The sequence below is a fragment of the Sebastes fasciatus genome, chromosome 22 (genome assembly GCF_043250625.1).
Source record: "Sebastes fasciatus isolate fSebFas1 chromosome 22, fSebFas1.pri, whole genome shotgun sequence".
Taxonomy (NCBI): Eukaryota; Metazoa; Chordata; class Actinopteri; order Perciformes; family Sebastidae; genus Sebastes; species Sebastes fasciatus.
This window is the reverse complement of record NC_133816.1, coordinates 13,391,542-13,451,343: the sequence shown is the minus strand read 5'-3', so window position 1 is coordinate 13,451,343 and position 59,802 is coordinate 13,391,542. Positions and strand designations below refer to the sequence as shown.

Sequence of the window (59,802 nt, the reverse complement as noted above, 5' to 3'; positions counted from 1 at the left end):
TCAATTCGCCAAAGTAACAAGCATTATAGCGAAACACTGGCCCTATGGTTGAATGTCCTGTAACGAATAATAATAATAATAATCATTTCAAACCCGGCTTGGGGCCCTTCTGTGTGGAGTTTGCATGTTCTCCCCGTGTTAGCGTGGGTTTGCTCCGGGTATTCAGGTTTCTTCCTACAGTCCAAAGACATGCAGGTTAGGTTAATTGTTGACTCTAATGTCCTGTAGGTGTGAATGTGAGCGTGAATGGTTGTCTGTCTCTATGTGTCAGCTCTGTGATAGTCTGGCGACCTGTCCAGAGTGAACTCCGCCTTCTTATAAAAGATAGAAGATAAAATCGGTGACCTAAACAGTCCGCTAAAGAGCAAACTGTGGGTTCCTAACTCTTTAAATAAAAACAAGCTAAAATATAATATAAACAGGAATAAAATATAATAATAAAAGTTACAGTGCGGTGTAAAGAAAAAAGTGGTAACGTAAAGTACATTTAGGTTTATTTAAGTACTGTACCTATAGGTTCTTACTTGTATTCCCAACTTACATTTCAGAGGGAAATATTTAACAAAACGTTTGTTTTACAGCTCTAGTTATTCTGCAAATTAACATTTTTTGTTAGATCAACAAATAAAATATGATGCATTTTTACTGTTTAAAGGTGCAGTGTGTAAGATTTGGCGGCATTTAGCGGTGAGGTTGCAGATTGCAACCAACCAACTGAAACTTCTCCCGTGTGCCAAGCATGTAAGCGAACAACGGTGGCCAACGCGAAAACATGAGAACGTGAATGGCCCGATCTAGAGCCAGTGTTTGGTTTGTCCGTTCTGGGCTACTGTAGAAACATGGCGGCGAGCTCCGAGAAGAGGACACGCTCCGTATGTAGATATAAAAGGCTCATTCTAAAGTAACGTAAACATAATGATTCTTATTTTCAGGTACATACACAAAAAAGAAAAGAGAAACTTATTAATATTATATTACATTTGTGCCAATAGATCCTCCTAGAGGCCCACACCAATGTTCATGTTACACACTGTACCTTTAAACTACCCAACTGTATACAAAGTAGTGGAAAATCAGCTCCACTTCATCAATATTAACAGTCCAATGATATGATATATATAATTATATAACACTCTGAAATGTGCTTATGCTCCTGATGAACTGTTTTACTTTTGACTTGGAATACATTTTGCTGATAATAATTCTGTACTTTTACTCGTAACAGAGTATTTTTACACAGTGGTAGTAGTACTTTTACTTGAGTAAAGGGACTAAAGACACCACTGGTTTTTATAGAAATCCTAAAGGAGTTTCAGGGAAGATCAAGTGTTAAGATTAAATCTCAATGTTGACAGCAAGAGTGGAGGGCAGGAATTTCTACATTTTTAAGATGCACTCTTGTGCACCTGCAATGCAAACATTGGATGTGTGTTTCTTTTATTCTGAGTATTAAGTTCTGTGGTGCCAGGAGTGGGAATATGTTACCTTTCCAAACTTGCGCTACATTTTGGCAAGGAAAAGCTGTCATGGCCAATTTCAAAGGGGTCTCTTGACCTCTGACCTCAAGATATGTGAATGAAAATGGGTTCTATGGGTACCCACGAGTCTCCCCTTTACAGACATGCCCACTTTATGATGATCTCATGCGGTTTGGGGCAAGTCATAGTCAAGTCAGCACACTGACACACTGACAGCTGTTGTTGCCTGTTGGGATTGAGTTTGCCATGTTATGATTTGAGCATATATGTTTTATGCTAAATGCAGTACCTGTGAGGGTTTCTGGACAATATTTGTCATTGTTTTGTGTTGTTAATTGATCTACAATAATAAATATATACACACATTTGCATAAAGCAGCATATTTACCCACTCCCATGTTGATAAGAGTATTTAATAATTGACAAATCTCCCTTTAAGGTACATTTTAAACAGATAAAAACTGTGCAACTAATTTGCAATTAATCACGATTAAACATTTGAATCGATTGACAGCCCTAAAAAATATATATATATAAAAAGATGGCCAAATTATCTTGAATATCATTGGAATGTGTGTTTGATTTTAATGTTTTTAAGTAAGATCACTTTGTCTCAAACATGTGGAAAAGAAGGTGAGATTGACTCTACTCTTACATATGCTTTAAGTATAGCATAATACTGTATATATACACCAATATAACGAAGTATATGCTCCCCATAGAGTTAGTGTCCGTCTCTATAGGAGCAGCCTTTCTTATTCCAAAGAAAGTGAAAAGGGCAACTTGTCAGCCATCCATTCAAAGCTCGCCTTTTAACTTTGTTTTGACGGGAGTTGAATTTACCGAAGGTTCAGATGAGAGTCCCCAGGCGGGGCGCACACGCATGAATCTGCGGCTGGGACGCGCCGCACAATAAGCGCAATATTGGGCCCGGCTGGTTTCACACGCACATCAATCTGCGGGGCCCCTCCGACCTGCCAGCGGGTGTTGTTCCTCCTCAGCACCCTCTCCTGTCCTGCAGAGTTTGGGGCTCCCCTTATCCGGAGCAATGGGGCCCTGCAACCGTAGGGGCCCAGATTATATGAGTGTGTTTACCTCGTGGGTGACGATCTCCTGAGGATTTGGCTCCTTTTAGGTCGGGGTCACCCTCGGCTTCCTGGGTGGTGGTGCGCTTCACCTGAAGCCATGAAGCAGCTGATGAAAGAAAACTAATATATCAAGATTATTGTGACTCTTACAGAGACTGTTGTCTCTATACTGACCTGAAATAACTGTCAAACCAACATAGAACTTTTGCAACAGTATTTAAACTGTTGCAACTTTCTTAACCAACATGAACTGACCTGTATCGTTGCTGTCTTGTTTAGTGTGTTGGCGTCTTTGTTGGCTGCTTTGAAGGCAGAAATAATCTCATTGGTTGATGGAAAACTCAGCAGGTGAAGTCGAAGAAAGAGTCTAGCAGTATATCAGGGTATGTATCCCAGTAGCATTAACTTCAACAGCTTCAGGTCTAAATTTTAATTTGTGCAATACTTTGGTGTACGACCACAGACTATATATAAGAAGTGGACGTAGTCACCGTGACGTCAACCATTGGTTTGTGGACTGCCGTTTTGAAGCCTCGAGTTCGGCATTTTGGCCGTCACCATCTTGGTTTCTTGCAACCAGAAGTGACACGAGAGGGTGGAGCAAAGTACAACCAAATGCTGAATAAGACATTTTTAGGCGACCAAAATGTTACAATTAACTTTCATGAACTGAAAACACACTGTGAAAGGTTTAAAGTTTTCAGACGAAAACACGGACAACTCCCAGACCGGACAACGCCGTGGTAGTGACCTGTCAATCACAAGGTAGCCACGCCCTAAAGCATACCCTGCTTTATGGTCTATTTGACTCTAAATGGGACCATAATTTACTAAATGAACATCATGCTATATTGAAGAAGACCTGAAACTAGCGATTGAGACCATAAACTCATGTTTACAATGTTTACTGAGGTAATAAATCAAGTGAGAAGTAGGGTCATTTTCTCATAAACTTCTATACAATCAGACTTCTTTTTGCAACCAGAGGAGTCGCCCCCTGCTGGCTGTTAGAAAGAATGCAAGTTTAAGGGACTTCCGCGTTGGCTTCACTTTTCAGACCCGGAGGTTGTCACCTGTGTACAACTAAGCTGCAGCTGCAGCGGCACTTTTTAGACGTTTTACTGGCGTCCTGTAGTCGCTTTCAGTCCAAAAATGGCGGAAGCGTATCTTTGCTGTTGGGCGCTGATGTTGCAATGGAACGAACAATTGATTTTGACTTCTTGGCAATATACGTTCTTTGACGCAATATAGCCTTACTGAAGACTACTTTTTTTATGTAAACCAAAAAAAAGTGTGTCGATGGAAAGGAAGGAAAGTAGGTCCCTGAAAGTATTACTGGGGAAGTATATAGCCTATTATACATGTTAATTTTATTAATCATATATGGCATTTGTGACCATTTTTGTTCAACTACACCAAAGATAAGGGTTCTGTTTTGTTTCCTTGTGTCCACCAGAAGATCTGACAGAAGACACATATGTCGTCAGTGATCATTAAGACTATTTCTACTCCTATTTCTTAACAAAATTGTAAGTAACACATCTCCAAAACCATCACATTACCTCCAATACAAAGGACATGACCTCAGTGTCTTTAACCCAAGTTTAATCCAATCAACCACATCATTGATTGGGTAACAACAAAGCCAGCCTCATGGATTCCTCAAGGTATACAGTATATGGCTGCATTAAATAGGCAACCATACAGTATAAGGGCTCAATATCGCTCTGCATCATATTTAACCCACTTCATGTACAGTATGTATGAAAGAATGTGACCTCACTAAGCCAACACAAGCCGACACATTGCTCCTCTGTTTTCAGACCGGCGAGAGTTTTAGGAAAACTATGTCACGGAGGTCAGCGGTCACTGAGAGAGAGAGTGAAGAGAGGAGGGAGGAGAAGAAGACAAAAAGAGAGAAGAAGGAGGGGAAAGAGAGACATTGTAAGAGGAGGCATGGAGGAAGGAGACAAAGTAGCACATGATGGCGTAATGTGGACCGGTCGGAAGGCTCGCCTCCTTTTATCACCTCCTTCTTCCTTGTTTCCACCCCTCTCTTTGTTGATCTGCCTCCTCTTTGCCCTCCCCCTTTGTTTCCTCTATTATTCTGTTACTTTCACTTCACCACCCACCTCCTTCTTTCTGAGGAAAAGAAAACCTCTTCCTGTATACAGTAAATAAAAAAAAAGGTGCAAAACGCAAATGCAAACACCCCAAAAACCACATTAAGACACACCCAGACAGAAAGGTAAGCAGGAAACAGAAAAAAGAAAGAGAGAGACACACAAGAAGAATGCTGATCACTATTAGTAACTATTATAAAAGTGCATAATAATTTCATTTTTCATCCCATCTCTGCAGAGAACATCCGGGGAAAGAGGAAGAAGCAGGTCTGGCGCCAATATTATTAATACAGTCGGTGGTGGAAAGTAACTAAGTACATTTACTCAAGCACTGTATTTCAAGTACACTTTTGTACTTTACTGCAGTATTTCCATTTTATTCTACTTTATAAGTCTACTCCACCACATGTCAGAGGCAAACATTGTACTTTATACTCTTTATTTTCTAACTTTAGTTACTCCCTATTTAATAATACAAAATAAAATCCACAAATAAATCATGATATTGATATAATATCATTAATAAATTATATAATAAGAATTTTTGATCCCCAGGGGGACATTCTCAAGCTATCCAGCAGTAGATAAAGTAATAATAAATAAATAAATGACAAAATAAAGAAATGACAAAATAAATAAATAAATAAATAATAACCCTGACATTTACCAGCTACAATATTACAGTGATGTACACATTCATGCATTACTTATTATAATCCAGTAAACATTATTCTGAAATGGGTCCTTCTGCAAAATGAGTACTTTAGGTACTTTGAATATATTTTGATGCTAATACTTTTGGGCTTTTACTTAAGTAAAATTGTAAATGCAGGGCTTTTACTTGTAACAGAGTATTTCTACACTATGGTATTGCTACTTTTACTTAAGTAAAATATCACAGTACTTCTTAAAGCACAGTATGTACACATACAGTAGATTCAGCATTAATCTCTCACTCCATCTGGTGGTTATCTGTCACACACACACACACAATCATTAGGGGTACAATAGAAGCAAAAGGAAATAATAATATTATATACATCTATTTCTTATTAAATATTATATGAATACTGCTGAAACGGTCAATGAAATGTTGGTTTTAGATTATTATTAATTGTAAATTATAAGAGTGTGATTATTTGTGCATTATTTACACAACTTGATTCATACTTATTGAAACCATTTCATTGTGAAATGAGAATAAGATTCAGAAATAAATATGAGAATCAAAAGCTTAATATTATACTTAATCATCATATTTTTTAGCCAGAGGATGAAGAACAGTAAACAGATTAATAAAGGGGAAAGATTAAATTACTAGACCTCATTTAAAATTGTAAATTTTTCTTTAGCAATCACAAAAACCTAAATTGTTAAAGAGATTATTAGTTGTACATCAATTCCACATGAGCTTGTTGAAGGTGTAGCTGTAGTCAGCAGCCTGAAGAGGTCATCGCTGCTCTTACACAGAACAATAAGTCAGTTTCACTCTGATCAGTGACTTCTACTACTGAGACTGAGACAGTTTATTTTGGGTTCAGCTCTGTAACAAACCATGCTTTCTTATTGTCCGATGACTCAAATGTATTCTTGTGAGTAAAACAATAGTATCCCTGGTAGAGGAAATGATGATTTAACAATGTGCAGCAACAACATACAAGCTTTAAATGATCAGTTTGGAAAAAGTGTATAACTCATAAGCCTGTATTGCTGACTCATGCCTCTGACTATGCAACGTTGGTCTTTTTAATCAGAGGAAGCTGGTTCTTCTTTAGACTAAATCAGGTTTCAGCAATTTGCTGTATAAAGAAAAGAAAACTCGTATCCTTCATCTTGTGACTAAAAACCTAATTTACCCTCATGTGACATGCCAACGGGTCGTAAATTAAAGGAAAACCTGAATATAGAGTGAAAGCTAAGACACATAATGAATGCAGATGCTTATATATAGAGTACAAGGGCTCACTGAATGATATGTTTAGTAGGAAAATTATGCAAATCATTTGATATGGTATTTTCTCACTCGTCAAAGAACAACAAGTCATGACGCCACCAAAAACTGGAGGAAACAAAACAAAATGTATAGGCCTTTAAAGGTGCAGCGTGTGAGATCTGGCTCCATCTAGTGGTGAGGTTGCAGATTGCAACGAAACCGAAACTTCTCCCGTGTGCCAAACGTGAAGGAGAACTACGGTGGCCGACTTAAAAACGTGAAAACGTGAATGGCCCTATCTAGAGCGAGTGTTTGGTTTCTGGGTTACTTTAGGAACACGGCACCCGGCTCCGTTAAGAAGTTAACGGAAACACAACGATTCTAATTTTCAGGTAATAATACACCAAAGAACTTATAATTATTATTTTCCATTACTGCCAATAGATCCCCCTAAATGCTACGCACTGGTCCTTTAAAGTTTTCTAGAGGGACATGGTTGCCTGTAACTCACAAAAACGTCCACTGTAAAAATATGATTTTTATGATAAAAGGCGGAAAATCATGCTATTACATTAAGTCTCAATTTTCTGATGAACGTTGACTTGAATTTCCAGATCATGATAATGATATTAGCATATACAGATATTAACATATGATTTGCTGATCCTTCAGAGAAACTGCTGTAGGTCCATTTGTTTAATGTAACTCAAAAACTAAAACAGGAAACTTACATATCAAAAAGTTGAGGTGCAAAACAAGAGGTCAAGAATGTCAAATCACGATTTGTCAGGTAGCACTTTCCTCGAAATGTGCAGCAAACTCTGGCTTTCAAACTATTTCTTTCTTTGCTTCAGAGAACAAACTCTTAATCTTATAAACCAGTGTTGCTAAAGAGGCTGCAGGAGGAAACAGTGTTTTTTCTCAATCTAAAGGGAACACACACCGTAACAAATGCACACACAAATCCATCGGCATTCGTTTTATCTAATGCGCTGCAGCATGACACTCTGCAAATAACTTGTCTAATTTCTGCCTTCACGAGGTTGAGTCAAGTTCTCACAACGATGACAACCTGATCTGATCTTTCCATGTCATCACATGATCGCTGCAGACCTAAAGGCCCCCACAAAGTCATTAGGGCCCGACCACCGACAACGTCGGGCCAAATCTGTATCATGCTTATTCTCGAGCTGATAATATCTTATATTTTATTGCCCTGATTTCATCGTGCCTATCAGTTACTTAACTGTGAAAAAATGTGTCTTCGCTGCTGCTTGGACTTGATGTTGACCTGACAGGACACCACATCAGCCAAAAAACAGCAGACATTCCTGTGATAGTGCTTGTTAAAGATAAACCAGGTTAAAAAGGTCAATGTTTTGAAACATGTGGCAGATAATCCAAAGCAGTTTGTGCTACGTTAAGCAAATTAGAGTTTCTCTTTGAGTCAATTAGATCTCCTTTAGTGGTCGATGCAGTTGCTTCTAATCCATGTTAATGACTGGTTTGCTTATGTTTTAGATGGTTTTCCAAATGAAGTGCATGCAGTCGAAAATCTTGAGAAATAGCTACAGATGTTCCTTCTGAGTGGCCGTGCTAATCTCCCATGAGGTTTTTTGACCATTTCTAAGAGTAGAAGTCACTAACAAATAGATGTTATTAATGCACGGGTTCATATTGATTCCAGTAAATCAACTGGGGTAGATTGGTGCTTCCTTTATCATGTAGCCCCTGCTTCATATATTTAATCTGACAAAGTTACATTCCCATACAACTAAACTGCATTCCCAATTACGTATCGAGGGAAACGTATTTTCTCCCGGGATACAGTCGCAGTTTTAACCAACCCGGTCTCAAGGGAAGGCGTATAAATAACATGACATTACACGAACATTCCGATAACATGAGTGTGCGTTTTAGCCTTTCGCAGTTTTGTTGTAAGGGAATGTCATTTTTAGGAGACCAGGCTGCCATATTATACTCCTGTTTAAAGGGGATGATCCCACTGGTCTCAATAACTATCTACAAAATGTTTCACCAAAGTTGTGGAGGAAACACATCTCTATGCTGATGATATAGTCTTATATTGTTACGCTCTATTATGATTCTGATTATGTGCATGACTATTTACTTTTATTACTGGTTTTTACCTATTACTGTATTGTATATAAATATATATTCAATCCCAGGTAAGAGACTTTCTGGATCTCCATTATATTGCTTCCCAGCTCTGTCTCCCTCTCTCACCTATTGCTTCATCTGATCATTTCGGGAAGCCACACAGCTGACCCAGAGCCTTGGCAGAGACACAAAGGTCATGTGGGTCACCTGTTATACAACTCTGACCACACAAACCCACATCATTAGTGTGTCATCGGTCATGTTGGCGCTCCACGGTTCCACGTGTTTCATGCATTTTCTAGATATGACTGTTTATCTACAAATTAAACTTTTTTTTTTATTATTAAAACCTGGGGATGTTTGTGGATCCTTGCCACACGTGGGCCCTTTGAATCGTCATCACTTTTCACCCCATGTGATTTAGACATTTTTAATATGATAGAATTGGTATCGATCAGAGTCTTGGCTGAGCAGGAATAGCTATAACTTCCCTGCTAAATCCAATCAGTTGTAGTTGTTCTGAAATCCCAGTTTTGCTGAATGAAGTTCCAGGTAATAATCTTTCAGGTATAGTTTCCCACCCTATCCACCACTACCCTATGAATAAGGTCAGTGCGTTTCAAGAGTCCTTGAAAATGAGACCACATGATTCAGTTTTCACATGTAGTCACAATGTTCCACTGATGGAAAACTTTACAGCTGCATACCTGCGTGTGGAATGTGTTAAACCCTGAACTTTTTCACATGTACTTTATATATGTTTTACAACCTTAAAGGTTCAAAAGAGCAACATACCGTGAGAACAAAATATTTCATCAGATGCTGAGATTTCAGCATTTTAGAAATACATTTTTTACCACAAACAGTGACATAAAACTAACATATGTAGCTCCCTTTTATGCCAATTCTGACTTTTACTAATAACTATTGAACCAGAGCTGAGTCAGAGCGTAGTTATAAGCCCCACCTGGCACTCAGAGCAGGGAAAAACAAATACTGTAAGATCCACGCTGATGTGTATGAATGTGAGCTAATATCCATGTAAGCATTTGTGGATTTATTAATGCTGCCGATGACTAACCTGTGGATTAAGTGATCTGAATTTGTCTGAGCATCATCTGACCCTCCATGCCAGTGTCACTGTCATCTCAACCTTTTATTTGTATCCAGCCTTTGGTCACATGGTTGTATTCCCAGCGTTATCTTTGTTGAGATAGGCCATCTGCAGGTTATGTAAAACCCATTTCCCTCACTTCTTGAAATATCCATGACAAAAAGGCATCTAAAGAGGACACTTTTGTTTCATATTTCTCCTCCAAGGGCAAAGATCTGTTTCTGGTACCAGTTTGTTTTTTTCATTGTTAGTTTAAACTAGTTGAAGATAGGGTCGGTAATGCTGAGAAACTAGCAAAAGCTCACTAGATTTTAAAAATGATCCAACTGAAAAACCCAGTCCAGTGTTGCCAGTTCTTTCCCAATGAAAGAAGCTAGCGGCACTAGCTCCAAAAGTCGCTAAATCTAGTGAGAAAGTCGCTAAGTTGGCAACACTGACAGTCCGTCCTTTCAGGCCTCCCTCCAAAGCCACTCCCCCAAAATTACCATTATGAACGTAAACAACGAACATGACTATTGTTAGTACTCACAGCTGTCAAGCTGGTGCACTGGTCAGCTACTGCATGGCCAAAGTAGGTAACAGTGGGCTACCTCCGGGTCTGAGAAGTGAAGCCAATGCAGAAGTGCCTTAAACTTGCATTCTTTCTAACAGCCAGCAGGGGGCAACTCCTCTGGTTGCAAAAAGAGGTCAGATTGTATAGAAGTCTATGAGAAAATGAGCCTACTTCTCACTTGATTTATTATCATTACATCAGAAAACATCTCAATCGCTAGTTTCAAGTCTTCTTGAATATAGCATGATGTTCATTTAGTGAATTATGGTCCCATTTAGAGTCAAATAGACCATAAAGCAGTGGATGCTTTAGGGCGTGGCTACCTTGTGATTGACAGGTCGCTACCGCGGTGTTGTCTGGGTCTGGGAGTTGTCCCTGTTTTCGTCTTACAAAATTAACCCTTTCAAAGTGTGTTTTCAGTTCATGAAAGTTAGTTGTAACATTTTGGTCGCCTAAAAATGTCTCATTCAGTGTTTGGTTGTACAAAGCTCTACTATCTCCTGTCGCTTCTGGTTGCAGAAAAACAAGATGACGACAGCCAAAATGCCAAACTCTTATTACAGTCCTACGACAGCCACAGATATCAGATCTTTTTTTTTTTTGTCATAGTATTTGATTTATTGATTCCTGTCAAGATGTAATAAGAATTTCAACAAATATAACAAAAAATGTATTTGAACAACACTACCAACCCTACCTTTAAGTGATTGCCTTTTTTCAATATTTTCTTGCCAAACTATATTTTTTTGTATTTTTTGTTGAAGCGAAAACATTGTATTTACATTTTATTTCAGGAAACAAAACAATGGATTTACTCCAATGGCAGATTTTAAAAATAAATAAATAAATAATTAAAAAAGTCAATTTTAGGAAAAAAAAATTGTAGTTTGAGCAGTTTTCTACCCATCATAAAAACCTAGACAGCAGTTATGAGTGTGTCTGGAGGGTCACTAGCATGCACCTTTTGCGTAATACTGTTCATGTAATACTGTGAGCATTAAGAGGAATGTGTCCTCCTAACTAGGATAATCATGCACTGATGGTATTTGGCACTCACTCACCATGAATGTACAAATATACTTACCTAGTATTCATTCACAGTCAGTACTTCAGTTTTATGTAACAGGTGTTTTATTGCAGGAATGACACAAGGAGACCCTACATTTATGTAAAGTCATATTTCTGTTTTATTGCTCCGGGAGTCACAGTGCAAAGCAAAGTCTGACATTCCTGTATAGTAAGCACTGTATCTTTACAGGCTTTTTATCAGTACATCAAACTAAACTATGTTTTGTCCCTACAGACAATCTTCAGTGATCTTTGTTAAAAGGATTTGAATGAGAGGACACCCTGGCATGATGAGTTATCCTGATAGGGCTGTTTCAATTCATATTGTGTAAATGTATGTGCTGTTTCAGAGACATCTAACTGTGTAATCAGTGACTTCTCAAGCTAATCAGTACTACTGAAATCAGCTATGCACGTGGACATACTTGAGTAATAAATTGTCTAATCTTTCCAATATTTCAACAAAGAATAGAAGGTCAGCGGCGAGCAATGACTTCTTTTGTTGTACTAATGCATGTCCTCAGTGCTGTTGGTGGGAACTTTGTCCCATGAGACCAGTATTAAGTAGACGTTAGGTAATACGGTTTTGTTATGATGACTGCATGTTTGCTCGTAGGACACTGGGAAGGCCAGGCAAAAGGATATTTTAAATACCCCCAAAAAATATTTGCACAACCTCAAATGTACACTGTACTTTGTGTCTGTTTTTGCCAGCACTTAAAAAGCAAACATGAAAAATAATATGGCGAGCAAAGTAAAAGATAAGAAAGAAAAGAGGGGTATGGAAACCGCTCTGTGTTGGCATGTTTAAACTACTTCTCGTCTCACCATGCACCCAAAAGACAAAGCTGCTCTTCTGAGAGTCACAGTTTAGTAATCACTCTGACGTGCTGTTATCAGCTAATATAATAGAGGTTATCTCTTTATTTTATATACGACTTTTATAGCAAAAATCCAGAGGGAGGCATATAAAATACACCAGGTGCAATAAAGGTACAGTGAGGGAGAAGTCAATCAACAACAGTCTGTACACACCCACGCAGTTCTTAGAAAACATCTTATCAGCCAAAATAATGTGTGGGTGTGCAGGGCCTTTATAGGAGAACCCAATTTTACACAGTAAAGCCTGTTTACAAGTGTTGGTGACTACTACTGCATATGGGAAACAAGCACAAATTCACAATAGTATTGACCAGTAGGCGATTTGAGGGGGTAATGCCATCCCCCTTGTTAACCTGCCATCCTCCCTTTCCATCCCCTAGTAGCAGAGCGAGTGCAGATGGGTTGTTTACTTGAATACGTAAGTCTAGTCTAGTCTGCCTGATTCATTGATTTTTTATCTGACTGAGGTTTGTGCAAGTTAGAATTTATGACCCCGACCATGGCTCTGAAATATCAATAGCTGAACTGTGCTCTGTATTGATAAATCAGTGGCGCTGTCCGTGGTGCTGAAGTAGCAGACGGATTTGTAATTGCGACTTTTTCTCTGAGTCCCGCCCTTGTGTCAGTTTCATGTTGAATCTATAATATTCTCTAACCCTATGTAGCTGGGGGGAGGCGGTATCAAAAACTACAGAACCAAAAGAATTGTTCAAGAGGCAGTTCGCTAGTCACAGGTGAACAAAACAAATCGTCCCCACTGTTAAAATTTCCCAAATCGCCTACTGTAAATAAAAGACTCGGGCCATGTTAAGCATGATGTATGTGGCCCACATCTAGAAATGAAAGACTTGGGCCACGTTAAGCATGACGTATGTGGCTCACATCTAGAAATGAAAGACCTGGGCCACGTTAGTCATGACGTTTGGGACCCACATGCAGAAATAAAGACTCGGGCCACATTAGGCATGACATATGTGGGCCCAATTTAAAGATAAAGGACTCAGGCCACGTTAGGCATGACGTACAGTATATGGCCCACATCTAGAAATAAACGACTCGGTCTACGTTGGACATGACATATGTGGCCCACATCTACAAATTAAACACTCTGGCCATGTTAGGCATGACTTATGTGGCCCACATGTAGAAATAAAGACTCTGGCCATATTAGGCATGACGTATGTGCCCCACATCTAGAAATAAATGACTCGGGCCACGTTAGCCATGATGTATGTGGCCCACATATAGAAATAAACGACTCGGTCCACGTTAGGCATGATGTATGTGCCCCACATCTAGAAATGAAGGATTGGGCCACGTTAAGCATGACGTATGTGGCCAGCATGTAGAAATAAACGACTCGGGCTACATTAGGCATGACGTATGTGGCCCACATGTAGAAATAAACGACTCGGGCCACGTTAGACATGACATATATGGCCCACATCTACAAATTAAACACTCTGGCAACGTTAGGCATGACGTATGCGGCCCACATCTAGAAATAAAGACTCGGGCCACGTTAGGCATGACGTATGTGGCCCACATCTAGAAATAAACGACTCGGGCCACATTAGGCATGATGCATGTGGAACACATCTAGAAATAAAACACTCGGGCCTTGATGTATTCCATATGTGACTTAATTACTGAAGAAAAACAATTCTTTCGGATGCTTTCTCATTCCTTGAGAGTGACGTAATCAGTGAAGGACCAACACAGAGTCAGCAGTTCAGAAGTGCAGTTTCAGTTCAGCTTTTAAAAACCCATCTGGCACTTATTAAAAATGTTACTGTCAAAGAGAAACTGTGCAGGTTGCATCAGAACGAGTTTCTCCAGAATTGCAACTGAATTTCTCCAGAATTTCCACTGAATTTCAACTGAAAGACTGAAGAATCAACGGCAGGACCTTTTGAGCAGACACAAGGACATATATGGCATGTCCATCCTGAAAGCCGTCTTGTGAAGTTACAGCAGCTTCCAGAGGGGCTAAATAACTTGTTTCAAAAAACCCTAAAACCCATGACCCCAGGTCAGGACCTCACCGTGTGAGAAATCTCAGCTTGCGTTAGCTCTGGTAGCTTTGCAAATGACATCAAACACGGCAGACGATTGGTGTGGAATGCATGTCAGGATGCATGACATAACAAACTGGTATGTTTCTGCATTCTGCATGTTTCATGCCTGGCCGATGTCTGCATTCAGCGAGTACAATGGCGTGAAAAAAGCTGATTTTTGTGGGAGTTTATCCATGTGACTTTCCTGCTACCATCAGCTGCTGAGACATCACCCGCTACGAACATTTTTATTGACAGTACAGTTTGGCTGTAAAAAAGCGAGGAGCAGTTTAACAGGTTACTGTGGGCTGTCATGCTGCAGTCAGACGGCCCCGACTCATTGGCTGAGCCAAAGGCGTGTTATCTGTATCCAAGGGGAGGGGGGAAGAGGTCAACGGGTCAACGACTGCCACCGTGTTATCAGACAAACTTGACAGCTGCCCTTAAAAAGAGCAAGAGATTAGGAAGACGACAGAACCTAAACAGACAGGTGGTTGACTTGGAAGTAATTCATAATACACACCGAAGCCGACGACTGTCCTCTTATGTGTCAATGCCAAACAACAACTCAAGGTCCAACGACGTCAGGCTCTATGTTGTGGCGCACTCTGTGTTTTGGCTGATGTTAGACTTTGACGACCCTCTTGGGTCTGTATTTACCTGTGTAATCATACAGAAGTTAACCCAGGCAAAGGTCAATAATTGGCTTACCGGTATGTTATCTTGCATAACTAAAATAAATAATATAATTCTTGTAATTATAATAATAATTATAATAAAACCCCCAAAAGGGAGCGGGATGTTATGTAATCTTTGTCGGTGAACAGTGGGAATCGCAGCACAAGGTTTCTTCTTACATAAGTACTCTCAGTTTTTGCGATAGTGTCCTGCAGTTGACATAAACACTAAAGGGATAGTTTGCATTTTTGTCAAAAGGTTCTTATAAGCTGTGATATGCACATACATACTGGGAGCCATTCTGTGTCTGCATTTTTCTCCCTGTACAGATTAGGAAACATTTACTTTATTTAGATAAGTTAAGGAGATAAGATAAATCACCTTGTGTCCCCTTAGATTGCATGAGTACACCGTTGTGTATCCAGTGATCTGCTGGTTTTACTCTGTGTTAACAACAGACACACAAAACACCACCCCTTTCTTCAACTGCTCCGTTTAGGAGATGATGATTTAACAGGCGCAGCAACAAAATACAAGCTTTAAATGATCAGTTTGGAAAAACGTATAATTCATAAGCATGTATTGCTGACTCCTACCTCAGACTGTGCAACTTTTGTCTTTTTAATCATAGGAAGCTGATTCTTCTTAAGACTAGATTGGGTGATTCTTTTTTTTATTGTTATTGAATTATAAGAGGTTTCAACAATTTGCTGTATAAAGAAAAGAAAAATTGTAGCCTTCATCTTGTGACTAAAAACCTAATTTACCCTCATGTGACATGCCACCGGTTGTAAATTAAAGGAAAACCTGAATATACGGTGTAAGCCAAGAAACATAATGAATGCAGAAGCTCGTATATAGAGTACAAGGGATCAATGAATGATATGTTTAGTAAAGGAATGATGCAAATCATTTGGTTTGGCCTTCACCAAATCTCAAGGGACTCTCCAAATTTGAAATATCAAGGTCAGGTTTTCTTTAATTTATCTGTATTTTATTTTTAATCACCAAAAATGGGAGGAAAAAAACACAATTTATAGGACTTTAAAGGTGCAGTGTGTTGGATTTGGTGACATTATAGTGGTGAGGTTGCAGATTGCAATCAAGTGAATTTTGTCCCGTGTGCCAAGCGTGTAGTAAAACTACGGTGGCTGATGCGAAAACATGAAAACGCAAATGGTTCTATCTAGAGCCAGTGTTTGGTCAAATACCGTCAAATACCGCCGTTTGGCAAGTGCCCCTCGGCATCGGAAACCGAAGCACGGAGGCACCCTTTAGCAACAGTATGTGATGAACCAGGCTTTCAACTAACTCCAATGTAAACCCACCCGCGGCTTTATTAGACACTCGGTTAGTATCATCAGTCCCGTGAGTCCCGTAAGTCACTAGTCAGTGAAGTTAACATCAACCAAACCATTTCCTAACCTTACCTAGGTGGTTGTGTTGCATAAACCTAACTTTCTGAAAAAACGAAAGTTTATTCTGAGAGGACACTTGACGTCCCTGGTCGGTCCAAAAGTAACGAAAGAGGGCTATCCTGTGCGTCGGTCTCCGATGCCGAGCGGCACCGACCAAGTGGCGAGTTGGGAGTGAGAACGTGTTGGTTTGGTTTGTCCGTTCTGGGCTACTGTAGAAACATGGCGGCCAACTCCATGAAGAGGTATGTAGATACAAACGGCTCATTCTAAGGTAACAAAAAACACAAGGATTCTTATTTTCAGGTGATTATACACTAAAAAAAACATATTTATTAATATTATATTCCATCTCTGCCAATAGATCCCCCTAAATGTTACACACTGGTCCTTTAAAGTGAAGGACTACTTGTAATTTAGTACCACACTGTGGTATTGATACTTTTACTAAGTGTAAAGGATCTGAATACTTCTTCTATCACTGGCAGAATGTACTAATGTGTGTCGCTTCCTTGAATGTGTGCATGTCGCTGCTGAACGTCTCGTTCCGTTGCGCATTTATTACGGCACATCGATTACAGGGCATTCAGTCCAGGTGACAATCCTCGTGATTGTGTGTGCGTGTGTGTGTGTTTGTGTGTACGATTGGAAAAACACTTTGTGAGTACAATGTGGAGCCATTAATGAATGTGGAGCCATAAATGAGCCGATCAAAGCAATGTTTATAAGACTTCTGGGTTGTAATCTGCCTCATTTACAACACACACGTGCCCTAAACAAGGTGTTGAACAATCGAGTCTTACTGGCAACAATAACAAAAACACACATCGTGATGCAACCTAATAACTAAATGTCTTCCGTCTTCACGAAAAAGGACTATAAACATTGGAAAAATAGTTCCAAAGGTGGGTCCTGTAAGGTGTTGTTGCACTTCTAAACAGTATGTATCCATCACATCCTCTCTTATTTTGAAAAGTCACATATCAATCATCATATTTTAATTCGATTTCAGCCCAGAAATTGTCCATCATAACACAACAAATTTGGCAAAATAAAGTATGAATAGTTGCTTCTTAAATACAAATTTCACACATCTCACACTTCCTGTTAACATGGAAATAAAGCATATCAATTAACTGTGTATTCTTTTCCTGGAAATTTATTAAATAAATTACCAGCTATTGGAGAGTAGCGTAATATAATTATTAAAGAATGTTTATAATAATGTAATTTTTTATAAATTTTGAGGTAAATATTGGGGTAATTTGGCAGTAATTCCAAAGAAATTCCAAATAGCTTACTTGCTAATTATCACTTAATTACCATGAAATTTGCGGACCTGTAAAATGAAGTGTTACCAGAGTTACTGAGGCAGGCTATAAAGTTGCATAAATGTAAAATACTCAAGTAAGTTCCTCAAAATTGACATATGTGATCCCATGAAAACACTTCCAGATGGTGGAAACAGGAGACATGTGATGTTCAGAACAAAAACATGAGTCATGGTGAAAACGCACATCATATCTGGAGTAATATCTGGAGTGTTGATCAATAACAGGCTGATTGATCATTGCTGGATGGGTGTTGCAATCACATCCTGTCGACATACAGTAACAGAGGATAGCGGGATGTGAAGTAAGGCTGCTGGGAAGAAAGAGAAATGTGACGTTGTGTGGGCTTTAGAGAAGAAAACACAAATATTTCCTCTTCTAAAGTTGCCAGCTATTGCCCATTGAAGGTGTGTCGGACCAGCCAATGAGGCTGAAGCATCCACATGCGTCATTTTGAGAGGAGGAGGGTTTACTCTGTGCCTATAATAAACCCTGTGACTGCGCCTGATCTCCACAGACAAGTGAGAAGAACTGATTTCAACAGGACTCCAAACTAGAAAACCTCAAGAAAAACTTTTTTTAAAAACTTTTTATTTTTTTTGTGTATAACATTTTTACATTCTGAACAGCCGGGCTCTGATTCAACGTTTTTTAACCGCTTTGGAACTTGATTTTCTGCGCATTAAAGTGCACATTTCCACTTTTTTTTCTTACATCAGACCCTTTTTTAATCTTTTGCAATGTTTCCAGACGCAAATAAAGGGTGAGTACACTTTTTGGACATACTGTACTTTCAGATTTCCTCTTCACCATGCTGCTGAACACATGGCCCCCTTCATGGGCAGGTCGGGGCTGTTGGTAAAAAAAAATGTTTTGGGTAGGGGCCAAAATTATGCGCACATGCTCTGTAGGCAGCAAAGGTTTAAATGACAAGCCATTCATTTATTCCTAAGGGAGTCCTATGTGGAATTTAAGTGTGTCTTTTGCACTTTTTATAGCATATTTTTACTGATTTCACCATTATTAATAGCCTATTATTTATTAAGGCTGTTGTACGTGGCAACTTGGGTGTTAATAAAGCACTACAGGGCTTGCTTTGTATATTTATTTATTCATTTATAGCACAGTCTTGTATCCATTGATCCATGCTTGAGCAGTTTGTGTAATTCCTTTCATATGACAAACTGTCAAGTTAAAGGAATTAGTGAACTCAGCATAAAAAGTGTGTGTGTGCTTTTGTGCGTGTGTGTGTGTGTGTCGCCATTGAAGTGCATGAGAGGCGTGATACTGCTGTGACTGCAGGAATGTATGTGTGTGTGTGTGTCTCTTCAAGTCATATCCTTATTAGTAGAAGTTCTCAGATCAGGCCATGCTGCCCAGAAAAAGTCCTGTAATCTGATTATAATGACCACATCACATGATACTCAATGAATCATGAGGTGAATGAGGACACATTTTTTTGCAGTCAACCTGACCCCGGACTTTCTTTTTTCATGTCATCCAGCTACAGCTACGAGGACTGCAAGGCCACGGCCGATTGGCTGCTGGCGCAGACAGACGTGCGGCCCACGGTGGGCATCGTGTGCGGCTCTGGGCTCGGAGGGCTGGCCGACATGTTGAAGGACCAGGTGGGCTTCAACTACAAGGACATCCCAAACTTCCCACAGAGCACTGGTGAGTTTACAACAAACCTCTCAGTTGCGGATTAGTTTCCCCGTTTACTGCTCATATTTACTGACTTTTTTTTTTATTTCCCCGCAGTGCACGGACATGCCGGTCGACTGGTGTTCGGCACCTTAAAGGGGAGGCCATGCGTTTGCATGCAGGGGCGCTTCCACTTGTACGAGGGCTACCCAATCCAGAAGGTGTGTGCACTGCAACAAGTTTAAAACACTTGAACTGAGGAGAAAATCGCTATGAAATGTGTGGCCTTTAAAGAATGCTGCTGCAAGATCCTTTAAACCCCTTCGATTGGTTATATAACATCTATATTTATATACTGTGTGTGTGTGTGTTTCCAGATTACGCTGCCCATACGCATCTTCAAGCTGCTCGGCGTGGAGACGGTGATGCTGACAAATGCCGCCGGAGGCCTCAACCAGGATTTTAAAGTGGGAGACATCATGATCATCAAAGACCACCTCAACATGCCGGGCTTCGCTGGCAACAATCCACTGCATGGGCCCAACGATGAGAGGTAAGGTGGACTTCCTGCAATAGTTTTCACAGTCCAATATTTCCCCCAGGTGCCCTCACTAAACCCTCCCCCCGTCCCTCTATTTCTTCCTCTCGCAGGTTCGGCGTGCGTTTCCCCTGCATGTCCGACGCCTACGACAGAGAGCTGCAGCAGATGGCCATGGATGTTGGACAGGAGCTCGGCTACGGCGACTTCCTGAAGGAGGGCGTCTACTGCGTGCTGGGCGGACCCTCGTTTGAGACCATTGCCGAGAGCCGCATGCTGCAGAAACTGGGCGCTGATGCTGTCGGTAAGTAGTGGTTTACGCACTTTAAAGAGGAACAATTTTGCTCATTTTCAGGTGCATACTTATATTTTGGGTTTCTACTAGAACATGTTTGCATGTTTTAATGTTAAAAAAACGCTTTATTTTTCTCATACCGGCTGAGCAGCAGCACCTCTTTTCACCGTCTGTCTGAAATGCTCTGTTTGAGCTCCGCCCCCCTCCGAAAAAACAGTCTGCTCTGATTGGTCAGCTGGCCCACTCTGTTGTGATTGGCCGACCATACCAAACTCTTTGAACTCTTTGAAGCTCTAACTAGCTTTGTTTGAGGGCGTGCCAAACTAGCCGCTAGGCAGGTATTATGCAAATGTATTACTTGGTGACATCACCATGTTACGGAAGAAAAGGCAGGACTTCAAGCAAGGGGTTTCAGGCTGTTCAGGACCAGTGTTTCTCCCTTCGGCGTGGGAAAAAACAAGGAAAAAGCACTTGAGCATGATAGGTCCTCTTTAATAGTGATTATTTGTCACCAATACAGAATATTTTATTGTTAAAGTACACGGGCAGCAGTGATATATTAAAAAGTGTACCTGTAAAGCTGCAATAAGCAAGTTTTTTTTAGTTAATTATTGTGTCAGCTTTGACTTCCTCTCCCGCAGAAAGAGAGAAATCAAAGCTTAATACAAACTTCTAAACTAAAGCCAGCAAAGCTATTTCTGCTTCTGTTGATATAAACGTCAGAGCCCAGTCACATGACATCACATTTCACGGTTTCTAAGTCGTGAAAATAAACGTGTTATATTTATCTCCTTTACATCTATCCTGGTATATTGTATGATTTATTTTGAATGCCGTCTTTTCCTCGCCAGGCATGAGCACGGTCCACGAGGTGATCATCGCGCGTCACTGCGGCATGCGTGTCTTCGCCCTGTCGTTGATCACCAACCAGGCGGTGTCGGACTACGACAGCGAGGAGAAAGCCAACCACGAGGAGGTCCTTCATGCGGGCAAGCAGCGAGCGGAGCAGCTGGAGCGGCTGGTTTCCGCCATGGTGATCAAGATCGAGCACAACAACAACTACGCCTAAGAGACGCCGTGCTAGACAGATGATAGATTTTAGTTGTATGACTGATGGAGACTTTAAGTGGTTTTTATTTAATGCTACTGTGCCAAAGAAAATCACACTTAGTTTATTATTTAGGTGAGCAGTTGGGCTGTTTCTAGTATTAGGTCAAAAGATGATAATACAGTAGTCCTCTGAAGAATCTCACCGCCACTGTGCCTCATCTGACGTCTTACATTCCTCTACCGAGCGGCTCCGGACAATTTTGTTTTGTATCATTTTAAACGAGACGTATTTGTTCTAACTTAAACTATGTGATCAGCTTGTATAAATGTCTGTAATTTAACTTAACAATGAGCAAGAAATCTGCTGTAAAGATCGTAATATTATGATGTTGTTGAAATGTGTACATTAGTGGACTTAAGGTATTTTACTGTGCGTGTTTTTTTTCATATGAATGTTGTTACTAAAGGTATTATTTATTATTATATCAAGTTCGTTGGTGTTGTTCTTTGGGAGGTGGAGGGAATTTGAACTGATTTACTCATCACAACCAAAAAATGTATCATGTGTCTCAGAGTCAAGGGGGGAGTGAACGGAGGGGTACTCAGCTGGTTGCAATCTGCAACCACATCACCAAAATGTCGCCAAATCCTACACACAGTGCCTTTAATAGAAGAATATAAACAGATAATTCAGAGAATCATGAAATCCTCATGTTTATTTTCAAAGTATTGAAGTCACTACACAGGAAACTAATGTATGGCATGATGAATGGGCCCAAACGGGACCCAGAATGCTATCTTTGTTAACATGTTACATTACGCTGCAAAAAACTGAAGACACGAATGCTGGCATTGTTGGAGTATTATATGAATTTAAGGGTTTGGCTGTCACTTTTGATTAAAATCAATTCTTCCATTTACAAAAACACAAAAGTAATTGGCAGAACAAAACATTTTGGCCTTTGAAACACTTGCGACTCTTTGCTTGATAATAATGATAACACTTTACATGTAGATCCTCCATACTTAAAAACGTTTTTTTGTTTTTCAAAAAGTGATTTTGGAATACAACTCTTCAAAAACTTGCTCCCATGGTTGAACAAAAATTAGGCAGGCAGACAATATATCACATGTCACGCTGCATGCATACAACACATCCATCTTGCATAATAGTTAACCTTCACCTAGAGTATTGAAACAAGGCTGACGCATCCCTTTTTTAAACCACTATGACATCCAGTTCCAACCATAATATAAAACAGTCAGTAAAAAGTGCCATGCATAACGACAGTAAGTAAGTCTTAAAAGCTAAACAGGATTAAAGAAATAGAACTCAACACATTCTCTATGATACAGCACGCCACCAATGTCTCCGCGCCGCATTGGCCCAGTGAAGCTTCATGAGCGGACTCTTCATGCTGAGGCGAACGCAAAGTTTGGCACGAGATGTAAACAGAAAAAGCGCCGCGCCGGCAACGTCGCTGCAAAGGCAGAGTAGAGATATACGTGAATATTCTGCACATTCATTATGCGCTGAATGTGTGGCATTAAAGAGTCGGCCGCAGGGCAAGCTGGCACATCTGGCACCGAGATTGTGATATCTGACAGCAGGCTCAAATCTTTTTACAAAAATAAGCTCTGAGGAGAGCAGATTGTCCTCAATAGTCACAGGATTGTTTGCATTTATCGATGAATTGATCTGTCAAAAAAGTATTATTTTCCCTCTGCGGATGAATGTAGCCATGCAGAAGTATCCCGTACAATCTAGCGCTCATGTGTAAATCATTAATGAGTAATTGTTGATCGCTAATTCTCGATAAAAACACCATTAAAAACAAAACCACCAATTTACTTAAAATTTCCCAGTTGAACACGCAGACCGATGGAGCAAAAATAATCATATTGGTTGAGTTTCAGTGCAGCCAAAACACATTTTTTAAGTGCTTGTTAGCTACGTGGCAACTTCCTTTTTTCATTTCCTTTATGAGCCGAACGCTGCTATGTATAACAGACCGTTGCAAAGGGTGTAGTTCTGATATTGGACTCCGGTGGACTGTTTTGTTTTGCGGACTGTCAAATTATTGATTTTGTGATAGAAGATTTTGGCCATATCGCCCAGCCCTATAAGGAGGTCACTTTTAAGGAAATATATGGCTAGATTGCTTTTTTGTTCAACCAAACAAGCTACATATACATACTGTATATATATATATAGTACAGAAATGTGGGACTTTTTGTTTCCACCCACTGAAATTAAACCAATATGTTTATTTCTGCCCCCAGATTAGCGCTAAAATAGTTAAAAAACGTCAGTGCGACCGCAAAAATCGACCGTCAGGATACGAGAGGCGAGCGTTCCCTCTGTTGGAAAAACAGGTGACAAATAAAGGATTGGCACTTGTTTTCCAATGTAGGCACTGTAAAGATGAATTTACAGTCTTTTAGCATCAGAGGGCCTCTGCAGCTAGAGGAAGAACTGGTGGAGAGAAAAGGCACTTCTGAATCAACACATACTGGGGACCTGGAGCTGCAGCAGGACGCAGTGCAACATTTACAGAGAGGTCCACTCGTCTCTAGGCAAACATGGTCAGGGTAATCCACTGTAGGACACAGAGAGTGGGTCAATTAGCTAGTTATGAATAAATCACAGGTACTTTATGCACAGAAATGGTGAGTAAATAACCAATAGAAGTCGTTCACGCGAGTGTGTGTGGTCATACCTGATGGAAGTTGAGGGACATGAAACCGTCGTTATCTGTGTCCATGGTCTTAAAGGTTTCTGCAGAGACAGAAACAAAGACAATCACTTACAAGACAAAAAAAAAATGATGGAACAGGGGGAGGGGGGCAATACTCTGAGAAAGAAACTCATAATTTAAAGATAAAATTTGGGAGAAAACAACTTGGATATTCTCTGAGATAAAAGTGGTAAATTAAAAAAAATAAAAAAATAAAAACTCACAAATTAGTGAGAAAAAAACTTATATATTCTCTGAAATTATAAAGACACAAATTTATAAGAAAAGAAAAATAGTCACACATCACACTGCGGTCAAGTCATCTGTTTGAGAAAAAAACTCAGAATTTCTAAGATTTAAGTCATAAAATTAAGGAGAAAACAACTTGGATATTCTCTGAGATTAAAGTGGTCAATTTACGTGAAAAAAAATAGTCACACTCATCACACTACAATAAAGCCAGCCGTCTCTCCAAATCAGCTGAGGCTAAAATTGTAGTGCACCCATATACTGTCATTTATGGTAAACGCATTCAAACAGCCTATATCGAGCTGACGGGGAGAGTTAGTGACACACCATAGACTGTATATAAGAAGTGGACGTAGTCACCGTGATGTCACCCTTTGGTTTGTTGACTGCCGTTTTGAAGCCTCGAGTTCGGCATTTTGGCCGTCGCCATCTTGGTATTTTGCAACCAGAAGTGACACTAGAGGGTGGAGCTAAGTACAACCGAACGCTGAACAGTGATGGCAGTCATTCTGCATAATAATTAGCCATGTGCTTCTGTTTGCTGCACGTAGAGTGAGTATTTTCGATGCCTTGGAACAATGGCCGTTTGTTTTCGGGGCGACGTACTGTTGGACAAATGGGCTTTTTTTCAGTCCAATGGGACATTTATCGGACTATTGGTGTTTCGGAATAACAACGGACCGTCCTCTTCTCAACACCCAATAATGTACGACAGACACTAACGTTACCTGAACAACCAAATAAAGAACAATATATGGCTTAGGATCACCCAGCAGCTGGGATACGATGAAGATGGTAATGTAGCTGATATGCACTTGCTATATGTTATATGTTATGGTTTTACCAATAATGGCCCTAATACGCCGTTGTACGTGTACTGTATTTCATTTATTTGCACAAATGGTCTCACTTGATATGGGTCTGACTTTTTGTGTGGTAAAATGAAAACAAGTTTCACGTTTTTAACAAGACACCTGACGAGCAGGTGAACTGTTCCTTTAAAGACATTGAGGGTGTGCAGTAATGGGACTCACTGAACATGGTCTCCAGTCGGACCAGACAGGTGACAAAGTTGTCAAAGTCGACAGACATGTCGGCCTCCGTGTAGCGCAGGATGATCAGCTGGAACAGCTGGTTGGTCAGCTTGAAACCTGAAGGAAAAACGAAAAACAGTCCACAAGTTTAACAATAAAGTAATCAAAAGGGAACACTCTGTATGAGTGAAAATGCTTCTGACTTTTGTGTTTATCTTTCCTTTTCTTGTAATTGAAATGAAAAGGAACAGTACCTGCAGATTCAAGAGCCATCCTCATCTCATAGGAGCTCATGGTGCCCGATTTGTCCAAGTCGAACTGCCTGAATATGGTCTGGCACGGTGACATGAACGAAGTATAAACAAGTATTTAGACAAACACACAAGAAGATGAAAAAACAGTCCGCTGATCGGACTTCAAAATAAACAACAGGCTGACGCAAGTACCATGACGCAGGATCAATATTATTTTAGCCTGATCTGACCGATCAGTGATTAAACTCACCAGGTAGCGTTTAACCTTTTCCCAGAGCACGTGGAACTCTGTCAGGCCGAGCTTTCCACTGCCGTCCGTCTGAGCCAACAAGTCAAAGAACAACAGGGACTTTCATCTGATCAACAAGTCAGACAAACTCATTATATAAAATGATATCACAAGCAGACGATTTTAAAGGGGAACTCCACTGATTTTACTCATCAAAGTACATTATGTGAACAAAAGTTGTTACGCAAAGTCTGATAAGTTGCCTCAAGTGAAGCGAGTGTCACTTGAGTCGGTTGGGGCTGAAGAAGTTTGAAAAAGAAAAGGCAGGCAACTCGAGGTTAGCCGCTACCAGCATCCCACACCTGAATCTTTGACCTTTAAAAGTGAGTTGCATTGTGGGTAATGTAGGCACCAGATTTTGACAGGGAAGAAGAATTAATTTAATAAAAAAGATCTCTAGTTAAGCTGTGTTGATTTTTCTTTAAAGGTACAGTGTGTAGGATTTGATGATATCTAGTGGTGTGGTTGCAGATTGCAACCAATTGAGTACCCCTCCGCTCACTCCTCCCTTTCCAAGACTGAGGTAACGTGAGCCGTGAGTGCAAAAGCCATCCTTACCATAATAACACTAGTTTCACAAGCTTGTCGGAGAACTGCAGCGGCCTTCAGGTAACGTAAAAACGTAAAAGGCTCTCTAGAGTCAGTGTTTGGTTTGTCCGTACTAGGCTACTGTAGAAACATGGGGGACTCCGTGAAGAGGACCTGCTCCCTATGTAGATACGAAGGGCTCATTCTAAGCTAACTAAAACACAACGGTTGTTAGTTTCAGGTGATTATACACTAAAGAAAACATAGTTATGTATATTATATTCCATTTCTGGTTATAGATCCCCCGAAATGTTACACACTGTTCCTTTAAACGTACATCATGAGTCTGACAATATTTTGTGAGGGCAATGCTAAATCTGTGGAGTACTCTTTTAAGGAACCCAAAGAATCCAACATGCTTATTCCCTGATAATATTTATGTCCTATAAATGTTTAAGAATTTATATATATATATGTTATATTTTTTATTATTTAATTTTTAATTTTTATTTAACTTTGTTTTTTGTTCTTTATCCTTTTTGCATCGGCAATGGGTGATGGGGCTTTGGGGGGAAAATACCAAAATATGGAGGGACAATCATTTACATTTGTGCTCTATTGGTTGTTTCTATACACATGTTACTCCCAATAAGTTATTACGAAAAAAAAAAAAAAAATTATATTTTTAGGCCATTTCAAGGATACGTCCATGAGGCTTATCATGCTGCGACAAGCTTCTTTTGTGAAGCCGTCTGTCTTCAGGTCTTTATCTGTTAGCATGAGAAAGGAAGACAAGAAAAGAGAAGAATAAACACATTTAACGCTTGAAAAAGTTGAAAAATACCATAATCTTATGAGCTAGCAATGTAATTCCAGCTGTAACTGACGTTTGCTGATGATCCTGTTCAATATGGTCTGCAGCTCCGTGATGCTGATCTCCATGTCCTGTCGGCACAAACAGAGAATGTCAAATCATTTAAACATGACTGTGTGTATACATACCATGAACCAATTCCTTCCTTCAAGTATGCTTACCGGCCCTGCCAGCTGTCTGAAGAGATTCTTGAAGGCGGCGTCGATCTGGCTCTCGTCTAGCTCGGTCTGAAACACAAACAGAAACATTTTTCAGTACACATTTGGTTTTCCTTCCACACATCATTAGGGTGATGTAGTAGTTTCATCCTCTCACCTCTGTCGGAAGCTCTGCTGTAACGTCATCATCCAGCTCCCTGACGTGGAAAGAAGAAAGATTTACTTTTCAGTCACATCATACGCCCAGAGCTCCTCCCAGATCCCTCACGCTCTCTTACAGCTATACTCACTCTGATTCGGCTGGCTTCTCGGAGAAAACTCTGAGGCAGAAGTCGCCCTCTTTGTTCGGCTCGAAGGTGGAGGGGACGATGATGTACTCCCCGACCGGCAGCCGCAACCGCGAGCTGACCTCCCTCAGGTTGATGAAGAGCTCTGAGCGAGCGCTGGAGGCGTGGGTGAGGAAAAAGTCTCGCTTCAGGTGGACGCCTGACCTGCCCTTAAACTGAGAGGGGAGAGAGTTTAAGTCAATAAATCCTTTTTTTCAAAGCGTTGGTACGTTAAACGGTACTTCTTATTCTTTCAACAGTCTCTTACTTTAAATTGTAAGTTAAAGGTTTGGGGTTAAATCCCTTTATGTTTGTATTCCACAGAGTCTGGATAGCATTTGGGATCTATTATATTGTTCACAGGGGGCAATTTGTTAATTTTCAACCCGCGACTAGCGAACCGCCCCATTAACGACTCATTTGGTTCTGTATTTTTTAATACCACCCCTCACCCACTGGATATATAGTTCAGGGAATATTATAGATCCAAGACGAAACTGACGAACTGCGAGAAAAAGTCGCAATTACAAATCCATCTGCTGCTTCAGCAAATCACCTACTGGTTGTTCTTGATTCACAATAAAAAAAAGTGGTAAGAAGTAAAACTCTCACCTCATTTGGAACCTGTAAAGAACAAAGAGAGAGAGATGTGATTATTACCATGATGAATGTGATCAGGAACAACAAAAAGACAGGAAAGGAGCTACAAAGTAGAGATTTTTCAGCGATACGAAATCAAAGAAGAAATGTGTGAATCCTGAAACGTGACATTATAAAAACTGAGATAAGGATAGCCCTTTTCCACTGCAGGAGTTTAGCTAAACATAGTGTAACATGTCAGAGGTGCTGCTTTTGTTTCCACTTTTCTCTGCTCGCTTTGGGAAAATGTTACCGGAACCAAATTTCAGCATCGCCCAAATGCAAGTTAATGGTATATATTGTGTCCTGGGTTGTAAAATAAAGTGAAAACAAGGAAAAAATCAAGTAGAAATGCCTCACAAGGTTCTTAAAAGTTAATGTAAAAAAGCAGGTTATATTATGTTATGGTCCTGAAGTGGAAAAGACTATAATTTTACTTTATTTATTTATTTATTTACCCAGAATATACATTAGTTAAAAAAAAAAAATAATAAAATAAACAAAAAAAAATCAACAACAATAAAACTGTTTTTTATACTAAAAGAAATTAACAGAAAACAAAAGAAAAACAACAAAACTACAAAAAAAACAGTAAAATCAAGAGCAATAAAACTACTAATGACAATAACAACAAAACAATGACTTTAAGTTGCTTTCAAGATTTCGTTTTACAAGCAGCGTTTTGTTGGACTGCAGCTCACCTCATAGAGGGCGAACCCGATGGTCTCCATGTCTTTGCCCTCCTGCCGCTTCTTCCTGCGGTCCTTCTGCATGAGGCCAACCAAGAAGCTGCAGTCTGATTGGCCGGGAGAGTCCGGGTGCGTCAGCGAAATCTTGAACTGGGGGTTCAGCCAAAAGGATGCTGGGAAGAAGAGTTGAAAATTGTTCTGCTTTTTTTTTATATCCAGGGGTCCATTGTTAAAATGTTGTTTTTTTTATCAGTAGTATAGACAATAACAACACAATTTGCGTTGTCTTGCTCAAAGTCGATCGAGAAAACACTCCAATTCCTTGCACGTCTTCAGTCATGATGAGACATTTCCAAAATGTATTTTAAAGCAAGCCATTGTTTAGTTACTTAAGCGTTATAAATGGGAGTCACTGGTTCACATTCCTTTAGTAAATTCAACAAAATCCTCCCTCCCTCCTTCTACACCTCCTTGTTTTTTAAACATTTTTCATCCCCGAATAGTAAAAGGCGTATTCAACACCATCATGAGATCCTAAAACTGCTTTGGTCGGTCGGAGAAACTCTGAATTAATCTCCAAAATGAAAGAAAACAAAACTAGATTGTGTTTATATCATTCCTTAAATTCTATTCTTTCATTCAAACCTCCAGTTTCCCACCCATTTCTCCCGTGTGCTACATACCTGGGAAGTTCCTGCAACCCCCAGCGGTGCTGCCCCTCCTCCACTCCCCCTGATAGAGCGAGGAGCTCCACTTCTTCAGCTGGCTGTTCTGCAGAGCGTCGGCCGTCAGGTTGCAGAGCTCCAGACGGGTGAACTCGCGCAGGAAGTCACTGAACGACATCCTGAGAGATGGAAATAGATGCACCGTTAGGAGGACAGAGTTACAGACGTAGGCAAAGTTGTTGGTAACGTTCCGTTAAAGAGAGAAAAACCCACAATGGTCACTGAAATAACTTGAAACTGACAAAAGTAATAATAAATAAAAATTCACTGAAAATTAACTAATGAAAATCAGATATTGTTTTTGAATTATGGTTCAGCAGAATCATTTAAAAAAACGAACTAATGAAACTGGCCTATACAAAAATGATGGTACTCTTAACTTAATATTTTGTTGCACAACCTTTTGAGGCAATCACTGCAATCAAGTGATTTCTGTAACTCTCAATGAGACTTCTGCACCTGTCGACAGGTATGTTGGCCCACTCCTCGTGAGCAAACTGCACCAGCTGTCTCAGGTTTGAAGGGTGCCTTCTCCAGACAGCATGTTTCAACTCCTTCCACAGATGTTCAATAGGATTTAGATCAGGGCTCATAGAAGGCCACTTCATAATAGTCCAATGTTTTGTTCTTAGCCATTCTTGGGTGTTTTTAGCTGTGTTTTGGGTCATTATCCTGTTTGAGGACCCATGACCTGCAACTGAGACCAAGCTTTCTGACACTGGGCAGCACATTTCGCTCCAGAATGCCTTGATAGTCTTGAGATTTCATTGCACCCTGCACAGATTCAAGACACCCTGTGCCAGATGCAACAAAGCAGCCCCATAACATAACCGAGCCTCCTCCATGTTTCACATTAGGTACAGTGTTCTTTTCTTTGGATGCTTCATCTCTTCGTCTGTGAACATAGAGCTGATGTGACTTGCCAAAAAGCTCCAGTTTTGTCTCATCTGTCCAAAGGACATTCTCCCAGAAGCTTTGTGGCTTGTCAATATGCATTTTGGAAAATTCCAGTCTCGCTTTTTTATGATTTGGTGTCCTCCTGGGTCGTCTTCCATTAAGTCCACTTTGGCTCAAACAGTGACGGATGGTGCGATCTGACACTGATGTACCTTGACCTTGGAGTTCACCTCTAATCTCTTTGGAAGTTGTTCTGGGCTCTTTGGTTACCATTCGTATTATCCGTCTCTTCAATATGTCATCAATTTTCCCCTTGCAGCCACGTCCAGGGAGGTTGGCTACAGTCCCATGGACCTTAAACTTCTGAATAATATGTGCAGCTGTAGTCACAGGAACATCAAGCTGCTTGGAGATGGTCTTATAGCCTTTACCTTTAACATGAAGGTCTATAATGTTCTTTCTGATCTCCTGAGACAACTCTCTCCTTAACTTTCTGTGGTCCATGTTCAGTGTGGTACACACCATGATGCCAAACAGCACAGTTACTACTTTTCACCCTTTAAATAGGCAGACTGACTGATTACAAGTTTGAAGATACCTGTGATGCTAATTACAGGACACACCTTAGTTTAATATGTCCCTATGGTCACATTATTTTACATCTTTTCTAGGGGTACCATCATTTTTGTCTAGGCCAGTTTCATTAGTTTGTTTTTTTAAATGATTCTGTTGAACCACAATTCAAAAACAATGTCTGATTTTCATTAGTTAATTTTCAGTAAATTTTATTTATTATTACTTTTGTCAGTTTCAAGTTATTTCAGTGACCGTTGTGGGTTTTTCTCTCTGTAACGTAACGTTACCAACAACTTTGCCTACGTCTGTATGTTTCCATCACAAAGTCCAAGTTGTTGAACTTTGTTTCAGTACGGATGAAAAATTATGCTGATGTTTCAAACACATACCGCTGGCTGCTGAGAACATCAATATATCAAACACACATTACAGTAAACAAAGTCTAAAGTGCTCGTGTTGAGGTGTCTAATCATATTTCCTCATGTCCCTTAGAATAATTTGATGTAGGTTATTTTTTACACTTCTATAGTCTTAGTTATGTGAAAGAACAACTCAGGAGAAATATATTAGGAAGATATTAGACATGTATTAAAAGATTGGAAAATAATCTATCAACTAGATTAAAATATTTAATCGCAATTCCGAATCACTGATTTAAACCACATAGGGAAAAGTCTAGAAAAGTCTTTGGGGGTCGGGTTGCATTCCTAGTCAGTGATGTCACATCAGGTGAATTTCCGTCAGCTGCCGAAAGGCAACAATACCTGCTTACGTGCACAACAAGACTCACCAGAATTCACCGTCCTCGCTGCGGTTCTGTAGACGACTTCTGACGGAGCGATCCACACTGTCCCACTCTCTGGAGCTGAGGAGTTCACAAAGAAAAAATATATAATCTATTTAGTCATTTGTACTGTAAAGTCACATATAATTCAGCAAAAAATATTACAGAATAACTTGCTTTAGTATCTTTAAATTTCCTTTACACTGACATTCAACAGGTAAAGTTTCACGCCCATTTGAATGTTTAAGTGTGACATATTGTTAGCCGTGGGGGGAGAATGTCGGGTATTTGTAAATTCATAACTATGGTGATATGATATTATGTAATCCCACCCATTTCTCCATTCCGTCTGACTCTTCTTCCCCAGGAACACTGAACCCATTGTTTTTGTAGAGATTATTATTCTGCTGCGCAATCGCATTTTTGAGGGGTTTTGATGCTCGAAAAAAAATGGTTTATTAATTTATCGGATTTGTTTCATATTTGATTGGTATAACCTTCCGACTAATGTGACGCTAAATTGTGAAGGAAGTCATAGGTCATGTGACAATATGTCATTTTAGGCACTTTACAGGTATTTCTTTTTCTTTTTTTCGAAACTCATCCCAGAGGATTCAACTGATCCATCTCAAATTTCATCAGAAGAATCTCAAGACCATGACGATGCCAAATTGTGAAATTTTGTGTTTTCGTGGAACGTGGTTGCCATTGCGAGGCGGGCAATTTGCATGTTTCGCCACAGGCAGCTGTTCTAAGTGGACTTTACATTGTCCAATCTGCCCCAAGAGATGTCTGGTATTTGTACTTTCATAACTATGGCGATATGATATTATGTAATCCCACCCATGCATTTAAATCCTGCACAGTATCTGTTTGTCTCATTCACTTCTAAGAAATGATCTTACTTCCTATCATGTATTGCCATATAATGCCAGTATTTCTAATGTAGTAAAGTGTAAAGTAAAACCGTACTTGTCGCTCCAGGCTCCGGTCCACTCCACTTCCCCCCAGGGGTTCCTGATGCGAACCAGCTTGGTCATATTTCCTCTGTACACCACCTGAGAGCGAGGAAACATCCACACTTTGTCACTGGTTTAGTCGCGTGGTTGCACACAGTCATCACGTGTATCTACTGTCAGTTACTCTGAAATCAATTGTTATAGTAAAACACACCATGATAAAAGGAGAAATCAGCTGAGTCATTTGAGTCAAATGAACAACTGGTTACAATACAGATTACAACAACGCTGTGACGTCTGCATTAATCACATGAAGGGATGCACCATTAAGGAAAATGTTGCTGAACAATGATCTCGTGATACATTTAGAGTTTCAATCTATATTTTATAAGTAAAAATGCAATATTTGTACTGTAGTTTGGATCCAACTGCTACTAAAAGTTATCCAAATTGAAAAAGTGTGGAATATAGCACAACACAATATATCACAATATGTTAACGTTACCTAGTGTTAGTTTGTAAAGAACCCAAAGATAATGATGTTAACACAATAATGACTAGCCTCGGTGGTACAGTATAAAAGTTCACTTTTACAGTTTTGTGTCTCTTTTTGGTCATTTTGTCTCTTTGTAGTCATTTCATGTCCCTTTGTTGTCACTTTATGTCTCTTTGTAGTTGTTTTGTGTCTCTTTGTAGTAATTTTAGGTCCCTTTGTGGTCATTTGATGTCTCTTTGTAGTGGTTTTGTGTGACCAAAATTTCTCTTTGTGGTCATTTTGTGTCTCTTTGTAGTCATCATGTGTCTCTTTGTAGTCATTTTATGTCCCTTTGTGGTCACTTTGTGTCTCATTGTGGTAATTTTAGGTCCCTTTGTGGTCGTTTTGTGTCTCTTTGTAGTTGTTTTGTGTGACCAAAATATCTCTTTGTGGTCATTCTGTGTCTCTTTGTTGTCATTTTGTCTCCTCATGGTCATTTTGTGTTTCTTTGTGGTCGTTTTGTCTCTCTTTGTAGTCGTTTTGTCTCTCTTTGTAGTCGTTTTGTCTCTCTTTGTAGTCGTTTTGTCTCTCTTTGTGCTCATTTTGTGTCTCCTCATGGTAATTCTGTCTCTTAGTAGTCGTTTTGTGTCTCTTCATGGTCACTTTGTCTCTTTGTGGTGTTTTTTGTGTCTCTTTGTAGTTGTTTTGTGTCTCTTTGTGGTAACTTTGTCTCTTTGTAGTCATTTTATGTCCCTTTGTGGTCACACCACATAGACACAAAATGATCACAAAGAGACACAAAACTGAAACAGTGAACTTTTATACTGTACCACCGAGACTAGTCATTATTGTGTTAACATCCTTATCTTTTGGTTCTTCACAAACTAACAATAGGTAACGTTAGCATATTGTGATATTATTCACTGTGTTGTGCTATATTCCTTATTACAGCTACATCTAAGTTACTGAAATGCAATTATTGACATGGGTACATACTGCAGTCTAGAACTGTATTATCTGCTTTTGGCCTGTTTTTTAGTTTAGTAGTGGGGCAACTGAGCTGAATAGTCATAACAATTTGTGTATTTTCTTTATTATTATTTTCTAAAATTGTTGGATCAGTTTTACCCATAATTGTAAAATAACTGTGTTGCCATTTTGGCCAGGAGATTTGCTTCACCGCTCACCTCGTCCACACCGGTCACAGAGTAGGCGTGTCCCTTCACCAGCTTCTTAAACGTGACGGCCTCCTGTTCCGACGAGCTGGTGGTCTGAGGACGAGAGTAAAACAGTCAGAGAGACATTCGCTCAGTCAGGAGGACGGGGACAAAGTATCTGCATACTGCTGCTCCACATGTGACAGGGTTAGTGACATCTACAGTCACCGTCATAACACGGGGCTCATTCATTAACATCAGCAAACTCTACAGGGCGAGAAATCCATTAGGGAGATGACTGTCACTGGTTGTTTTGAAGGGATAGTCCGGATGTTTTGAAGTGGGGTTATTGTGTGACTTGGGTTAGTTCGGATTCATTAAAGTCATACTATAACACAAACAAACTCACTGATCGAGGCAGCGCTAGACCAGCAACCCCCGTGTTCTGCGAGGTAAAATTACTGTTTTTGTCATTGGAGTCTGGTGTCTTTGAAGAGAGCATTGATACCTGCTTCAGTTCCCCATCGGTAAGGGCTGATGGCAAGGTAAAGTGGTGACAACATTCTCAATACAGCGTACACTTAAACTGATATAGATTTTTTTGATAGGTGGCTAAAATACGTTTTGCTGCCGGCCCCGTCCACACCAGTACATTGCTTTGGTTCAAGTGCCCGTACTCCTGTCTGTCTGTCTCTCCAAGCTGGGGGGAGTGCCGATCGTCATCTACTGCAGGTAATACACTGACTATAGATGAGAAGTACCTCATACAACCCCACTTCAAAACACACAAACTATGACCTCAACTAATTAAAACACCGTCACACCCCACTGTGTGTGTATCATAGACTGTATATAAAGATGAATGACACGTCTCCACTTCCGTTATTAGGATGTTCTTGCCTCATTTAAACCTTGTCACAGTAAAAGTGAATGAAACTCCCTTTGTTTGTTGCTGTTAATCTCAATATTTTACTATTTTATCATCTCTGGTGCAGAATAGACTCATCTTTGGTATTTGTCTTCTTTCATGTTTTCCTACAATGAGCGTGACTGGCAGTTCTTCTACCCAAACTGAACAGCACTGATTACAGATAGATCAACAAGACAGAAAAGAGTTCAATCCCCTCTGTCTGCAAACACCGGGTGTCCTGGAGAATTATCCTGAGTTCCTGCCAGCTCCAAACCTTTTAACTACAAGCTTCCCCATCTCCAGCACTGCCCTCTCCTGGTCCCAGATCACATTTCCCACATTTTTCTACCATTACAGCAACCTTTCAATCAAACTGCCCTATTTACCTCAGTTCAACCCCGCTCAGTGAGACTGAGGAGAGCTCTACAAGAAAAAAATGACTTTCTGGAAACAACAGTTATCTTTTTTTTAACCCTCTGAGACCCACAATAGACACGTTTTTGTCTTTTTCAGGGTGGTACAGGGGGTCTTTAGGGTGAGATAGCAGGTCAGCAGTAGATGTCACATAGAAGTGGTGTACATCATCTGAAAGCTGGGAACCTGAAGATTAATTTGAGATCAGCACTGTGTGCCAAGTTTTCTATGGATTCCTTAGTTTTTTCTAGGTTCATATCTGTAGCTTCAATCTAGCCCTAAAACTGAACCTGCTACATCCTCCGAAAGACAGTTAAGTCGGTCGGGAGTCTCAGGTATTAGTACATTAAATATAATATAATTTCTTTAAAACATGACAGTGTACTTTATGTTGTTAGTGTCATTTGAATCTGTCTGGTTTCCCTGATCCCTACAACCCCACCCCTTTTGGACTTCCAAGATCGGCATGTATGCCTCTTCCGACCTTTGACCTCACCTTAGAGGGGGTCAAACTGAAGCATGTGTCACATAGTAAGCCATAGTCATAAATTATAAATGTTACAAGCACATGATTGATTTGTAAGAAGTGTTTAAGCACTGCAACTTCTTATTTTCATCATTAAATCAGTTGATAATTAATACATTTTTCGACATTTATCATTTACGGTGTTGCAAGCAAATCTTCACATTTGAGAAACTACTTTAAATTAGTAATTTAATGAGTTTTTAGCACCGTATTATGTAACTACAGGGTTAATATTTGAAGCGTGAAACTTTAAAAAGTGAGTGGAAAGTAGTTAATTGCCACGAGGAGCACTGAGAGTGAAAAAGGCTGACTTCAGCTGCACTGGGTGATCTATTTTTAAAGCAGGTAATGAAAACTGAGATCCCTATGAAAATCTGATGTGATGCTGTTTTTTTACCCGTCAATCCCAAAGAAGTTAAAGGAATAGTTTGACATTTTGCATATTTGTGTTTTTCCCCAAAGTAATAAGAAATGTCTGTACAGTAAATATAAAGCTGGAAACAGGTGGAAACAGCTAGCCTGGCTCTGTCCAAAACCTGCCTACCAGCAGCTCTAAAGCGAAAGCAAAGGGTGCGTGAACGTTGCAGTACTGACGTCTATGGAGCAGCCCAGCAGCGAGCCTCTCTCTATGGCCCGGCTGATGATGCTGTAGAGGTCGGAGGGGGCTTTCCTCAGCTCGTACATCTCCGTCACGCCGCCTGTAAAGTCCTCAAAGCCCTCGGACGTGCTGCCGCCTGACAGAGCCTCATAACAGCCGTTCAACCTGGGACACAAGAGGAAATGAATGAGGATTTGAATTATTATATTTGAATTATTACAGTTACATGAGCAGGCCTTAAGTGGAGTCAAAAGACCTGACTGTTGTTAGGGGGGGAAGTTTAGTCTCTCACTGCTCCACACCACCATATATGAACATGTACTGTACCTCCATACAGAACAGATGCAACAATGCATAAATCTCACTTTTACGTCACACTCTTCCCGTTTCTCATCTGCTCTCTTACTGGGAAGCGTTCTTGACTTGGCACGCACGCTCTTCCACAAACAACGCTCTGTTTCACTTTTACAGCTAAGCAGATGTACAACTGAGACCACAGCTGTCCACTGGAGCAGCTGCAGTCTCAAGTTGCTCAATAGCGCCGTAAGGGCTCCAAGTGTTAAGCAATCTACTTCTACATCCAGAAACTCTCAGAGGCGTCTTTGTGCAAAATCCTGCCACAAACTGCAGTCCTCAATAAGCCTTCACTTGAGACTGGGAGTTGAACTCGAGCCAACCTACTGTATATTTATGTCATGTTTATATCAGGGTAGATTTAACATACACATGAGCTGCTAACTGGAATAAACCAGCAAGACATGTTAACTTTATCCTCACAGTGGTATCACAAATAGGACATGTGTATGTGTAATATCTCCCACTTTGTTACACAAACTGAAAGCGTGTCAACACAGGATGCAAATAGAGCAGCAACGCTGGATGATAGCAGTCACACATAATCCAAGGCACCAAAATAAAGCCAAATGTAAGTACAAACCAAGTGATATTAATAATAAGTTGTTTTAAATGTGGACGTTCTGAAAAGTTAAAGACGTCCCATTACGCTTTTCCCCTTTCCTTTAGTGTGTTATATAGTTTTCTGTGCATGTGAAAGGTCTGCAAAGTTATAAAGCCCAATGAAACACTGCTCCTGAACTGCCTGAAACGCCTCACTTGAAGTCCCGCCTTTTCTTCTGTAACGTGGTGATGTCACCAAGTAACACATTTGCATAATACCTGCCTAGAGGCTAGTTTGGCTACCCCTCAAGCAAAACTAGTTAGAGCGGAGTCTGAAGAGTCCGGTTCGGTTGACCAATCACAACAGTGGGCCAGCTGACCAATCAGAGCTCGAGCAAGAATTGGAGGTAACATGGGATGAGTAACTGATAAACAAACGGTCATTTTGTGGGTGAAGCATTCCTTTAAGTGTTCATTGTGCCCGTCAGACTTACTTAGCGTAGGCCTTTTCCAGCAGCGCGCTCCAGAACTCGGTCCCCTCTGCCGAGTGGACAAACAGCAGCTTCCCGTCCTTCACGGGCAGCCGGTCGTCGATCACCACCTCCACCCACTCGCCAAACTGCCAGAACTGCAAGACAGACAGAAGAAAACACCAATATTACAACTCAATTAACAGACAAAGTCTATAAAGATAAATAACTATCCATAAGATATGTGGAGAAGGTTTAATGACACAAGATAGTGTCAGCAGGGAGGTAGTCGGTCATTAAATTACAAGAGATATACAGAGTTTTATTTAGATTTATGGTGTACATAAACTGATAATAGAGTAACAATATTTCCCTCTGAGCTGTAGGGAAGTAGAAGTATAAAGTAGCAGATAAACTACCTTTGAATGAGCAATTTATCTGTTCTGTCCGGCTTATTTAAACGTGTTTTATTCTCAAAATAGTACTTGAGTAAGTATTATTTCTGTTGCTGCATAATTTATCGCGCAGCTGGCTGGATTTACGGACACACCGCTCAGCTAAAATTTTCATTGGTTTGAAATATATATAGAGAGCACAGGAAAAGACAAAGAGGAGTCAGCAGCTTATCACGTTTAACCACAAAGAAAGAGAGGTGACATTGAGGAGACATCTGAGAACTGCTGTAGTTCCCATAGCCTGCTTCTGTGTTTCAACGACAGACACTCTCACCGATAATTCAAATATCTCCAAACCAGTCCTGCAAGCAAATCATTGGTTTACAAGCCAAAGTAGCTGTGCTTTGCCGCACCTTGTTTACCTGCTGTTGGTAAAGGAAATAAACTCTGATGTTTTCTCTTCCGGATTTGAAATGTCTTTTAAATCTCTCAGACAAGATGTTGAATCAGGAGACAAAACAAGGCTTTGCAGGTGAACTGAGGGTGATGAGAGCCAAGTGAGTTTCTTTGAAATGTTTTTACAGGACATTAAAAAGATCAAGTTTTCTGAATTGTTTTCAACGCATGGCTGTGTGCCTGCTGGCCAGCAGGGAGCAGAAGAGACCAACATATAGTATGTATATGCACTACATGTGATTGTATAAAGGTGCTTCAACTGTAGCCAACTTCAAATCTAGACTTAAAACCCAACAGATGCTTTTTGTTAAAGGACCAGTGTGTCTAATTTAGGCAGATCTATTGGCAGAAATGGAATATAATATTAAAGAGGACCTATTATACTTTTTCTCTTTCCTTTAATGTGTTATATTGTTTTTTGTGCATGTAAAAAGTCTGCAAAGTTACAAAGCACAAAGTCCACGCCAAAGGGAGAAACACTGCTTCTGAACAGCCTGAAACGCGTCACTTGAAGTCCCGTCTTTTCTTCCGTAACACAGTGATGTCACCAAGTAAGACATTTGCATAATACCTGCCTAGCAGCTAATTTCCTGTATTTTAGCTTTTCATGTAGCTTTTTTGTTTCAAATGTTTTTATTGTGAAGCATAATTTTCAAAAAAGTTAGCCAAAACATAGTATTGCCAAACTTCTTTTCTACATTAACAAACATAATGTCAAAAGACACAAGAACATTCTTCAAAAAATAAATACATTATAAAAAGAAAATAAATAAATAAACTATATATATTAAATTTAATATAAAATATATTACAAATAAATGTATTTAAAAAACAATAATAATTATAATAAATAATAATAATAATAATAATAAATAATTGATGATAACAATGACAACAATAATAATAAAAATAACACTATTACTTGTATAACTTCACCTCCAAAATGTTCTAGCTAACTCATTGGGTTTTCTGTCGTGAAGAGAGAGTTTGTGCAAGTGCAGACAACACAAAGAGAAAACCTTGAGGCAGTAACACACAATGAACCTCACGCAAGAGACGAACTCACAGTGCAGTAATGCAGATTGTCATAAAAAAACACATAAAAAGCCACAGCTGTGTACATGCATATGTGAATATACAAATCAGCATTTGTGTGTGTACAGCAAGAACATAGATAGATGGATGGATGGATGGATGGATGGATGGATGGATGGATGGATGGATGGATGGATGGATGGATGGATGGATGGATGGATGGATGGATGGATTCTGCATGCTCTGCAGAGCTGAATCCACCTCTGGGAGGAGCCGTGTCTCAACACAAAGCGCACACACCACCCCCTGGCACACACAACTTCCTCATTTTAGTCTTTCACACTGACGCCTCGTAGCGTTTATCTCACAGCAATGTTGGAGCGACACTAGGGAAATGACTTTCAGTTAGCCGGCCTTAAAGGGGACATATCATGCTAATTTTCAGGTTCATACTTGTATTTTGGGTTTTTACTAGAACATGTTTACATGCTTTAATGTTCAAAAAACACATTATTTTACCGTCTGTCTGAATATACCTGTATTTAACCTGTCTGAAACGCTCCGTTTTAGCACCTGTCTCTTTAAGACCCCCGCCTGAAAAAGTCCAGTCTGCTCTGATTGGCTTGTGAGAAAAATACGGTGCACCTTTGCAAAGTTAGTTCTCAATCACTGGGTGGAGATCAAGGATGTATAATAAAACCTGGATACGGCGCCGCTGCTCACCCTTACTTCCTATTTTTCCAGTGGCCACTTGCGTAATTGAAACGAAAAAATCCCCCTGCGGCCAAAAAAGCATTTTCCTCATAGACCACTATTGTAAAAGAAACATCTGTAAAACTGTTGACAGGACGCCTCGAACCGCAAACCAGGTCAATTACAATCTCTGAACCCATCAGCTTCCGGTCTGACAACAGATAAGCCTCCGGGGGCATGGGGCTATATTTCCAAGGTTCTGGTGTAGCAGGCGGATATCCGGGGCAAGACTTCCTTTTATGTGCAATACTCATTGTTTACAGTCCAATTAGCAACTTGAGATGCGAGACTGGAGTGGGAGTTATACGATCGGTTTCACAAGTAGCCAGTTTACAAGCTCATTGTAAACAAATAAAAAGCTAAATCATCTTCAGACGATAGCCGGTGGGTTCCAAAACTGCATCCCGAAGAAGAGCGTTGGGCTTTGAAGCTAATTTTCATAGTGGCCAAACGGTGGAATTACAACTTCCGTGTCCGTCATGTGATGCCATTGGGCCCGAAAAGACTTTTTCCTGTAGACTTACATTGGGAAAGAGACGTCTGTAACTCACTTTTTGAGGTGAATCAACTACCCAATACAAACACATGAAAAGCCCTTATTTAAATCATTAAGTCCTAAAAGTTGTAAAATGCACTAATAGCTGAATCCACAGTTATTTTCCTTCCTGTGTTCATGTGAATGAGACCGAGGCTGGAGCGAGGGCTGGGAGGCGGAGTTAAAGGAAATGCTACTACACCTGCTCCATGGGCCCAATGGATGCGGAGGATCGCCGGATGATCAGGGTACTTTATCACTCGGCAGTCGAGCCATTTTGGCTTCACGCAATCTTTGTAGTAGAGTTGTTGTACCGCAATTTGGCCACTACGAAAATTGGGATCAACGACCGGCTTGGGAGATACTCCGATAGGTGGGGACAGTATGTTCTAATGAGCCTGCATGTGACATAGGAAGGGGAGCCAAACATGGATGTCTTGTTCAATCCCATGTTTTCTATATCCAGGCAGCCCACAAAAAGCTGACCGTCTTATTTTACTCCAGATGCCCAAACGGATGTGCACAAGCACTGGAAAAGTGACATGATATGTCCTCTTTAAGGCGTGAGAAATCCTCAACGCATCTCTACAAACAGTTCAGACTTTCTGTGTGCTATAATAAGAATACGATAAAAGATTCTGACCCAGTTAAGTTTCATTTGTTTCCGACTGACTGAGGCGGCTGAGATTGCCTAGTTTATAATTTATTCTTCCTCCTTTTGTTTGCCTGCCTCGCTCGTTCGCATAGACTCCCTCCTTTTTCTGCCCTACTTCAATTAAGATCCCCACCGCCGGCGCTCATAATCACATTTTTTGGGATGACTCATCCAGGTCTTGGTAATCTATCCAGAGGCTTAAAAGGATCCAAACTGATACAAGGGAGGGAATCCCTGGAAGACTCTGCAGCACACAAAAGGGAGCGAGAGAATGGAAACATGCTCGGGCAAGAAATGAAAAAACTGCAAGTAATGGAAACATGTTTTGGCTGCGATACAAAAACCATGAAGACAGGCTAAAACAAAAGCCCGTACAGGCGTATGAATAGAAAAAAGAGGGCGATGAAAGTAGGACACGGCTAAACGGAAAGCAGCCGCATGTATTCACGAGCCATTTCATGCATGTACATTAAACACATGCATGCATTTACAAGCCTTTAGAGCAAATTAAAGTGTTATTTCCACTCATTCTAGCAGAGAGAACAAGTATGTCTATATTCCCTGGAAATAATCAGTGAAAAACAGGCCAAATATTCTGCTTTCCCTTGGCTGACTTCTCTGAAATTGAGTCAGCAGCCCCAGTCGACTAAATGGGAGCTGTGTGTGTGTGTTTGTGTGATGGTATATTGATCCTTCGATACCAGATGAGTCAGCGTAGCAGCCCTCGGAGCTGAATTTCTCAAGGACAAGTTCAGAAATTACAGACACAGATGTTCAAATCTTTGTCCACAGGGTTGCCGGATGGATTTCCCTACTATGTTATAGCCTAACCTGAGTCTGTGTGTGTGTGTAACTGTTGCCTGCTGAGGGCAACCAGTTTGATTTGACAGTGGTATCCATGACTGAGCAGTCAGGCTAGAATACAGTAAGTGATCCAGGGTTGTCAGTGTTCATGCTCTATATCGTAGGTCGGTTCATACACATGTAATATGTGTCTTTGATGTGCGAGAGCTTCCCCTTCTGGTCCCTCTTTCACTTCCTTGCTCTCTCTCTCTCTCTCTCTCTCTCTTGTCAACACTTGGCAGGCTGACAGACTGGTTGGCAAAAAAAAACCTCGCTGCATCAAAGAGGGCGGCCGACTCAGCTCAGAGTGCAACGTGACAAAGCACGTCGGGATGGTGGGAAATTAGAGGCGGCACTCAAGAATTAAATATTAAGATCCTGACTTTGTGCGCGCTCAGTTTGAAATCTTCTCTCGCGGTTTTTCTGAGAACATAAGAGGAATGCGAGACGCTGCTTAGCAATATGTTTTTTTGGCAAAGAGATTCACAGTCGCTCCGGATGTGAACACAAGCTGATGGAAGCACCGGGGACGTGCTCGTGCAAGATCAGAGGACTCGCACTCGGGCACAAGTAATGAGACATGACACACAGACACACAGACTCCTCCACTGTGGAGTCACAGGAGTGCCATAAAAAAAAATAATGAATCAAAGACAAATAATAAAATATAAAAGAATAATTATAAGCATTTTCATTTATTTTCACATTTATTTCTGTATATATTTATTTATATATTTTTCAAATATTTATTTATTTATTTAGCATATAACTTACTCCGTTTGTTTTTTTTATTTAAAGCAGAGTGTATGTGTGCAGGAATTGGCTAATCAGCCTGTACAGAAAGGCCCACACAAAGCCCTAAATAGAATAGCAAAAGCAATAGGGAAAAGAATAAGAAAGGAAAAGTAAAGGTATAAAAATAAATAAATGACATTATATATAAAAAAAATAATAAAATAATAAATAATAAATTTAATAAATAAATGTATTTCTGTATATATATATATATATATATATACAGAAATAAATTTAGAAATTAATGTGAAAATAAATGAAAATGCTTATAATTATTATTTTATATTAATTATACATATATTTATTTATTCTTTTAATTATTTATCTTTGCATTCCCACATTTTTTTTATTAACTAATTTATCCTTTTATTTATTCCTTTTTTATGGCGCTCCTGTGACACCATACTCCACAGCCCTTCCTGATGCACATTAATAATAATAATTTCCAAAGTAAAAGTCCCTAGAAGTGTACGATTCAACTTTTTCCAATTGTCTAGTGTTAAAAAAAGTTAACGAAAATCGCAATAAATCGTAATATCGAATCGCAATACTTAAAAATCGTAATACATATCGAATCGGCACCCAAGTATCGTGTTAGTATCGAATAGATAGGTGAATCGTCCCAGCCCTATCCATCACTAAAGGCAAAATGAGTTATTTTCTACAGTATATAATCAATAATTTAGCATTCAGATACATTAACTACAGGGATCGGCTATAATTTATGGCACATCCAGAAAACAGTGGGATCACTTCCTCGAGCAGACCTGTGCTGCCTGTAAAAGTTTATTATTCCAGTGTGTGGGTACTTTTCCATTGTATTTTGGAATTTGTATTGTGCTCGTAAATTTGCTTTGTTGTATGTGGAGTATTTTGTGTACAAAGCAAAGTTCAGCTGATAAGGCCCGGCGGGAAGCCAGAGGATCGCAACACCACACAGACGTAGAAGAAATACAGAACACAAATTTAAGTCACAAAGCAGCAGGACTGGTCCTCCAGGTAGGAGAGGCGATATGATAACGAAAGGGGTGTTGGTCACTTTAGGAGACGGGGTTGTTGACTTACTGACCGACTGGGTGTGGATCTGAGAGGTCAGTTATTATCTTGGATGACTCAGTGAGGTGTAACAAGTCAAAAGAGGAGATTATGACAGAAAAAAATGCTGTTTTAAATCCTTTAAAGTCTGGGGAATACTGGGGAGAAGCAGAATGAGTTCACTTTTTACCAACTCACTGGTTCAACATATTAAGTACCACTCGAGCAAGAAACTTCAAATTAGGACTACAACTGCTGATTATTTTCATTAGAGAATAATCTATAAATCATTTTTTTTTATAAAACCGTTCAGGATACAGTTTGGAATTAAAGTAAATGAAAAAAAGCAGGAAATCCTCACAGGAGAAAGTGATTACTTACAATCATTTATCTATTCAACATATCCTCATGCAACGGTTCGTATGATATCTTACGGAAAGTTATTCCTCATATTTTGTGCGTTTTCCTACAAATGTCCAGCAACAATTTCTACTAGTTACATGCATACAGGCTTTTCAAAATAAACTTCCATCTTCACAGGAAACAACTTAATTAGGTTTAGACAACAAAACTACTTAGTTAACTTTAGGAAAAGATCGTGGTTTGGGTTAAAGTAACTGCAGAATTGGGGAATTGCGGACGTGGCGTAACTTAGGTACGTAATTTACGTGACAAATAAGTCAACGTTTGGGTTAAAATAACTACGGAGGTAAAGAGAGAGACAGTGATTACTTAAAATAATGTATCGATTAGTAACATTATCGTTAATGAACTTATCATTTCAGCACTATTTCACATAGAGAGCTGCTCAGTGACCAATAGCATTAATGCCTGCAACTGTATTGATATGAATCAGCAAGCTGCTCAGTGTTTCTTGCTGAAAACAAACAAAGGTATGAATGAGGGGAAAGAAACTGCCAGCCAGGGATCTTCCTGTGACTCAGTTTCAAAACAGAAATGACATCATGCATCTAACCACAGCGAGAGATCAACAAAATCGTTCCCAGCAGCACCGTTTCTGCTAATAAGAAAAACTCTCTCGATGGATTTTTGCAGCTTGTAATGGACTAGTGTGAAGTCAAACACAACTACACGCAGAAATGCAACAATATAAACTTTTCTGCTTTGGTTTGAACCAAAGAAAACTAACTTTTTTTGTAATCACTCTAACAGTTTGCACAAACATCTAACAGGAAATGACACAACAGCAAGGGCAGAAACTCGCTGAACCAACTGAAGTGACAAAGAACTGCTGGGCCCTGAATCTAAACATCTGGATTTCCACACAGATGCAGAAAGTCCTCAGTTGAGGGTTTGATAAGAATATAGTATTAGCAATGTTTAGAAGCTCATGTAAAGGGTTATTCTAGTCTGCATACCAATAGTTCAATTGTCAGGCAAATTTTAAGCAAACTTTTGAAATGTCACAAAAAAAGAAATCCGAGTTAGGCGTTACTCAGCGTAGTTTGGTCAGAAGTTGGCGCTATAGGCTACGCATGGCTGTAATCTGTGGTAGTAAGGACAGAGATTAATTCTGTAATGGCCCTAAAACGCTCGTCTGGACGGACGTTTTCATTTTAAAACAAAAACGTATTAGTGTGGGTGTAGCCTAAATTCATATCCATAGAAACATGACATGATGACGGGGGTTCAGTCTGCAAGGGTCTCACCTGTGAGGTCTATAAATTAGATGCCAGCATTATGGGATGGCCAGCTGCTAGAGAAGAGTAGCCAGTGTCGGCTGCAATTGCTGTGTTTCTATCCTTAGACATATTATAAGTAAAGTGTGTAAATGCAGGAAGTGAAGCTGTTGTCACCTGGAAGTGAAAGATGCCGGCATATCCCTGCGTGAAGCCCTGTCCGTGAGGAACCACCCTGTGGAGGAGGTCTTCGTTTAAGGTCAGCGAGGCGATGGCCGCCAGCAGCCAGCAGTCCCCTGAGGACACACACACACACACAAAGTTTTAATACCCTGACTCAGCCAAAACCTGCATAATATATTTGAATGTTAAATTTTAATAATTTCAAATAAAGCAGACTCTACATCCGTTCCCATTAGGAGAAAGTTAATGTTCTAATTCATTCATGGTGCTTGCATGAATGCACTTGGAGGCCCAGTTGGAAGACACTCGTAAAACTGGAATTTTCCCAGTAACAGCTCAGTAACAACAAGAATCTGGAACTATGTTTGAACAAGCTTTGCCCTCTGGGAAAAAAAAGGGAGAGGCACTTGTTCCACTGGACTACAGAGAGGAGTTGAAACTACCACGTCTCCACAATAAGTCACAGATGTTGTTAGTAGGAATCACACTGTGGGTTTGAGCCACAATTTCTGTTATGATACCTTTGTGTATGTTGCTGAAGTTTCTCGGCTGGAGGTCAGGAACACCCTGACTGATGTAGTTTTTACCATCTTGCTTTCACACAACACAGGCTCTGGTATGTGATCTGAGATAATCTCGTCAAAAACAAAAACACTGAGCTTTGTTGTGTTATTTGGGAGCAGTTTAACATTTTAGTTTGGTCTATTCTCATATCTTGAATGTCAAAGGGATAGTTTGGGTGTTTTGAAGTGGGGTTGAAGCATGTACTGCTGTGGACAGGGTCGGCAGCAAAACGTATTTTAGCCACCTAAGAGAAAGGCCCACCTAAATAAAATCAATATCAGTTTAAGTGTACGCTATATCTTATATATATATTTTCGCTGGTTTACCTTGCCGTCAGACAGCTATATAGTCTATGTTTCTGACGGGGAACTGAAGCCGTTATCTATGATCTAACCAAACCCACCAGACTCCACTGAAAAAAACAGTAATTTACCGACCGACATGAGTCATCTACTGTAGGTAATACACTGACTGTGGATAAGTACCTCATACAACCCCACTTCAAACACCCGAATTATCCCTTTAATGCCTAAAGGCCATGACTCTTCTTGACACCACCAGTAGGTTTGAAAGGCATGTTTTCTGAATGCCAAAAACACACCATTTGTCATAGCCAGAAACTGTGAAAACAGAACTTATCTGCGGATTTTAAAGTTTCCGACAGCCCTTGAAGGAACTATGTGTGACACACGCTTCCGTCAGGAAAAAACAACCAAATCGAAGCTTAAAGGTCTTATTGATAACATTTTTACGTAGACGAATATATATATTTTTTTTAAATAATAAATCCACAGAGCTTTTAGAAAGGTGCCGAATAAAAATATGGCTTTTCCTGAAAAACAATTATTATGATTGTGAATTAATCATTTTAAAAAATTTGGTGGGTCCAAAAAGAATGTTTTGTTTATCTCTGTGGAAGATATCTGACGTTCGGTTCCCACTTCTAACAAGGCTTGTGAGACAATAGTAAAACGACGTTGGTATCACGTGGTATCTCTGTGTTGTCAGTTAGTGTGGAAAAAATGGATAAATGTCTGAGATTGACGGTAAGTGCCTGGCAATGACTTGTTGTGAAGTGAAAGCAATGGAACGGGGGAGGGAGGATGCAACATCTAGTGGCTGAATGTTATCAATGTTATCAATAGCACCTACACATACAGACAGACAACCATTCACGCTCACATTCACACCTACGGGCAATTTAGAGTCAATAATTAACTTAAACTGCATGTCTTTTGACTGTGGGGGGAAACCGGAGCACCCGGAGAAAACCCATGCTGACACAGGGAGAACATGCAAAGAAATTCAACTTTCGTTTTTTCTTTTTTTATGATTTATGGTATTATAACTGGTGTTATACTGCACAAAATACATTTTTGATTTAGCCCAACTTCTAACCATGATTGTGCCGTTTCCATATTATATATTGCAGTGAAAAATGAGGCCATGGTGAGTAAACTCGAAACTGCTTGGGATTAATGCTGGTTAATGATAAACAGTACTTCTATACCGAAAGCAATTTAAAAAAGGCAAGCTGTTTCACTTTTACGTTATCATATTTATATCTATCATATAATCCGTTAACAGCCCCTGATAGCAGCTAACAGATAACCCCGTAGCGTAGAGATAAAGACTACTCAGTCATGGCGCATTTGGGCTGTAAAACAAAGCGAAGCATCGTGTTTTCTGGCTCAACATTTTTGGGGTTATTGTTTTGCAATTCAGCTGCTCCTCTGGGAGGAATGAGGGGGAGGCTGAGTAAAGTATTGCATTTTTGGCGATGGGGGGGAAGTCGCTTCCTGCACTGCCAGAGCGACTCAGACGGAGGGAGGGTGGCCTTGTTTACAGATGTGAGGCCGAGAAACAAAGCATGAATTATAGATGCCGCTCTGTGTCGAGCAGGAAACATCTCAGGCAATAAACTGTTACTGATTATACTGAATTGACTGTTAAGTCTCCTCCGTTTCTCTCTCTCCTCCAGGCTGTCCATCTGCATCTGTCACTCACATCCTCGTTCAGTTCGCTCTGCTGGCTTTGATCGCTCATCTTTTAATCTGGCGTGTTGACCAAAGAGCTCAGTCTCATTTACACATGCAAGGAGGATGCAATGGGAGCTGATCAATAGTAGGAGTACGATTTTGTTCAATAATCTTGACTAAAATATACAATTAAATAATATTTAAAGGGGAATTCCATCATTTTTACACGTTAAGGTCAGTTAAGGAGTGCTACTCTGTAAAAACTGTAGTAAAATATATTCTGTGACTCTGTAGAGGCTTTCTAAAGTCTGGGATTATTGTAAATTACAAATTACTTTACAAACTAGACAAAAAAAGTCTTAAGAAGACACAGTCATTTCGTGTTTTTGGCCTCTGCTGCTTGGATTTTGAGGGTTCTTTTTAACCCATTTGTTCCAAAAGACTATATTTAGTATGATAAGGAGAAAAGTCACAACATTTGTTCTGATTGGTCAAAAGTCTTAAAATTTGGTACGGCCATACTTTGGGCAAATATCTATCGGTACAACTTTGACATTTTTAAATCACATGAAAAATCACACTTTTATGAAGTCAAAAATCCGGATTTTTGAAAAATGAGGACAAACGCCAACATTGTGTTTATCAAATGTTTTTCGATGTGAAATATCTTTTTAACACAGGATATGTGTGCATATCTTTGATATTCAACTTGTTATGAGTCCATAGATACCAAATACTTGATTTTGCTCCTTGTAGTTTCTGAGATACAGCTATTTTATTATCATACAGTATATGATCTTGGCTTTAGCCCAACAAAAGATCATATTTGTCGCACCTTAACATCATAGTATCACTTCATACTTTCTTCTCCTCCTAACCTGTTAATACAAACCTGATAATAGTTCATCATTTTATTAAAGAAATTGTAATGCGGGGGATTATGTTGTCTGTGCTTCTGGAGGGAGATGAAAGCTTTACTTATGAATGTCCTACATCCAGACCGTTACATTTGGGACTTCTACCTGGCAAGCCTCCAGTCAGTCAGTCACCTGTTTCTTTTGGCTTCTGGCAGCATTTCTCAGTTTGACTTTCTCCCCGATTCAATTTAAGCTATATTTCTCTCCTCTCCTGTCCTCTCCTGTTCTCTAATAGCTGGATCACGCAGTAGTAACAGATGGGAACTTACCCAGAGCTCCCTGACAGATGTCTGTGCGAGTGGCTCCATCTACGATGAACTCAGGGCGTTTGCAGAACTCCTGTCGAGTGAACACAAACAAACAAACACATTATTGCAATGTTTGCTTTTGGATACTCATTTTACAAGCATTTTACATCTGTTGTCTTTCTCATGCTGATTGGGTTGACTAGCAAAAAGAGTTTAGTCAGTAGAAATGACACAATACATTGTTTATAGAGGTTTCAACAAACCTCCACATTGCCCTTTAAGATTGTTTTCTGACACAAGATTACATTTAAACTTTAAAAATAACTATCAAATAAATGTCTATAGGATTCAGTTGGTCAGTCACTAAATGGTCCGAGTCATGATGGCGTTTCGTACGAAGACTTGAAGCAGGGGCAAAGCAGCTAGCCAAGCACACCTGCAAAGACGTCTCACTTAGATTTTATTCAAAATGTGTAGTTCAAAATGTGAAAACAAGATATTATGGTTTTAGAAGTAGTCACCGCGATTGCACCAACAGTGCAACTGGCCAGTTTGGTTTCACGTCCGGTTGAAGCTAGCACAGAAATGTGGCCACCCCACATCAAACGTCTGAGATGATGAAGTTGTTAGTCAAGAAAGAACTCTTAAAACCACAATGTCTCACTTTCAGATTGTTGTTGCTTTAAAAACACCCACAATACAACACATACAGTATTAGACTATACAAGCTTTGAAGTTAATCAACGGTGTATTTTTTTTACTTTTGACCATAGACCGTATCTAAGAAGTGGACATAGTCAATGTGATGTCACCCATTGGTTTGTGCACCACCGTTTGGAAGCCTCAAGTTCGGCATTTGGGCCGTCGCCATCTTGTTTTTTTGCAACCAGGCTGAACAAGACATTTTTCAGCGACCAAAATATTCCAATTAACTTTCATGACCTGAAAACACACTGTGAAAGGGTTAAAGTTGTAAGATGAAAACACGGACAACTCCCAGACCGGACAACGCCGCGGTAGCGACCTGTCAATCACAAGTTAGCCACGCCCTAAAGCATCTAAATGAACATCATGCTGTATTGAAGAAGACTTGAAACTAGTGATTGAGACCATAAACTCATGTTTACAATGTTTACTGAGGTAATAAATCAAGTGAGAAGTAGGCTCATTTTCTCATAGACTTCTATACAATAAGACTTCTTTTTGCAACCAGAGGAGTCGCCCCCTGCTGGCTGTTAGAAAGAATGCAAGTTTAAGGCACTTCCACATTGGCTTCACTTTTCAGACCCGGAGGTTGCCGCCTGCTTTTGATGTTAGCTTCTTGCACTTGTTTCTAGTGTTTATGCTAAGCTAACATCCCAAAGCTATCTCTATTCTGAACAAAACTGATCTCATTCTCAGCAAATAAGCATAAAGAGCTGCATCTATTGTTGTTGTCGATCGACAGATAATTAAATGGCAACCATTTTGTTAATCCATTAACCATGAATATTTACTAGTTTTCTTGTCAACATCAATTATATTTCTCCAAATGTGAACCTGCTCCTTTAAAAATGCACAGCTAAAGTCAACACTAGACTATTTGAGGACCAGCGGAGATCACAAAAAAATAAACATTTGCATGAAAACAGTGTTGCTTTCTAGTGTTTCTTGTCCACGTCTCGTTTCCCAGTATTTCCTGCTCCGTAAACCATCTTCGACTCAGCATGTTGAGCGTGAGAAACCCCACATGAAGCTATAAAAAGAAATATCCCATTTTATTCTCGTGCCCCATAAACACACGCACCATCAGACACACGGTTGAATTCACAGAAACAGTAACCACACAAACGGGCTTAAACACAGATTTTGGGGGGGAAATGAGAACACCATCAACCCTCTTGTGCAGCCTAAATATTACAGACCCTGTGGTGCAGGGAAGGAGCATGCATTATAAAATGTGAGACTTTTTGGAGAGACGAGACCCCGGGAAGCATTAGAGCCACCACAGGACACACGTTAACACACAAGCACACTCAAATGGAAGCTGCGGGAGGAGCTAACAGGCTGAAGTCACGCTGATGATCACGACCCCGAGAGCTTTCAAGATCACGACTCGTCTCGCTGCTCTATTACGGGGCTGACAGCAGCGACCTGTCACGGTATGCGCAAATCAAACAGTAATGAGAGTGTCTTCAGGGCTGCCGTGATAACACCCAATGAAGACAGTCCCACTTGGTGTCCTGTTGGGCTACAGGGAGCACCTTGATGTATTTATAATGTCGTGAGCAGTGATGAGAGACTGGGAGAGGCAAAAATGGAAGGATTGGAGGTATGTGTAGGTACATGGACGCATAAAAAGCAGAAAGAAGAGACAGAAACCTCTCTGAGACACTTGGAAACTTCCTAACTGGTGTTGTGGGAACATTAAAATGATATCCACCAATCATTTCTGACAGAAAGTTTAGTTGCCAAGCAACAGATTCAATTTAAGTGTGTGAGGAAAGGCTGCTTGGGAGGTAAAAATAATATTATAGCAGGTAATAAAAAAATGTGTTATCTGTTCACTCCCGAAGTCATCAGTCAATGTCAGATGGATTTCATAGGATCATCAAATATGTGGAAAGTTAAACTTTCTCACAAACTCTGGAAGTTATGGAGGACCTATAATGTTCATCAGACGGGGGTGTAAAAAGAAGTGCTGCAGCACAGCCGGTACGAGAAAAATAAAGCATTTTTTTAACATAAAGGCATGTAAACATGTTCTAGTAGAAACTCAAAATACAAGTATGCACCTGAAAATGAGCATAATAGGTCCTCTTTAAAATCTAAAAACATGAGGTGTGCTTTGCAAAAAGGTCTTTAATGTTAAGTATGTTTCAAGGATAAATAAATAAATAATTAAATAATAAATTGGCGAGAAAAAATAATTAAAAAAATGGTCCCTTAGCAAGAGTATCAACATGTTTTGTAGCCAAACAAGTTCAAATTTGGTCTAAAATTCCTATATTTACCAGATTATCTCCTCTATTTTCCTCACTAAGAATGGCCTGCTCAGTCAAGCTTTGACAGAGGACTTTACTAGCTACTGTAGGGTTTATTTAGCATGCCCTTTTAGAGCTTTAAAAACACAGCCCTGCTAAGTTAATGTCAGTAGTTTGGGAGAAGGCTGAGATAAAACCAAGGGGAAACCTCCGGGTCTGAAAAGTGAAACCAATGCTGAAGTGCCTTAAACTTGCATTCTTTCTAATATCCAGCAGGGGGCGACTCCTCTGGTTGCAAAAAGAAGTCTGATTGTATAGAAGTCTATGAGAAAATGACCCTACTTCTCTCTTGATTTATTACCTCAGTAAACATTGTAAATGTGAGTTTATGGTCTCAATCGCTAGTTTCAAGTCTTCTTCAATACAGCATGATGTTCATTTAGTAAATTATTGTCCCATTTAGAGTAAAATAGACCATAAAGCAGGGGATGCTTTAGAACGTGGCTACCTTGTGATTGACAGGTCGCTACCACGGCGTTGTCCGGTCTGGGAGTTGTCCGGTCTGGGAGTTGTCCGTGTTTTCGTTCTACAACTTTAACCCTTTTACAGTGTGTTTTCACTTCATGAAAGTTAATTATAACATTTTTGGTTGCCTAAAATGTCTTGTAATCATGTTTTGTAAATGTCTGTACTTAGCTCCACCCTCTTGTGTCACTTCTGGTTGCGAAACCAAGATGGCGACGGCCAAAATGCCGAACTCGCGGCTTCAAAAACGGCAGTCCACAAATGAACAGACCTGATTGTTTTGTTGCTCCATTTGTGTAATTCCCCAAAGTCATAATTAACCAAAATATCCCAGCTAAGACGCCATTTTCAGCAAAATTACTCAGACCTGTCAGAGTTCTCAGACCCCCCCCCTCCCTTTCTCACCGTGGGCCTCATCCAGCGGACTCCGGACGTCTTGGAGGATCTCGGTCCGAGCTCGTTGAACCCCAGAGACGATGTGGCACATGCGAACGAACTATCCTCAAACAGCCTCCTACCTTGGAGGCACTGGGCTTTCAGACACTCGTAGTCCTGACCCAGAAACTTCACAGCCTTGTGATACTGTCCCAGACCATCGTCGCGATCCCACTGGCTCCTCAGCTTGGCGGCCATGCCTGTCGCGTAAATGTGCTCCTCCATCCCGAGCTTGTGGAGTTCACTGTCGGGTCAGCTGTCACTCTCTGTTGGATGTTGTGGAACAACAATAAGATGTTAGGGATATGTCAATAATGACTCAGGCAACTGTGCTGTAGCTACAGATTGAATGTAAAGCACTGTGCTGATGTGAGTCTGATATATAAGGTGGTTATGGTTTCAAGGCTCGATCATAAATCAGAATGAAACATCAGTGGCCATTAAGAAGCTATAAAATATTGACCAGGCTGCTGCGTGGTTGCGGTACTTGTGGTTCTGCTGATGGATGCTTCGAATGCAATAACAATCACAAGTGTAGGGGCTCAAAATACAGGCTCTGGAAAGAGATGTCCTCCTCACAGCAACGGCAGATAAACCAGAGAACCAATCACCGATTTATTTGTCCAGATGCCAACAGGAGGGCAGTCCTTCCTTATTCCGCCAGCAACTGTAAAAGAAAAAAGTTTAAAATTAGAACAGAGAAAGTATGCAGAGACGAAAGTCCACATAGCTCCTACCCGTGTGTGCAACACAGACAAAAGCAGCAGCTATGTACCCCCTCTATGCATCCAGGGTGTAAAAGGCAAATGAGCCCTGCCTGTTTCTTTCCAGTCGACCAAACACACTTGCCCTGAGCATAGCAGTGGGATTAGTCACAATAGGCACATCCGTGCTACTTTCACTGTGTGACGCTGAATGTGTACACAGTGTCAGTCCGAAACGTAAAAAAAAGTCAATGTTTAATCAGATGAGGTGTATTAACCTCGGTGGTGGTGGAGCTCTGTGTGTGTGTGTGTGTGTGTGTGTGTGTGTGTGTATTTATTGTGGGTTAACAGAGGGTGCGGTTTCGTGCGACTCTTGATGCACAATGAAGGCAGCACGAGGCCCAGAACAAGCAAAAGCTCTCTCCAAATCTTTAATTAAGCAGAGACGGGGAAGAGGAAGTGTAAACTGCCATCAGAACAGGAGCTTTCTGAAACGTTTGTCTCAGTTCGTCTGTCTTTTGTTATCCTCGATTTGCTTCTTCCTATCTCTTTATTTCTTTCCAACATATGGTTTATTTTTAATTTCTTTCAGCTCCGTCTCTCTCTTTTTTTTTTACTACGTCGACTCTCCGCTATCCACACTGAACAACATTTCCTGTTTCAAGACCCGGCTGTCAGTCACAACAGAAGCAACAAAAAGAGTTTGGCTCTTATTGGCGCAGAGGATCTCCAGTTTACACTCCTCACTGTGAACCACACCCATTAGAAACACCCCAGTTCACGGACTGAAAAATGTTCCTGTTAACAGAGCCAGTGAACAGAGCATGTGGCAACAATGGCACGTTTACAGATCCAGTGTTACAGACTGGGAGGAATTGTTTTATAAGACAAATTGTGTGATTCAATGCTTTTATTGCTGATAGCAAAGGTAGTACTACAACTACTACCACTAGCAACTGTTCTACAATTATCATTACTGCTACATGGCTACTACAGTACTGCTAGATAGCAGCACTACCACTACTGCTATAACTCCTATCAAAGAATGCATATTGCTAAGAAGTGAAAGTCAATTGTTCGTTCCATTGCAACATCAGCACCTAGGAGCATAGCTACGCTTCTGCCATTTTGGACTGAAAGCGACAACTGGACGCCAATAAAAAGTCCACCTACAAACTGCCGTACAAAAGCAAAACAAAATTATTTTACATTATATTGTCATATTCTACTGAAATGGCCTGTGTTGAACAATAAAATGTTATAAATATAATAAATGTTTTCAGTCCAAAATGGCGGCAGCGGCTGTTGTCAAAAAAACACCGGAGTTTCGTCTCTTTGCTTCTATATCCTTTGCTAGCACTATCACTGCTAGTGCTATAATTTCTACTTCCACTTCAATATCTAAAGCTATTTATACTATTCTACCATTTTTACTAATGTTATTATTAAAAAAATTAAATACTGCATTATGCTACCCACTTGCTAGCTTGCTAAATCGTTAGCCTCTGTGGCTTCTAGACGCGGACAGCAACGTTAATATTGTTGTTGCTTAGCAGCGGTGTTCTCACGACTCCACCACTTGGAACGACAAGCATACACGACTTCCCATGTTGTAAACACAAACTCACAGGTTTCATTTGAAGGCACCATAAACGTATATTGTAGATTTGTGACATCACAAATGGACAGAAATCCCGACAGCTTGTTTCAAAGGCACAGTTTCTGAATACAGACGTGTGTATTTCTCTATAGATTGAGCATTTCGATACTTTCACAGTATTTATACAGCACTTAAACCTGCTTTAGTTTATAATATAAAAGACGTGAAAATCTTACTTTTTACAATACGGGACCTTTAAATCACAATTTTGCCAATTTTAAACTTTCTTTCGGTAAAGTTCTTGTACGTCTGATTGTGTTTTTATTCTCCAAAATAAGGTATAAAAAAAGGGATTACTTACTCTTATTAGCACTCACTAGGATTGAAAATGATGAAATGATACCAAGACTTAACCCTACTTCTACTATAAATGCGGTTACTATTACTACAACTACCCCCATCACTGTGTGTGTTTATTTTCTGTCAAACAGTACAGATGCACAGCCCATATAATCTTATTAGACACCAAATATACTGTTGAAGTGGAAGTTTTTTTTATCCCTTCTGCGTGTTATCGGGGCGCACTCTGCCCAACGTGAGTTCAATCTGGCTGTAATGAATATTTCATTTCCCGTCACATGTGAATTACACTTACATACCCCCCCTTACACACACACACACACACAGATATCCTCCACCTCAGTGCAGGTATGACATCTATGAGTAATGACAAGCAGTAGACTGCACGTCCGGACGCATAATGGAAAGCCACCACGCTCTTTCACCAGCAGCTACAGTCCAACCACACAATATATCATCTGCTGGAGACAATTTAAATAGATGCACCCAATCAATATAGTGATTTTATGCGTTACGTCACAGAAAATAACTCCAAGTAGCATCAGCATATTGCCTCCATAGCACCACCATGTAATGAACTGCAAAAGGTGACATACTATGGGAGACACTAAGGGTCACATGAGGATTTTGAAACCAATCCAAAACACCAGTACAGTAATGTGTCACTGCTGCTTTTCTGCTGATGTGTGTCGGAGTCTAATGTGCCAGTGGTTTCCTCCTCACGACACATGCTTAAATACATGCATGCTTGTACTGTAACTATGCCTGTGGGTGTGTTGGGTCCAGTGTTTGTGCTGTGAGTAAGCATTCCTGCCTGCCTCTGGTGTATTTTTGCAATGCAGGGTTCATATTCCAAAAAACACTGTGAAATGAAATAGCCAAAGTGTTTTTGACCTGCAGAGAAACCAGACACACACAGTGTCCAATAGGGGGAGAATACAATGCTGACTATTTGGCTGATCTTTATCAAATGCAGGATGTAGAAATTGGCTTCACAAACAAGCTGTGCATGTAGAGAACTCTTGTTGTGGTGAGTGTTTTAATTATAGTGAATATTAAAGTGTATTTTAAGGCATGTCGTGCAGAGAAACTAGACACACATAGTTTCCAATAGGGGGAGAATAAATGCTGACTCTTGTGGTGATCTTTATCAATGTAGGATGTAGAAATTGGCTTCACAAACACTTCAAAACAAGTTGTGCATGTAGAGAACTCTTGTTCTACTTTAAGTGGTTTAAGTATAGTGAATATTAAAGTTTATTTTAAGGCCATGTCCTTGTGCATGGTTCAAGCAGATAAGCATGTAGTCCTGGTGGTAGGTAGGTGTGGTCCCTAGGAGAGGAGATATATACAGTGTCCAGCCGTCAGACCGCAACTTTTTTAAGTTGACCAACAAGAACAGCTGGCTTTTCATGTCATCAAAGATAGTATATACACAGTGAGCGTAAATAAATGCGTGTCTTTTATGGTGTTGTGAAAGTTGTAAGCGACTGCGAGGAGTTTGCTTTAGCCTACATGATTGGTTACAGTTTTCTCAACACGACTCACACACTTCTCATGCACAAAACAAACAAAAAAGTTCAGGCTAGGATGTCAAAAAAGCATTTCAAGATAGATATCTCCACCAGCAGCGCGACGCAAACTGTAAGTGAAATCAGTGTTTGTTGATTAAGGAATTTTATATTTACCTTGCCGGATGTTTCCTTTAAAAAAGCAGTTATTTAGACATTCAATATGCAACTCGGCTTTCCGTCCATGTTTAGTGTAGGTTCAATAACCCCTCCCCTGCTCTCGACCAGAGTGTATTATTTAGAAACGCCCTGCTGCCTCCTCTGCTCTGATCTATACCATCTAATGTGCACTCTTCGTACTGCGCCTGCGCAGTGCCCGCTAGTCATAAACCACACTACACCGAGGGAGGGCTTCTTTATAGATCCAATATGAGTCCTTTATTGTCATTGCACAGACTACAACGAAATTATATAATTGAATAGCTGTGCAACAGTAATACAAATAAATAAGAAATAAAAAAATATAAAAATATGTATTATAAATAGAAAATATGTATTTGCTTTACCTATAAAAAACTGGTCAGATATTGCACTAAATAATTAAATAACAATCCTGACGGTATATGCACATATGTTAAACAGTAATACAAATAAATAAGAAATGAAAAATATAAAAAGATGTATTATAAATAGAAAATATGTATTTGCTTTACCTATAAAAAACAGTTCAGATATTGCACGTTGTGAGTTGTATTGGCTCTATATACAAGTAATAAATAAATATGTACAAATAAATAAACTAAGGTGCAGTCAGGGCCGGTTTAAGGCATAGGCCATTCAGGCGATCTCCTAGGGCGCCACCTTCTGGGGGTTGCTGGTCGCCCTTTTCAGTGCTGGAATGTAACTGTACTGTAAGATATATATATATATATATAATATATTTTATGTTGGATACTTAAACTGTCCTGAAAGTGTCCTAAAGTTTTGTTGTTAGGTTTTTGTGCAGCATCGTTTTGAAATACTCTATTATTTTGAGTATAAAAGTTAATTTTAGCAAGAAATGTATGTCTTTCTAGCTTTGAAGTTTCAAGCTTTGATTATTTTTTGTTTTATCAAACTGAATGTTTTATACATTCA

At 40.0% G+C, this 59,802-nt stretch overlaps 2 protein-coding genes across 2 annotated transcripts; one reads left to right on the top strand and one right to left on the bottom strand.

The window, feature by feature from the left end:
- The first annotated feature begins 18,351 nt into the window (after positions 1–18,351).
- Positions 18,352–21,849, top strand: pnp5a (purine nucleoside phosphorylase 5a). Its single transcript, XM_074623097.1, has 6 exons — positions 18,352–18,604; positions 19,346–19,515; positions 19,603–19,706; positions 19,863–20,038; positions 20,137–20,327; positions 21,170–21,849. The coding sequence occupies exons 1-6, from the start codon at positions 18,582–18,584 to the stop codon at positions 21,385–21,387; spliced, it is 882 nt and encodes a 293-aa protein (XP_074479198.1). The 5' UTR covers positions 18,352–18,581; the 3' UTR covers positions 21,388–21,849.
- Positions 21,850–22,053: 204 nt separating this feature from the next.
- capn1 (calpain 1) lies at positions 22,054–59,033 on the bottom strand. Its single transcript, XM_074623096.1, has 22 exons — positions 58,843–59,033; positions 54,954–55,157; positions 54,461–54,756; positions 50,589–50,658; positions 46,854–46,972; positions 38,559–38,692; positions 37,164–37,332; positions 34,750–34,833; positions 33,101–33,186; positions 32,135–32,209; positions 29,830–29,990; positions 29,159–29,319; positions 27,783–27,994; positions 27,650–27,689; positions 27,496–27,561; positions 27,348–27,405; positions 27,166–27,230; positions 25,894–25,962; positions 25,644–25,722; positions 25,390–25,506; positions 24,089–24,147; positions 22,054–23,968 (listed from the first exon to the last, which is right to left on the bottom strand). Exons 3-22 carry the CDS (start codon positions 54,713–54,715, stop codon positions 23,942–23,944), a joined length of 2,106 nt encoding a protein of 701 aa, XP_074479197.1. The 5' UTR covers positions 54,716–54,756; positions 54,954–55,157; positions 58,843–59,033; the 3' UTR covers positions 22,054–23,941.
- Between the last annotated feature and the right edge of the window lie 769 nt (positions 59,034–59,802).

Coding starts and splice junctions, on each gene's coding strand:
- capn1 (XM_074623096.1), bottom strand. CDS start 54,715: ATGGAGGAGCACATTTACGCGACAGGCATGGCCGCCAAGCTGAGGAGC. Junction 33,187..34,749: donor CTGTGACCGGTGTGGACGAG/GTGAGCGGTGAA, acceptor CCTCGCTCTCAG/GTGGTGTACAGAGGAAATAT. Junction 27,231..27,347: donor GAACAGGATCATCAGCAAAC/GTCAGTTACAGC, acceptor TCATGCTAACAG/ATAAAGACCTGAAGACAGAC.
- pnp5a (XM_074623097.1), top strand. CDS start 18,582: ATGTTTCCAGACGCAAATAAAGG. Junction 18,605..19,345: donor TTTCCAGACGCAAATAAAGG/GTGAGTACACTT, acceptor CATGTCATCCAG/CTACAGCTACGAGGACTGCA. Junction 19,516..19,602: donor AAACTTCCCACAGAGCACTG/GTGAGTTTACAA, acceptor ATTTCCCCGCAG/TGCACGGACATGCCGGTCGA.